This window comes from Ostrinia furnacalis, unplaced genomic scaffold (genome assembly GCF_004193835.3).
Source record: "Ostrinia furnacalis isolate ACB-3 unplaced genomic scaffold, ASM419383v2 OfSCF4295, whole genome shotgun sequence".
Taxonomy (NCBI): Eukaryota; Metazoa; Arthropoda; class Insecta; order Lepidoptera; family Crambidae; genus Ostrinia; species Ostrinia furnacalis.
In genome coordinates this window covers 151,761-214,224 of record NW_021134534.1, presented here as the reverse complement: position 1 = coordinate 214,224, position 62,464 = coordinate 151,761, and the positions used below count along the sequence as shown (strand labels likewise).

At 39.6% G+C, this 62,464-nt stretch overlaps 5 protein-coding genes across 6 annotated transcripts in view; 1 reads left to right on the top strand and 4 right to left on the bottom strand.

Annotated features, from left to right (window-relative positions):
• LOC114359296 (solute carrier family 25 member 44) overlaps positions 1–4,180 on the bottom strand; it is an 11,938-nt gene extending 7,758 nt beyond the window's left edge. For both annotated transcript variants that reach the window (XM_028313622.1, XM_028313623.1), the window contains exons 1-3: positions 4,023–4,180; positions 1,319–1,897; positions 6–157 (exon numbers count right to left, since the gene is read on the bottom strand). In XM_028313622.1, coding sequence (XP_028169423.1) covers positions 6–157; positions 1,319–1,514 — 348 coding nt within the window. In that variant the 5' untranslated portion in view covers positions 1,515–1,897; positions 4,023–4,180. The remainder of the gene's footprint in view (positions 1–5; positions 158–1,318; positions 1,898–4,022) is intronic.
• Positions 4,181–14,162: 9,982 nt separating this feature from the next.
• Positions 14,163–17,343, top strand: LOC114359297 (calmodulin-like protein 4). Its single transcript, XM_028313624.1, has 6 exons — positions 14,163–14,388; positions 14,469–14,499; positions 14,834–14,947; positions 15,344–15,435; positions 16,256–16,363; positions 16,928–17,343. Exons 1-6 carry the CDS (start codon positions 14,386–14,388, stop codon positions 17,027–17,029), a joined length of 450 nt encoding a protein of 149 aa, XP_028169425.1. The 5' UTR covers positions 14,163–14,385; the 3' UTR covers positions 17,030–17,343.
• An 8,366-nt stretch (positions 17,344–25,709) lies between these two features.
• LOC114359302 (uncharacterized) lies at positions 25,710–35,452 on the bottom strand. The gene is made up of 11 exons (XM_028313628.1): positions 35,408–35,452; positions 34,784–34,989; positions 34,189–34,384; positions 33,680–33,752; positions 32,854–33,591; positions 32,050–32,367; positions 31,549–31,740; positions 30,661–31,438; positions 29,498–29,585; positions 28,976–29,102; positions 25,710–27,181 (listed from the first exon to the last, which is right to left on the bottom strand). The coding sequence occupies exons 2-11, from the start codon at positions 34,984–34,986 to the stop codon at positions 27,006–27,008; spliced, it is 2,889 nt and encodes a 962-aa protein (XP_028169429.1). The 5' UTR covers positions 34,987–34,989; positions 35,408–35,452; the 3' UTR covers positions 25,710–27,005.
• Positions 35,453–36,806: 1,354 nt separating this feature from the next.
• Positions 36,807–45,066, bottom strand: LOC114359301 (uncharacterized). The gene is made up of 9 exons (XM_028313627.1): positions 44,718–45,066; positions 43,179–43,292; positions 42,486–42,605; positions 41,350–41,498; positions 40,421–40,582; positions 39,836–39,942; positions 38,362–38,473; positions 37,830–37,980; positions 36,807–37,191 (listed from the first exon to the last, which is right to left on the bottom strand). Exons 1-9 carry the CDS (start codon positions 44,874–44,876, stop codon positions 36,991–36,993), a joined length of 1,275 nt encoding a protein of 424 aa, XP_028169428.1. The 5' UTR covers positions 44,877–45,066; the 3' UTR covers positions 36,807–36,990.
• Positions 45,067–49,923: 4,857 nt separating this feature from the next.
• Grina (glutamate [NMDA] receptor-associated protein 1) lies at positions 49,924–60,888 on the bottom strand. The gene is made up of 5 exons (XM_028313620.1): positions 60,785–60,888; positions 59,922–60,028; positions 58,816–58,975; positions 51,732–51,861; positions 49,924–50,290 (listed from the first exon to the last, which is right to left on the bottom strand). The coding sequence occupies exons 2-5, from the start codon at positions 60,011–60,013 to the stop codon at positions 50,058–50,060; spliced, it is 615 nt and encodes a 204-aa protein (XP_028169421.1). The 5' UTR covers positions 60,014–60,028; positions 60,785–60,888; the 3' UTR covers positions 49,924–50,057.
• Positions 60,889–62,464: the final 1,576 nt, after the last annotated feature.

Below are 62,464 nucleotides of genomic sequence, written 5' to 3'. Positions count from 1 at the left end.
CTCACACTGGATATCCAAAAGCCCCTATACAGCCCCGAGAAGCCCTCGCTTCTGTAGATCTTGGAGATGGCGTCCAGGACACCGCTGTAAGCCTCCTTCTTCCTCTGGACCTGGATCTGTGTCTTCACAAGTGTAAGTGGGTATAGCGCGCATCGTACTGAAATAGAAAGAACGACTGATGTAATAAATATTTATTTATTTATTATTATAAATGTGAAAGTAGCATGTAGCTCTGTCCGTCTGTTAAGGTTTGGCCAAACCAACGCGATCACACGCGATCGGCGTGCAGCGATGGCGACCAGACTTAAATACGTTGAACCTTTACGCTTTTATGCTTAAACCACTAAACCCATTTTGAAGAAATTTGGTATAGAGACAGTTTTGAGTCCCGGGAAGGAACGGGTAGTTTTTATCCCGGTTTTTGAAACAGACGCGCGCGTTAAGCTTTTTGTGACAGACAAAATTTCACGTGGGCGAAACCGCGGGTAAAAGTTTTTTAATAACTTGAAAAAAAAATCGTCAAAGGTGGGAATCGAACACCCAACCCTTCGCCTTTTGGTAAAAACAATACAAAATGTAAAAATAATATTTTAAAATTACCTTTGCACCTTTTTCCTTATCAATGTATAAAAACGAAGAAAAATACAACACGATGCAATTAATAAACCAGCACATTAAAGATATATCTGAGAAGTTATCTTGGATTTATCAAACGCGTGTGTATCAGCATGTTCTCTTAATTGATTAAACATTTTGGTGGCCAGTTTTGAAAGATAGAAATAAATATCTTTGGACATTATACACTGTGTCTTTAGTCCCACACTAAACAAAGCTTGTACATACTTTAAAATAATAGTACCTTTATTTTTGTAAATACATATTTTTTCTCCAAGAATATTAGCTAGCCTGTTAGCCCCTCATACTAGGCTAAATAAGCTTGTGTTACTAGTGGGCTCACCACAATAGTTTAGCAGCGTCAAGGCGGCGGGGACCGAACCCGCGTTCTTCGGATGACGAGTCGGCCAGTCCGACCCCCTTCCCCGTTCGGCTATCATACGAACGTATAAAGTTCGGTCGCCGAGCAGATAGAATTTCGTACAATGACACTAAGCTACCTATCATTTTCACTCGCATTTAATTTTAATTGCTGTGCGACTGTGCGACAGGCGGCCGCAGTGAGTGTGCGAGCGCAACAGCAATATATTACGCGCGAGCGATAAAGATGGGTAGCTTGGGGTCATTGTACGAAATTCTATCTGCTCGACGGCCGGACTTTAGAACGAACTACTGCACTAAACGGACAGAATAAGAAAATTACCTGTAAAACTGCTCAGCGTGTACAATGGAAAGAACTTGCTTTTGTCCATCATTCCCCATTCTATTGTCGTTATGAGCTGCGGCGGCGGAGTCTCCACCATGGTTGCTGCCATCCTAGCGTCTCGCTCACTCTTACTGTCACTGCTATTTCTATCCTTGTCTTCTATATCTTTACTAGTCCATAAACTTAACAGCATCTACGTATATCTGTTTTTGTTTCTATATTTACTATTATTTATTTATTTATTTTATATACAATCTCTTTGGTAACTTTGTAACTACCACTAGTAGATCTAACAGCCCGTTTAATAGTTTTAAAAACTTTGTATTAAATACAAATTAAAATGGAATCAACATAAATAAAATCCACGATTTTATAAAAGTCAACGAAAAATAAATATATTATTATTTTATTTATTTATTTATTATAAGCAAAAAACTTCACTATACTATTCTACTGATTATTTTATAGTTTTTTTTTATTTCTAAGATATTTTGAAGTGACCCAAATATGTTTTGTTTGTTTTTTTGAGGGGTTCTTCCATGTTTTTAGGGTAGAGTTTCCAGTTTCTTGATGTTACTGAAAAAAAAAGGAAAGAAAAATACTGTTTAATGCCTTGAGAATAGTAGAAATTAATAAAAATCTAGATTAAATAACTTTTATTTTAAGTTTTAGCCAAAGACCTACCTAATCAAGACATACATAATTCTACAACAAAAATAATTGAAGCCAAAATAGAAGTAAATCTATGCTTTATTTTTAGGTAATTGGTGTGAATTTTGTACTATTTCTTTCTTATGTACAGATATTACAGAGAAGAGCACATCAGACTATTATGCCTTTTTAAGGCGAGAGTGAATAGGCACTTACAGGGCAGATATGTACCATCCTAGACTGCATCCCACTTAACACCAGGTGCGATTGCAGTCAAATAACTGCCTTGTCATGCATAAAAAAAAAATAAGGCAAATGTGTTAATTATTTTGTTTTAGTTTATATGTTTTAAGAATGTTGCTGTTTATTTCCTTAATAAATAAAATACAATAAAATTTCCATTGCAAAATAGCTTCTATTGTATAATAAATAAGATCCTGCAACATTTAGCTTGAGACAATGTCTCTTGTATTCTTTTTAAAACATTAATAATCAGTTATCATATCTATTGGAAATAAATCATACATGATTGATAATCCAAAAATATTACAGAAATACGTTGCACAAGTCTGTCAAACATTGTTACTTTAATTACGGTCTTATCAATAATTACTCGTAAGTTATGATATAGTAGCATTAACCGTTATCTGTTTTGTAAATTTTATAACAAAAGAGCCCTACTCTATACTTAAAGAAAAAATATATAATAATATGTAAGTTAAAATAATAAAAGATAATACAAGGTTAGACTGATCAAAAATTATTAAAACGCTCCCCATAGTAGTGCTCGATTGATTTTATTGTTTGGAATTTGTCAATACATAATAGTAGATGCATTGAATAAAAAAAATTGTGTAAACTTTTAATAAACGTCACTTGATTTAACAGCAAACTCCGTTACATTGATTTTGCTTGACTTTGGTTGGTTTATTTTTTATTTTCTCTTCCATGTTTCATCATTTCACCTCTGTCAAATAATGCTGTTTTAAGTATAGACTTGACACTGTATTCAACTTTTAGAATAGAATAGAATAGAATAGAATAATTGTTTATTTGCATAAAACATGGTATACATTTGTTACAGCTATAAAATAAGTCCACATGTTTTGCTACATCAAGAAGCATGCAAGTTTGAATATTAATACATAAAAAAGAAACAATGTCATTATAATTATATCAATTTTCAACAGTACAGTACAGTTTTACAATAATAAATGTCCAATAAATAATTAGAACATAGTAAATTACATATAATTTTAATCAAAAACTGCAATGCAATAAATATTCAGCAACTTTTATTAGAAATGATTAATTCAGCAACCTAAATACATTTTCACATTGATGGTCATGCAATAAATATTGAGTAAGTATTGAGAAACTTTAATTTGAAATGATTATTACAAAAACTTAAGATACAAGATTTCTGGTTTTAATATCTTTTGTACTTTGAAATGTCAGCCTGATAAGACGAGAATAAACAAATAGTTCAACAATCACACCAAATACCTAACCGTGAAATAAGTAGTTCTTTTAATGTGCAGTAATAGTTAACGGAAGATATGATAATATTTTGAACGATTTAATAAATAAATAACTTTTGAAACTATCTCATAAACAACACTTTGTCCTTAGGAAAGGTACAAAATCATGTTTTGGTAAACACAATCTTTACTAATTTTGTGTAAGCAAAAGAACATGAAGGAAATAAAAGAATACTGATAAAAAAATGATAAGGAAAAGCAAGGTAACTTAATACAATGTCAACTGAATGATGTAAACACGAATAAATTAGCATAGAACCAAAATAAAATCATAAAAATACATTTTGTAAATGTATAGATAGTAGATCTATACATGAATGTATGATACTAATGATTTTACTGCGCAAACTGAAAAACTGGTCCCTGAAGCCATAAGGCATAGTTAGGGCAAGCATTTATAAGATGTTCTAACCTTGCAAGAGTTCTTACACGGCTCACCCTTGAAAAATATAGGTAAAATTAGATAACACTGTAACACATGACACTGAAATCGACTGAACTACACTTACTTTCGGTAACACACGAAACCCATCACTTCAAACGTAGCTGCAACAGTTCATATATCACTAAACGCACTGAAAGTAGCGAGTGAAAACGTTTTATGTAATAATTTACTCAATTTCGATAATTATCCATGGAAAAATATCCATTCGCAGCTGTCAGCTGANGCAGAAAAAATATGAAAATGACTTTTGGTCGGATATACGACCCAGATTATGGGAAAAATCCGAAATGTCAGAAAATCAAGATGGCGGCTGAGCGGGCGGCCATTTTGTAAAAAGTTGAAAATTCCGAAAATTTGGAATTAATTTTTCTCGCAGTTGGCAACATTTTGGAAAGTCGAGTTGTATGAGGCGGTTGTGTGTCCTGTCAAAAGGTTTCGCTTGGGTAAAGAAATTTCTCCAGTGTTGCCATACCTTAGGAGATTTGGTCCAAAAATGTCGTAAGTAGAAATAACGACTTCCGGTCAAAAATTTGGATAACGCCTCCTGCAAAGGGGTCGTGCAAATGATATTTGACCATTTTCGTCTCGATCACCTGGCAACACTGGGAGCTACGGGGAAAAGTATTTTTTTCGACATGGGTGTCTTTAAAGTTAAGGACGGACAGAAGGAGATATGGGGAAAAAAATCTGAAAATAGGGTTTAGTCGGCTATACGACCCAGATTATGGGAAAAATCCGAAATCTCGGAAAATCAAGATGGCGGCTGAGCGGGCGGCCATTTTGTAAAAAGTTTCAGATTTCTGATTTTTCAAATGCATTTTTCGGGCAGTTGGCAACATTTGGGAAAGTCGAGCTGTATGGGACGATTACGTAGTTTGTCAAGGAGTATCGTTTGGGAAAACTAAAATTTCCAGTGTTGCCATACTTTGGAAGATATGGTCAAAAAATGTAAAAAATGGAAATAACGACTTCCGGTCAGAAATTTGGATGACGCCTCCTGCAAATAGGTCAAACTAATGACATTTGACCATTTTAAGCTCGATAACCTGGCAACACTGAGAGTTACGGAAACTCAAAATTTTGGGACATGGGTGGTTTAAGGAATTGTTTTACGGGATTGGGTTAAGTTAGAAAAAAAGTAAAAATGGGGTTCGGCGCGGAAAATGGTCCAGATTAAGGGAAAAATGCAAAATTTTGGAAATCCAAGATGGCCGCCAAGCGTTCACCCGTTTTCCTAAAGGCACTAAATTCTCCATACAAATTGTATGCAGGGGGGCTTAGCTAACGTAGAAAAAGGCGAGGCCGAAGGCCGAGCGATAGTTTAAAGCCCGAGAGCCGCCATAGATTTATTTTTAATGCGTCAAAAAAGGACTAGAGCCCAGTGACAGACAGAAAGGCGAGGCCGAAGGCCGAGCGACGGTTCAAATCCCGACAGTCGCCATAGATTTACTTGTGTTGCGTCAAAAAAGCACAAGAGCATTGTGACAAACAAAAACCAGCCCCGTGTAATTTTTGCGAGGCCGCAGGCCGAGCTCCGAATGCGAGGCCGCAGGCCGAGCGCCGCGTAGGGCGAAGCCCGGAGCGGCCAGCATCGCAGATCTAGCTTTTGTAGCCCGCGTAGCGGGCGACCAAAGCTAGTATAATATAATAAGTTTGCATTTAAATACTTGAGAGATAAATTAAAGTTTAATATTATTTGTAATTAAATATTCAGAAATACATTTATAAATATCAAAATCATTTAAACCAAGCAGGCAAGATATCGAAGTGGGGAGAGGGACACGGACATAGCTGGGCATTAACTCGTTAATCCGTTAATCGTTAATTAACGAAGTTAACATTTCTATTAACGAAGTTAACATTTCTATTAACGGATTAACTTTTAAGTTAACTTTAAAAAATGTTAACGGGGACTCGTTAACTTCCGTTAAATTATCTTAAGTCCGTTAATCGTTAATCCAGTATTCAATCATCTTTCTCAGCAAAGATTAAAACTGCCAAAAACTGTTAAATATCAGGCACTGTTAGTTTAAAGCAGGCGCTAATAAAAAATTGTATTAGATCAAAATACAGGGTGGCCCAGAAGAAAGTTCACTTCTGAAAATTGAAGGAAACGAAAACTGTTAACTTTTGTAGAACTTTAACTTGTGCAATTTAAAGGAAATTTAGTGCAATTTATTTTAAAATTTACTTTCTTTCATTAATTTTATCGTACATGTGATTCCCTTGACGTTTACAATATTCGGTCAACATACATCAAAATGTTGGAAAACTTTCATTAGAGTTACCTCGAAATGGATTCAGGATGAATGAATGCTGCAGAGTTTTTGGATTATTAGAGTATACTCTGCTAATAAGGTAACCCTACAAAAAGAAGTCTGCTGGAATGAGATTAGCGCTTCTTAGAGGCAGTGAGATTTTACCCCTGCTTAATTGGTTTGTTGCATTGAAATGATGATTAATTTTTGAGAGCGCTATACTGGTAGGCTGAAAAGCTTTTTGATTTCAAAGCTGCAAGATTCGCAAGGCTATGACCGGAGCACTTGAGTTTCATCAAGATGGGGCTACGTGTCACACTTCAAATGAGAGCATTTAGATGGTAAGAGACATGTTCCCACAAAAAAATCATTTCAGGCGGGGGTGACATCTCCTGGCCCCCAGGAAGCCCTGATCTCATTCCAGAAAATTCTTTTTTGTGGTGTTACATTAAGAATAGAGTGTACTTTTATAATACAACAACCATGCAGCAACTGAAGCTGAGCTTTCGGAAAATAATTGAAAATAGGTTTCGAGGTAATTCCAGGCCTGTTCATCTCCGCGAGTTTGCATCGAAAACAAAACACGCGCGACTACCCCTCCTGAGATACCAAATCGACAGGACAATCACGAGCGAGTATTGACGCACGCACGTATTCTTCACCCATTTGCATTGTAAAGACAATATAAACCATATGTAAAAACGGTGGTGCAATTAATACTGTGCAGTATTTTTTAACTGCCTGAATAGTATTAGAAACACAAAATATAATTCATGCTTATTCATGTATTTCCTCCGCCATTTTTCGCAGTTTGGCACCTCACGTCACACATCATTTTACCGAAGTCAGCCCTATGTCTTCGGCGCAGTACCGATCACTGACGTTTGTCAACAAAATGGTGCTCGACTCTTAAGACAAGCTAAATTACACCATACTGTTAACGACATTGAGCATACATTTTTTTAAATACCTTCGCGAAGAAAATCTTCTGTACGAAGTACTTATTATTATTCTGTGGTAATTCTAACAAACACATTTCAAGATTTTGATGTATGTTGATCGAATGTTTTGAGCGTCAAGGAAATCTCCTGGGCGATGTAATTAAATAAAGTTAAATTTAAAAATAAATTCCATTAAATTTCCTTTAAATTGCAATAGTAAAAGTTCTATAAAAATGTACAGTTTTCGTTTCCTTGAATTTTCAAAAGTGAACTTTCTTCTGAGCCACCCTGTAATTAACAAGCAAATGCTAGTAAAATATATATATTCAAAATGTACAAGTAAAGCGCTTTCAAATGATACCAAACACGGCATATTTATCTTAACTTTTTTTTTACTCTGTATGTTTTGTCCGCCACATTAGATTTTGTGAAACCCCATATAGCCTATAACCAGCGGACAATTAATACGCTTCTAATGATATGTCATTTGTCGAATTCTGATAAGTAGTTTAGAAGTTACGAGGAAACAGATGAACATACATACATACATACATAGCCTGTCAAAATCATAACCCTCCTTTTGCTTTGCCGTAGTTGGCTAAAAAACAATCTGGATGCAAAATTACTCTAAAAGACTTGACCAACTTATCAAGGAGGACTTGTCGAAAAATACCTACAAATGTAACATTACTAAGGTATGGACCAGCATCCGCCAGCGCCGGTCGCTCATTTGGTAACCGGCGCCGGCTGCCGAATCAGTGACCGGTGGTGCCGGTTGCCGAAGTCACTCCCCTAGAAAAACGCGTTCTGACAAGTACGTTCGGGCTTCCAGAACTTCCAGAACCCAAAACAACAGTTTTTGTAACCAGAAAGAAACGATATAAAAATGCTATTTTTTATTTATTTACAAGCTTTACTTATATTGACTTCACTTGTTTGGAGTCAGAGTAAACGAAACGGTGGAAACTTATCGAGTTTGGGTTTGCTAGATTTGTCTTTTCGAGCACTTTGGTGTTAAATTGTATTGTAATTGAACCAAGGCTCTGAGATTGAGATACTATAGACTAAGAGCTGGTGAATGCCAGACCAGAGACGTTACTAAAACGAAAAAAATAATTGTATGCAAGGTTCAAATAATTTCGAAAGCTTGTAGCGCAAACATAAATAAAAAGAGGAATAAATTCCAAGCTTTCCAAATTATTTAAACCTTGCATACAATTATTTTTTTCGTTTTATTATCACGTGTTAACGGATTAACGATTAACGTTAACTTGCGTTAAATCTTGCTAGATGTAACGTTTTAACGTTTAACGAAGTTAATTTTTTTATTAACGGTTTAACGATTAACGAAGTTAACTATTTGATTAACGGTGCCCAGCTATGGACACGGAGGGCTAGGAGAGACAGTGCCGTATTATCCATAAGGCACTTTAGGCCAGTGCCTAGGGGCCCACTATGACCAGGGGCCCAGCACTCCCGATTAAAAAAATGAAAAAAAAAAAACATTTAAAGATTATGCAACAATACTCAAACCACCTCAAAACTTCGCCTTATTTTGGTTTACACATTCAATCGTCATATTTCGATATTGTGGAAGTTAATTCATTTTCGTAACGTTTAGGCCAGAGAATTAGATTTTAAATCGGAAATAATTCCTACAAAAGATTTTGTTATTTTAATGGCTTCATTTGTTGCCCGGCCTGCGTCAAGCGCTTCCCTGCTACCTTTACGATGTCGTCGGTCCACCTTGCAGGTGGACGTCCCATGCTGCGTTTTCCGGTACGCGTCCTCCATTCCAGAACCTTTCTGCCCCATCGGCCGTCAGTTCTGCGTACTATGTGCCCTGCCCATTGCCACTTCAGCTTGCTAATCCGTCGGGCTATGTCCGTTTACGGATCTCCTCATGTCTGATTCGATCTCGCAAAGAAACACCAAGCATAGCCCTCTCCATAGCGCGCTGTGCAACCTTGAATCAACATGGAAAGCATTGGGGGAGGCCTATGTTCAGCAGTGGACGTCCTATGACTGAAATGATGATGATGATGATGATTTGTTGCCCATTAATACTATCCTAGGTTTTCGACTTCGGCGGAATTGTGCTTAAGTGGTGGGGCCCCTCGAAAGGGCCATTTTTGCGGTTTGACTTACTGTATCGAAAACTGATCTTCATGACGGTTGAAGGACATTCAATCCTGCATTTAATAAGACCAAATTCATATGTTTTGGACTAACTGTTCTCGTGCTTATCTTCGACAAAGTAGAAAATGGGTATATTTTCAGGGTCCCATACCTTGAAAAGGGCCGCCTTAACCAGCGTATCCCTGTCAAGCCTCACGAGTTGGATTTACCTATCCTTGTTCCTCCTTCATCCTTAACTACGGTTGCTGCACCTGTTCTCTGCACTCTCCTGAACGACTCTGTGTTATCTACTATATCTGCCCCTCTACCTTGCACCCTACTGCACGACTGCGTTGCCTAGCCGTACGCCTGGTCCAAGGTTCGAAACCACAAAATCAACTTCATAGGCGTGAAAATATTTTAAATACTATTTCCCGTGCTTGCAACATTTTTCTTTACTGCTTCGTCCCTATTAGTCGTAGTGTGATGGTATAATATCCTATAGCCTTCCTCAATTTACGAGCTAGATCACATAAAAATAATTATTTAAATCAAACCACTAGTTTCTGAGATTAGCGCGTTCAAACAAACTAACAAACAAAATTCAGCGTTTTAATATGAACCTGTTGTTGATTTTTGGAGTCGAACCTAGGACCAGCTGTAAGACTTGGCAACGCAGTCAAGTCAGCAACTGTAGTAAAGGAACGGCTGCACTGGGATGAATAAGGATAGACGAATCCAACTCGCGAGGCTAGACAGGAATATGCTGGTGGCCCTTTTCAAGGCTTTGGAGCTTGCGGGTGACGAACCATTGGACGTAGAGAGAGATTATTAATTATACGTATATTTTCTACTTTGTCGAAGATAGGCACAAAATATATGAATTTGGTCTTGTTCAATGCAGGATTAAATGCCCTTCAATCATCATGAAGATCAGTTTTCGATACTGCAAGTCCTTTGCACGGTATAACCGTAAAACCGATAAAATGCCCGTTTTGGGGGGGCTACACCACTTAAGTACAACTCCGTCGAAGTCGAAAACCTAGGATAGTCTTAAAGAGCAACAAATGAAACCATTCTACTAATATTATAAATGCGAAAGTTTGGTCGTCTGGATATAGGTATTTGTTACTCTTCCAAACAAAAACTACTGAACGGATTTTTATGAAAATTTACAGTATTATTGTTTACTAGCTTTCCGCCCGNAGCTAATTTTAAAAGAACAGAGGATAATGCTATTGGGCGATAAGAGTCAGCGTTGGATGGAGATTTATTTGGTTTTAAGATAGGAATAATTTCTTGAATTTTCCAATGAGAAGGAATGTTTCCGGACTGCATTATAAAATTTATGAGAGAAAGATAATAAGTTAAAGTTGAATCATTTAAATTGACCAGAAAAGAATAAGGAATTCCATCAGTGCCAGGTGCAGAATCTTTCACATATGAAAGAATACCTTTCAGCTCTGAAAGACTGAAAGGATTGCCTAATTCAGATTGATCTGAATTAGTAGAAAACTGTTCATTTGGAATTAAAAGATCTTGGGGGGCAAAAGAAGGGGCAAGACTATCTAAAAATTGTTCAATTAGTGGTTCATGAAGGAGCTTGGGTGTAGGTGGTTTATATGCTGAACGAAAACGCCTTATATTGGTCCAAACTGCAGATGGCGAAGTATCAGGTGAAATGGAACGACAAAAAGCTCTCCAACTTTCCCACTTTTTCTGTTTAAATAGTTTTCTAGTACTATTAATTACGTTCGATAAATTATCAAAATTTTCGGCTGTAGAATAAGAAGAATATAATTTTTCGGCTTCTTTTCTCTTTTTAATAGCGGCCGTACATTCGCTATCCCACCAAGGGGGAGGGGGTAATTTACTTCTATTACTACTTTTTACAGGAAAAACTTCATCTGCTGCTTCTATTAAAACAGATGCTAGTGCTTCAGCACAATAGGTATAATTATCATTTTGAACTACAGGCAGTGATTGAATTTTCAGTTCTACTTTTTCTTTATAACGGTTCCAGTCAACATCTTGAGTTTTATATTTGAATCGTGGAGGGCGTCTAGTATTAATTTTATTAATATCAGGAAAAGAAAAGACAATTGGAAAATGATCACTCCCATAGGTGGAAGGGAGGGTGGACCAGGCTAAAGAGGAAGCAAGATTTGGGCTACATATAGTTAAATCAGGAGCACTCACACCTTCGTGCGGCTGGGTACGACGAGTAGCATTGCCAGTATTAAGAATACACAAGTTATTATTATCCAGAAAATCTACAATTCTATTGCCATAGTAATTGGAATTGCTACTGCCCCATGACTGGTGTTGAGCATTAAAATCGCCCATGATAATAATAGGCCTAGATATGTTGCTAAGAATTTGTTCTACCTCATCATATATAGCAGTTGACGGGTGAGGAATATAAACCGACACAAAACTAGTGTTATTTATAGAAACAGCTATTATGGAAAAATCATTATTGTGTGGTGGGAGAGGAATATATGTAAATGGAATAGAGTGATGGACTAACAAAGCTACTCCACCATAATTATCATATCTATCTTCTCTGGCACAAGAGAAACCAGAAATTTTAAAATTAGAATCTGGACGGAGCCAGGTTTCTTGTAAGGCAATTAAAAAGGGATCAAATTCATTAATTAAATGTAATATATCACTTTTTTTACTGTTAATGCTTCGACAGTTCCATTGAACTGCTAGGGAGAACTTTACCATCAGCAATAGAACTAAGGTCAACTACGAGATCATTATTTTGAAGGGCAACGTGGGACGGTACTAAATTAGATTGATTTAAAGAGGTAATTAGAGTAATAATTAATTCTTTAATTGACATGTTTGTTAAGGTAATTGAATTGTCATTTTTACCTAAAATATTTTGGCTTGGGCCAAACGGAGTATTATAATCATTGGTCATATTTTGATGTTGTTCTCGGTCATAACTTTTACCTGGGTTGAACGGAGATCTAGGTTTCTTTAAAACAGTTTTTTTGTAAGAATCCCAGCCTGGGTTATTATTAGGAACATATTTTAGTTTTGAGTTCTGGGGAAGATTTCCAGAAGTTTGAGAATGAGATTGAGTCGAGCTACCAGATCTTACAACATCTGCAAAAGATTTACTAATTGGAGGATGCAGTTTTAAAGCCTCAGCATAAGTAATGCAACTTTTGGCCATTGTCTCCTTAATATTTTTTTGACGTGTGTATTCAGGGCATTTTCTACTAGTAGCCTGATGGGGACCTGAGCACAAGAAACATAATACATTTTCCTCCTCAACATTACAGGTATCACCGGTGTGGCCAAGACCACATTTATAACATCTTGGAAGGGACCTACACTGACTCTTCACATGACCATAGCGACAACATTGGTAACATTGGATTGTTGGGTAAATGTAAAGATCAACCGGCAAAGAGTTGTAACAAACAAAGATTCTTTTAGGAAGAACCTGACCATCAAATGTTAACACAACTGTCTCAATGGGGACAAATTCAGACTTTCCATTAACAAAATTCTTCTTTTTCAACCTTCTAATTTTTAAGATTCTACCACACCCCATTGGTACAGTTATATTATTAAGGATGTCCTCATCATTCCACTCTGTAGGAACTCCTCTGACCACTCCCATCCGTGTGATATTGAATGTTGGAATAAAAGTCTTGTAATTGTTAGTTTTAAGCAGGTCATTATTAAGGAATGAATTGGCATCTTCAAAACGAGAGAAAGCAACAGAAATCCGATTTCTGCCTATTTTTTTCAGACTACCATCAACAATACCTCTTATAGACTTTCGTTTTAGAAAATGACCCACAGTCACGGGGTGCAGAGTACAGTTTTCATTTGGCATAGATTGTTCTTTCTGTATATGAACAACAAAGGGCGCAACATCAGTAGCCTCATAAAAGCATCTACTTACCGAATTAGGTGCAGTAGGGGTCGAATCAGATGTGTGGGACTGAGTAGCAACAGGAGTTGATGGAGTAACAAAAGGAATCTCATTTTCAACAACTTTTTTAGCGCTATTTACGTTCTCTGTGTTTGCACAACAACAATCAGAATCATTAGGTACCTGGCTCAATGTAGAAGATTTGTTATGACGACTTTTACGCTTTTTATTACAATGCTTGCAAACTTTACGTACAACTACTCTCTTTCTTTTAGAGGGGTTAGAAGCACTTTCAGATCCGTCCGTGTCCATTACAGAACCTTCCGTATCCATACCTGACTGGCTACATGTTGAAATAGTAACAAAATTTGACGCCTGGGGGGTTGTCCCGCCAGGATCGTCCGGCTCGTTCATCACGAGAAAAAGCAATTAAAACTCACCCAGAACTGCAGAAGTGAATGCTACACTACAATAAAATAATAAATATAACTTAGAATACTACTTAATTATGTACTAAACCACCAATCTGATCCTTTTTCTAATTTAAAAATTTTTAGCAAGAAAAATGACGTCCACCAAGTACGACGTTTCCCGCGCTTTTTTTTCCATGTTCTACTTAGAAACCTGTGTAAGTGGTTTCAGCCAATATTGGCTCTGTGCACGATTACAGCGCCAACTAGCGTCCACAACTTTGTGGGCTCTGTCACATTGACATTTAGGTCGTTTAATTGTGAAAAAATATCGTAATGAAAAAATAACNTCCCGCGCTTTTTTCTGTCAGCTGATTGGCCGTCCTTCATCTTTGTCATAGACAAACACCTGAAATTTTGGAAACGTCAAAAGAAATTACGGCTCGAGGACTAACTATTTGGGTATTTATCAAGACTTGGCATTATTTGACTAAAATTGAGACTTGGCATTATTTGTAATAGAGAACAACCTGAAAAATATTTTTCATGTTGGCAGACTTGTCTGTCAAAACGCTGATGACATATTGAATTGAACTTGTTCTTGTGTGGCAATTATTTTCTTATTTTTACAATCAGCTTTACAAATTCCTCAGAAAACGAATATTTACCTAAATAAGCTATTCATTTTCAAACCACTTTTGCTCTGTGTAATAAACAGGAAAACAAGAACAGTTCTCTGATTACACGAAAACTCTCCGAACTTTGTTGACCTATTTCTTTCCTTTATTTTCTAAATAAAATGGTAAATATTCTCAATGTTATCAATTTAGATGTTAACTGTTAATTAACATTTACTAAAACATCAATTCTGTTTATTTCCAGGCGCGTTACTTCAAGGAACAAGACATTGATGGTATGTTTATCTTTGTTTCATTATTTTTAGATCTAGATAACTAGATTATCCATTAGTAATGAAAGGAAATACGTAAACGCATTACCTACTTTATAATACAAGTCACACAAAAGAAGTAGAGCAGCAGATTTTCTGAAATTATATGTTTTTTATTTTAGTTATTAGTTACTTGATTTAACCAGGTCATAACGGGGTTTTTCTGAAATACCTTACTTATTTCGGGATCCAAGGCGCTTGAAGAGAAAAATAGAGAGTAGGAGAAGAGTTTATACCTATTTACAAACAGATACAACCACTACTTGTTAATAAATACCTATAAAAAATTTCCTTGCAGAATTTCGTGAATGTTTCTACCTATTCGCTAGATCTGGGCAGATCACCTCTCTGGATGAGCTGACGGTGGTGATGCGGTCCCTTGGCATGAGCCCTACGATCCAGGAGCTCACCGGTATGAAATAAAATATGTTGTTACTTGTAAAAAACATCTAAGAGTAAAATGTTGAAATTAAAATGCTTCTCATGGAAATCCAGTAGATTTTTTAGAAGAAATTGTAATTATTTGTCTGAAAACCAATTGTAGTACAAAATATTAGCAATGTTGAGCAGTGGTATGAGACAGAATAGTCTTCATGACTTAGTGATGGCAGGAGACAAACATTGTAATAATAATCATAATGTTTGAAATATTTGTTATTACTATGGTTATTAGGTATTGTATTTATTCAATAAACAATTCAAAAAACCTAGTTTTACAGCAGCAGTAGTTTCTTGCTAACCAAAACAAACAGCATGCATTTTTTGCTACAAACAGCATTAATTATATGATCCAAATGTGTTCTTACAGGCTACCTAAAGGGCAAGGGAGGGAAGATGTCCTTTGCTGACTTCCTGGAAGTCATGCACATTCATTCCAGGGCTGAAAACCTGCCCAGTGAGGTGAGCACTCCACCTTGTTGTTCATTGTTGTTGGATAAAGCCCGGTCTGTGCGCGTAATTATGTTGTTGTCGCGCTCGCACACTCACTGCGGGCGCCCGTCGCACAGTCGCGACAGCAATATAATTACGCGCGAGCGATAAGGATGGGTAGCTTGAGGTCATTGGACAAAATTATACGTGCTCGCAGACCAGACTATAGATGTTGAGATTGAGTGGTTGGAAGATGCCTCAAAATATATTTTTTCCTACTTTGAGACTGTGTGAAATAAGAGGGAGTGGTTTGATATTATAGTAGCATATTAATTAAATACAGTGTCATTGTATTCAGTTAGTATAATCGGTGTTATTTTGTGATGAAATACCCCAGTTTCTTCCTGTCTAGCTTTCTAGTGTAACCCAAATCTTTAGCCTCTGGTCAATTGGTGAGTTGTGCTCTTGCAGTGACTTACAGCTCTGTTGATATTTTTTTTGCAAATAAACTGATTTGATTTGATTACGAAAATCAGTGTCCTAGTATGCTCCCAGAGGAGCCAAGATATACTGAGCAGGTATAGATCGTGCCACTCGCAAAGACGCGCCCCACCAATGTTTGGTCTCGGTCGCGCGGGGTGCGGGGAGTGTGATTCGAGCAATCCGAGCGTCATTAATGTAGTGTGCGTATGCATACATTAGCGGAAGAATGGTGTTGCGCGTCTTTGTAAATGGCACGATCTATGTTCCTTTTAACACAATTTTTCATTGATTGTTAACAATCCATCCAATTCAGTCTATTTAAATGGACTGTAAAATTAGTGCCATATAAACTTTTTTCTTCTTGCAGGTAGTGAACGCATTTAAAGCCGGCGACGGCGACAAGAAGGGCGTGATCCCCGCACGACAGCTCCGCAATTTGCTGCAGAACTGGGGCGAAGGCCTGTCGGCTAGAGAGGTATCTATTGTCTTGTCTACTTTATTTAAAACCTACTCGTACCACTGCGGGATTCGATTGTCCCACACATTTATAATTTACTAGCGGCCGCACGCGGCTTATTCCACTATTCCCCGTTGACAATCCCCGTCAACGGGGATTACTGAACAAAAAGTTCATTAATCCCCGTTATAATAGGATTTTATTTTGATTTTATAAGTTCCAATTGGCGTTAACGGGGAATAGTGAACAAAAAGTTCACTAATCCCTGTTGACGGGGATTGTCAATGGGGAATAGTGGAATAAGCCCCGCCCGTGACTTCGTACGCGTGGATCCCGTTTTACCCCCTTAGGGGTGTGGGATCCTTTCTTAGCGGATGCCTACGTCATAATCATCTACCTGCATACCAAATTTCAGCCCGATCCGTCCAGTGGTTTGCGCTGTGCCTTACATACCTGTGAGCGCGTTTTAAAATTGTATGAAAATTTTGGTTTTTGAACGTTTCCCGCTAGGGGCGCTGTACAATCGGTCATACATTTAATGTCATTAACAAATTGATAAAACCCATGTGTTTATTTGTACAGGTGGACAACATCTTCCGTGAAGCAAACGTGTCTAACAACGGTACGGTCAGATACGAGGATTTCGTCAAGATCTCCTGCGCGCCGGTCCCTGATTACTATTAAATAGATTATACTAATTATCTTAAAAATATGCGCTTCTTAATCTGTTATAAAATATGCACTTTATTTTACTACAAAAGGTAGTTGACACAAGAAATATCGTTTTCCAACTTAACATTTATCACCACTGGCAAGTGACAGGACCTTAGTCAACAGTGGCGCCATCTTGTGAGTGAAAATATGATATTCCCAAACTTATTTGAGACGCGCCCCCTTTCGACCATACAAAAAATTCCGCGCTTCCACGATTTATTTGGTCGTATCGAGTAATCTGGAATGCATTCTCTCAGCGGTCGCAGGTTTTTTATACTTAAGTACACAGATGGCCCGCGCTCCCCTTTAAAGGTCTTTGCGCCTCCCCTGTTGGGCGCGCCCCCCACTTTGGGAACCAATGGACTATAGGATCTTCTATAGGGGCGCCGACTGATGAGGGCAAAAAATAGCCCTCACATGCTTTAGAAACGCTCCTGTGTAGCCAGGATCTACAGCTTGACTGCTAATAAAAATCCAACCAGATTTAAATTGGTTCTAGGTGTTAACTTTATTAATTTTGAATTGTACTAAGCACAACACATTAAAGTTAAAAACCCATCACTTTGTGTGGCATCTACTGGGGTTTGTATTTTATGAGGCTTTCGTTGTAAAAACGTGTTTATAATCATAACAATAGAGAATAGTATGCTTCTACTTCTTACTGTGGTAACTATACCATTAAAGCTACTGAGACATTGGTGTAAAACTTAATAATTTTGATCCGACTTTTAAAAAGATTGTTATATACTGAGTTTATATAAAAACATTCCAGAGTTTATTGTAAAAGACTGATTTGATAAACATTTTATAATGCTAATTTCCAGGTCCAAATGCTTACTAAGATAATTCTAAAAACTTGTATGTAAAAATTATATTATTCTATTCTATTGTAAAAATTATTAATGAAATTAATAATATTGTACCGTCCTAAAATTCTACTAAAATATTATATCTGTATATGGTGAAAGGTATTGAAATAAAATTATTTTATTAATTTTTCAAACGGCATTTTATTTCAAATGTAACAATAACTAAGGCCCATATTCTCAAACGAACCTCGAAATTATTGTTTGTTGGATGAATACAAAAGAAAGAAAAAATGTTTCTAAGACCTTTGCGCGTTCTTTCTTGAGTGTAAATTCATTTAGCGACACCTGCCTCTTATTACATTATCTTGTAAGTTATATTTCCTGTAATAATTGAGAGACATGATGACTGAATTTTATACACCAGTACCTCTAACATGAACAACTTTCGTGTTCGAATCGTTTGCGTAATTCCATACTCAACCTTTGAATTAAACGATAACGTGACAATTTTGATTCTCAAAATAAGTTTAGTGCAACCATTTCTCATACTAAGTTCACTTTACGACATGTTCACAAGGGCGCTGTTGTAGTTTTCGTACTACATCTTTTGATAGCGATTCGAATATTTCGAATACGCAAACGATTCGAACTCGAAAGTTTTTCGTGCTAACCGTACACTTCAGCACCAGCCGATGACCCAAAGTAGTAGTAGGTAGCCCAGTACTGCCCAGTAGGCTTAGGTTAAAGTAAATAATTTGAATTTTGAGACTCGTTTCAGTATATCGACTTACAATACAACATGATATGGCACTGGGTAAGTATGGTCCGTTGTTAGGTATAGTTTGTATGATTGCAGAAAAAACTAATATTTCCTTAATAAATCAACAAATAGTGAAATAGGTACATAATAGGCCCAACTGCAAAGTTTTACTGTAGGGATGGGATGCGTACAACGATAAACTTTTATCGATAGCACGATAAGTCCATACATTTGTCGTCTAAAATGATAAAATCGTCGATAAGATCTTATTATGGCGTGCATCCTAGCAAGGCAGTTAGTTATTTGCTTTAAAACGCTGTAATAAGAGCTACCTTCGACTATTTGCTAGAAGTGGAATAGACCCTTTAGCATAATTTGCAATACAAAGTCCCTAAAGACAGTAGCAAGTGGTATAACAGACTATTTTTTAATTTAGTTTTCGCTGCAATCACACAATACAAAATATCAAATAGCTAAAATACTAACGAAAGCACATATCGTTGAGCTGATTGCATGTTATAATTTACAATTACAATGTTAACAATAACATAACTGCAAACTGTGCAATCAATAATTGTTTAACAATACATTATAGAAAATTCACAATTAATTATATTCGTAATATGGTTACAGACTATGTTGCCATAGCAAAGACTTGTAAATTTCGTATTACAAAATGGCGCTCAATAGGTCTGGAATGCGCGCCACGATGATGTTTGTCGTAAAATTTATCACGGCGTGCATCATAGACCGACTGACTGAACTCGATTACTTTGACAAGGTTAAAAATAAGGTGAGAAATATATTCCCACCGCCTTCTAAAGGGTTAAGACAAGGTGGGAAATATATTCCGTCTGCCTTTTAAAGCGTTAAATCTCTGATAGTATTGAAATTCAAAGCTATCTGTGTTTGAGATCGAATCGAGTTTTGAGTTTTTCTTCGTTCTGTAATACGCAATATAAAGTATACTTAGTACTAGACAAGCTGCTGTCGAATAGATTTTGTGTACCATCGATTATCTCAAAACAGCCTGTCTAGTAGTCTATTGCTATCTTTATCACATTAAAGGGGCACGAAAGGGACAACATGATTAAATATAATACCTACATTATTAAACAAATATAAACATTTCGATTATTCTGATATGACTCGGTACTAATTGACTAGCTATTGCAGTTAATTATACAGGTTGAGTTATACATTTGACTATGTGTCGAAGTATAAATCATCCTGTATATGATTTTCATTATATTGAAGTGTATAAAAGTTAAATATTTGATACATTTCGCATTAACAATAAGATAATTATCCAGCTGCTATAATATTAGATCAATACATACTTAATAGTCAATATGTATCTATCTAATACAATCATCTATTTTATGTATGTATTTATTTATTATATATTTTATATATTATTTATGTATGTAGCATATTTGTTTTTGTTTTTCTTTCCTGCACTAGAAGTACCGCCAAACAAATTTCTTTTCTGCTCAACCCAAAGGTAAACTGGTCGAGAATGCTTTAGTGCATTAAGTTCGCCTTATGTTCAAATTTTATTTTGGCATAAAAGTTTAAATAAATAAATAAATAAATAGTATAGTCTCAATAGACTATTATGTACTTTTTTATTTAGTGTTGCATATCGTTAGTTGTCGAAAAACCTACTGGTTTAGGTATAGTTCTGACAGCACATCATAGATGGCGTCGTTTCTTTTTAAAAGTCGCGGTAGCGTGTGGTTTAGAATATAAGCAACTTTTATTTATTTGTTGTTTGATATATTAGCCCAATAATAAATACTTCTTTTTTCACTTTGATTCGTCACTGAATAGTGTTGTTCAACAATAGTAGTACTTATCGATAGACTAACAATATGCAACACTATTTTAAATTACATTAGATTTTGGTTTTAATTTGCAAAAACAACAAGAAATCCTTTGGTATTTTTGTAAAGAGAGCATTAACTGAACTATTAATTGCTTTTTTCGTAATATATTGGCACTGATTTGGACTATTTATGTGTAGATGGGAACTTTAGTAGTAATAGACTTATTCGTCCAGAATTATACATCGACTTTTAGAAAGAGAAGTATACGCGAATACTTGGCTACACACATCGCGAGTAGTATAGTGCTACTCTTCGGGTTATCGCGATGTGTGTGGCCCAGGGGTAAAAAAAGGAGATCCGTAAACGAACTAAAGTCGCTGACATAGCCCGACGGATTAGCAAGCTGAAGTGGCAATGGGCAGGGCACATTGTATGCAGAACTGACGGCCGATGGGGCAGCAAGGTTCTGGAGTGGAGGCCGCAAAGTGGGCCGACAACATCATAAAGGTAGCAGGGAAGCGCTGGACGCAGGCCGCTACCAATCGATCAACATGGAAAGCATTGGGGGAGGCCTATGTTCAGTAGTGGACGTCCAATGGCTGAAATGATGATGATGATGAAATCTCTTTAGTGAAACTGTTAAAAAGTTGAGAAACCCCAACGGATGTTTGTTTGGGCTGATATCTCAGTACATAATGAATTTCCCTAAAAGCCGATGTATAAAATTCTTGACTACATATTACATAATATTAAAAAAACTAAGACTAGGGGTGCTCTAATTCAGGCGGGTGAGAGAAATATATCTAGAAGTCACTCAAATATTCTTAAAACCTATCTATTATATGTCTAGCTCTTAACTTAGTCAGTACCTGAGGTATGGGAGCGGCACAGGAGGGTGTTTTTGTGACGTCAAACGTCTGCGAGACTTCAGAGGGCTTAGTTGAGTTTACATCAAAAATCGTCGGCTTAGTCATCAAAATGACAACTTCTCAAAATGACAACCGGGAGTCCGGGACGCAAAATGTCCACAAATAATCGAAATACCTATAGTTCTAAAATACTGAACTGTCCTATCCATGACAGTGACAGTGGGGCGCCACCGTCAATACCGAATCGCTGGTTCCGATTTTTGCCATGTTGGAAACCATATAGTTGAACGATGGTAGCGCCCCCCTGTCATTGAGTTTGGTGGGACAGTTCAGCGTGGGTCATCTATATGCTCTGTCACGTCTTAATATGTCAATTCCGACCCTCCCGTGCCGCTAACTTGCCTCAGGTACTGAATCAATTGAGCGCTATGCCTATAAAACGTTAAATAATAAACACATTTCCACCAATAGAATGAGACTGATTTTGTATATGTATTTGTTTCTTTCACATGTATAAATACTATACGAGTGACAAAGACAATTCTATAAGATTTACAGTACGGTCGAGTTAACTGCGCACGCGGCAGCTGTGACGTCACATCGCCGCTCTGGTACGGACGGGACGAACGCGGGGAGGTGTACGGGTGAGTGCGAGGGAGTCGCATTCCAGCGCGGTGCGCAGTTAGCACGATTGGGTTGTATGTATAAGAGATTATAAGATTTACAGTATAACTATAACTAAGTAATAAGAAAAAATATGTATGTGCAAAAAGTAAAAGAATTTTGGCTTTGCTAAGACGATTATCACACTGCGCCGCGCTCCGCCGCAGACGCGTTGTCAGTGTGAAGTGCCGCGCGTGTTGTCTATACAAACTGAGGTACTTGCATACAATGATTAAATCTGTCGTCCCGCGTACCGCGGCGGAGCGCGGCGCAGTGTGATAGTCGCCTAAAAGTGTTTTTGGTCTCAGTCGCGCGGGGTGCGGGGAGTTTGATCCGAGCAATCCGAGCGTCATTATTGTGTGTGCGTGTGCACTCATGGATGATTTAGCGTGTACCGATAACGCTCAAACATTAGCGGAAGAATGGTGGGGCGCGTCTTCGTGGATGAAACAATCTATATCAGTTCATTCTAAAGATGTTTATTATTGTTTATTATTTTAACAGTAATTTTGGGACACATTCTTCATTTCGCGTGGTGTCCTTCTCACACCCTTTGAGTAAGACAAAGACAGCATGCTATAAAGATTGTGTCAATTTGAAAATTTCAAATCTACTGTAGCTATTCTCACTCTTTCTAAAGGCAAGGACGTGTTTCCTTTAGCTATATCTACAGATTGAATTTGAAAAAATATGCTTTACATTATTCAACCATTTAGTTGGATCATATCTGTGGTATTATTACAACTCATTTATTTTAGTATATTTTTTACCTACAACGGATGAGCCCTTGGCTTGCATCTTACCAGATGGAAAGTACAGGACTATTCCCACCTTTCGTTCCCACCGCTGTAACTCCTGTGTAGCCAGGATCTACAGCTTGACCGCCAATAACCCAACAAGTGAAGGTCAAGTTTGTCCCGGGGGAAAGTTTAACTGTCATTGGTGATTGGACCCGCAACAAAATCAATCAGAATAACATAGGAGGAGTTCGAAGTTAAGGTTCGACTGACCAGATGGAAAATAGTGATAGGGTAAAAAGTTAGAAGCGAGCTTTACTCGGAATCCTCAACCACAGAGGAACTGTTGTGTTCCGGCAGTTAGAGGTAAGATAGCCAGTTCCGCCGTGGTTCAGGATTCCGGGTGAAGCTCGCTTCCACCTTCGGCCTCATCGTCACTTACCATCAGGTGAGATACAGGCCAAGAGCTTCCTCGTTGTGGATAAAAAAAAACAGGCTATCTTACTTCCAACTGCCGGAACACAACAATGCTGTTAGCATTGTTGTTATGGCGACATACTTGGGTACGGATAAAGGGTTTTTGATTCGTTTGAAATTCTGTGCAGATATCTTCTCTTCACTCACATTCACATAAGAGTGAGAGAGACAAGATAATGATGGAATATTACAACTAAATGGCTGTATATTGTATTTTAAATTTGAAGACTTATAAATAGGATCCTCCTATGCAATACCTACCTAAAATGTAATAAATAAGGTATTTAAATAAATACATTCAAAATTGTGAGTGAACCGGTGTTGATACGGGGCACGGCTTTAAAAGAGTACGTAGATTAGATAGTTATTCAAATTCAAATTCAAAACGTTTATTGCATTATAATATGTTGTTGCAAAATAGAGGTATACATGTGACGCAATAGAGGGCGCTGTCGGACACTAACACACACAGACACAGACATACCAACCAATTTTAGTTATAGTTTGAAACCCAGGGTTACAGGGCAAAACATCTATATATATATAAAAGAAAGTCGTGTTAGTTACTTCGCTTATAACTCAAGAACGGCTGAACCGATTTAGCTGAAAATTGTCAGGGAGATAGTTTAGAGCCAGGAGAAGGACATAGGATACTTTTTATCCCGTTCGAAATTAAAAAAAAGTCTGCTTATTTATTGCCATTAAGGCGGAACAAAGTTCGCCGGGTCAGCTAGTAAAATATATATTTTTCAGTTTTAGAAAGGTGCGTTAAAATCTTTCGGTTTTAGTCTAAAATTCACGCGAAGTCGCGGAGAAACACTAATACAACCCGGTCGAGCACTGCTCACCTAGCAGCCGTGACGTCACATCGACGCTCGGTTAGCTACAGCAACCGTGACGTCACATCGACGCTTGGTTAGCTACAGCAACCGTGGGTCTGTGGGTGTCTATGGGCGACGGTAATCACTTACCATCAGGTGATCCGTCTGCTCGTTTGCCTCCTGTCACATAAAAAAAACGCCTTCTACTTTGTTCTATAACTTCGTAAAACCGTGCCCCAGTGTATTATGTGTAAAGAATATTATGTAAAAACGTTATAACAATATTATAACAGTTTTAAAATCTATATCTTCCTATGGAATCACACGTTATGGAAGCATTAACTAATATGGCTATAGCTGTCATTGTTTCATTTAGATTATTTATTTTTATTTATTTATTTACACTTTTGCACATACATATGTACAGTGGCGGACTTAATGCCAGGTGGCATTATCTGCCAGTCAACCACAGGTCGAGTAGAGAGATTAAGGCGGTGTAATAAATATGACGTTTAATTAATATACCTACTTACATAGCATTAGATAAAATAAATAACATACGAATACATATTAATATAATAGACCAGGATTATATTTATTTCAATGTTATAAACTATTTAAACCATCATCATAGTAGAAGGGACTATTCCCACCTCTCGTTCCCACCACTGCAACTCCTGTGTAGCCAGGATCTACAGCTTGACCGCCACAAAAACCCAACCAATGAAGGTCAAGTTTGTCCCGGGGGAAAGTTAAACTGTCATTGGACCCGCAACGAAATTAATCAGAAGAACATAGGAGGAGTTCGAAATTAAGGTTCGACTTCCCTCCATTGCAAAGCGGATGACAGGTGACAAACAAAGGTTTAAAAACCTTTAAGAAAAGATTATGCACCACGGACAATAAATTAAATTAAGTGGGCCTATCTTATGAGCAATTAGCAACTACCTGCCAATAAAATTTTTCACAAAATCGCTTTTAGCACGGAAATTTATCTTTGTCGCGAAAAGATCGGTGTAATAAATTGCGGAAACCATCATCATAGTAGGCTTATCAACTCGGAAAGGGATCAACACCGTATCGCCTTTCGCGCGCTGTCAACCGCGAGGCGTTTATATTACGGTGCGGATAAATGTGCGTTGCAGTATGGAGTTTCATACAAAGAATACTGACCACCTCGAGTTGATACGGCTACGATTCCTTTCTGGGTAGATAAGTGTGCTATGACTTTTAATCTCCACTGCAGGAGCAAGACCCTCTCTAATTTACCAGAGGCAAATGGAGGATTTGTCCTACACTCCCCACGCTGGCCAGACGGGTTGGGGAGGCCTGATGTTCGCATATTTGTCCCTTTTATTTTACGACATCTACGGGAAGAATTTATGTATAATGAAACTTCATTTATTTACATTTAATTTAAATGTAATCTAAATGAAACAGATGTGCAGCACATTTTGCTATATAGGCACTATTGGTTGAAAAGCGGTTTTTAAAGCTATGAAATATTTTATTCTATGACGATAAACGCTCAGTTATTTTATTCAACAATTTAATTTAAAAATTGAGTTTGGAATAAAGTCTACCAAAAACTTGTACGGCCGTTTGTAGACATCTGTTTTTTCACCGGACGACGGACCGTCAAAAAACGGATATCCTTTGTTTGCTGTCAATTTTCTCGCCGGACCCATGTCCGATGCATGTGCACACGTTCATTATAAACCATACGCCACTGCTAAATCCGGTGAAAAAATCGGGCCGTTGTCCGGTCAAAAAACGGATGTTTACAAGCGGCCTACAGGTCTCAAAATTAGTACCTTTACTCAGTACTAGATGGCGCTTTATGTGATAAAGAAGAACTAAAGTGTTGCCATACGCGTATGACGAAGTAAGTACACCACAAAATCAGAATTTGAAATTTTGTTGAATAAAAAACCGAACATTTTCGGCATCTTCAAATGCATCTTGCCATATTGTTTTTAACTTCAATGAAAATGGTAGAATAGTAGAAAAATCTAATTCACCAATTGGCGCCACTGTTGAGTTAGTTCCTGCCTCTCACCAGTGGTGCCACCTAGCTATCGTAAATACGGTAGCTCATTAGACCTATAGATTAAATTGGAGACCTTCAGGGAGTTAGTAAGAAAAACCTACTTAAGCAATTACTTTTTTAAGTACTTTACCTAAAATTTAAGTCTCAGATCACTTTTGCTTAAAATTAACACAATAAATTGTCTTGAGCGTCTGAAATGAGATCGCAATAATAGTACAGTCAGGGTCAAATAATTCGTGACACCGAAAGTGGCCAAAAAATTGAAAACACAACCTTATTCCAATTGAAACAAAGACGTGTTGCGAACTTATTGGCTGCTTTGGGTGTCATTAACTATTTGACGCTGACTATACGCTCGATAGCACATTAACATGCCCCAATGGGTTTTGACTTTTATCATCTTTGGTTTAAGTTCCAAATTGTACAATGCCACAAACCTAAAAGTGAAAGTACTGTCAAAGTTACAAATAAAGGACAACTGCGAAACTGCTCCAACAAAGTTTCTTAATTATCTACCCATCCCACTCACACATAGGGAGATCCTGGTACGACTGACAGGGACAGATAGAGAATACAGAAACAGAGTTAGATAGTGTTGCCATGCTGGATTATTTGACAGCAAACTAATTAAATACAAGTGCTTGTTTCGTTACTACAGGCATCGTCAAATGGTTCGTGGTACCCAAAGTGGCTAAAAACGTCTTTATTCCAATTGGAATAAGGTTGTTGTCAAGTTTTTGCCCACTTTGGGTGTCACGAACTATTTGATAGTGACTGTACATTAAAATCGTGTGTAAAACTAAGTGTGTCACAATACTAACCAGTGTTTGTGGCACAGAATCATTTTTTACTGCCAAAACTTGTCATAAATACCTATTCTACCAAATTAGTTACTCACAGTCAATATTTCTCTACTATGGCAACACCACAATCAGACGTGCTTGTTTTTGACGGTGTTGCCAGGTTTTCTTCTTCGGAAGTTGCCCATTTGTCGGAGGATTTGTGTGTTTTCATCGTCCACTTCTCTGTCCATGCCAGAGGTGCCTGGTATTTGGCCGAAGAGCTTCAGTTTACTTGGTAGGTATATCAATCCGAGTAAGGTTATAACTGAAAGGGAAAAGAAGAAAGAAAAATTGTTTATTTAGCCCAAAAGCATCAGCAATACAGATATGAGTGTACATACGCTTGTTTTTGATTTTGAACCAAAAAATATTAGTATAGTCAAACTTTTAATTGTTTTTGGACTTTAATACAAGCAAAGGATGATGGGCATATTGGGCGTTAAACCAACAGAAACAAAAAGTATACTAAATTAAAGGTTAATACTAGTACTTCATTTCATAGTATAACAACAACCCTGAAATACGCGGGGATACGGAGATAGAGGTCGTTGAATATGCAAAGTTTCCATAGTATTTCACATCACATTAGGGTAATAAAAATAGTATTAGGTCAATTATTTTGCTTTTATCAATCATATTGAGAGTATTTTATCATATCTTACTATCGATTCTATCGATTTAGTAAGTATGTATACCGAATAAATCATAATCGATTATTCGATTGCAATAATCGATTATATTGCTGAAAATAAGGAATTGAATTAACAATCAAATGATAGTAATGATGGTAATCAATAAAATCGATTAATCGAATTGTTAATCGATAAATCGTTTTTTTGGCAATTCGATTAATAATCGATCAGTGATCGATTATGCGACAACACAACAACTTAACTGGTAGAAATCCCATTGAAACATGACTGTGTTGATGTCATTTCTCTAAATGGTACCTAGATATGGTCCTACGCTTATAATGTAGAACATGGTTTAAATAAACCATTTGTTGGCCCCACTCCTGAACTGTTGGACATAATAATGGATAAATAACATAATGTATTTAAAATGTAAGTAGATAAGTATATTAATTAATAATATTTTTTGTTTGCGTAATAAAGCACCTATTACTATTACACATTATGTCAATTTCCAAGCAAACCCGAGAGTTTTTGGTAGTTATTTATATGAAAATATATTTCTGATATTAAGTCCTAACAAATAATAGTAGTTACATTTCTGTTGGTTTTACGCCCAGATTCCATAGAAAAGTGCCCATCATCCTTTTATTGACTATAAATTTTTTTAATTTGAAGCCACGATAGCCGTACGGTGAAGGGGTCGGACTGGCCGACTCGTGATTGTCGTGATCCGGGGAACGCGGGTTCGGTCCCCGCCGCCGCTCGACTATTGTGGTGAGCTCACTCGTGACACAAGCATATTTAGCTTAGTACGAGGGGCTAACGGGAGTATTAGTAATTTGTGTAATAACAAATTACTAATAATCTTTTTTAAAAAAAAAAAAAAAAGGTTCAATAAATATGATGGGAACTATATTCCCTCTGCCTTTTAAAAAAAAGTTAAAAACAATCAGAAAGGAAACTCACAAATAAGGGATTGTTTAGTCTTCTTTACATTTAAATGTAAATAATAGCAACATTCAAAATAGAGATAAAAGTTAATATTAATAAGTGAGACTTAATAGGATACAAGTAGATTAAATATTTTAAACATTATTAATAAAGTAAAACCAGATATTTTAAAGCTTTCTGCTTTTCCCATATGAACTTCAGTCTGTTCTGTCCCAGAAAAATATAGTTTAGTGCCCGTTTTCACCATCAATCCCTAATTTTTAAGCGACCCCTATGGTAACACATAACAGGAATTTTGTTTTCATAGGAGTCAATTAAAAATTAGGGATTGATGGTGAAAACGGGCATTAGACACTCAGAAATAATGTGGCTTTCTACAGTTGAAAGAATTTTCTAAATCTGTAAGCTACTACTACTTCTTATTAAACAAACTTACAAAACCTCTTATTATTAGTGTAGATATAGGTACTTACTGTTTAGTATACACGGGAATACAATGTAAAAGTTCAGATCCGTGGAGTGGTAGTAGAAAGCTTCGCTGAAGTACATTATTATCGTCAACGTCAGCGACCAGTAACCCATGGATACGATTCTGAAATTAATAAAGTATTTTATGTAATAATAAGAATCTTATAGCCTGACCAGGAACATAAAAACCCTGGCATAGAGGCGCGTCAATTGCATTTGATAGTGCAACACTGAGTACAGTCGTACCTGTGTTAAATTAATAGGCTAACTTTATGTATCAGGATTCAGGATTACGGGCTAATTTGATATTTTCATAAATTAACGAAAAAATGTTTTTATAGGTAACCTGATTTAAATAAATTAAATGAAACCATCAATCGAGCTAGTAGAATTTATTTTATTATTCATCAATAATCAAATTCAGAACTTGAATATTCAACTGCAATGACTGCTCATGAACGCTTCAAACTCGGTGTAAACCACCAGCTTTTGCACGGAATACTTTTCAACTGACACAGACGTCAAACCAAGTTTTCAATAAAATCAAAANGACGTTTATCCTCCAAGTATCCTGCAGCATAATTCTTCCTTGTATAGTGAAGGGCGACAAAAATCCTAAAACATCAAACACAGACATTATGACACGCAACATCAAACGTTTTGTAGGTTTGTCTTTACCATGAATGACACTCTCAGGAATCCGTTTCAAAGAGACATCAAAACCGAGTTCGTCTTCCTTCGGGTACCACATTAGGCCAAGAATACGCTCTCCTTGCAACTGTTCGTCTATTTTGAACTTGACAGCCACTGGACCTAAAGCCTCTTTTGGAATGCTGTCTAGCACGGCGCTGCTGTTGCTCGTCCAATTACGTATTTCGAACCCTCCTCCATGCTGTCGTCGGTTGTTCGGTGGACATTTACGTAGCATCTTGGGATACGAATCTGATTAATTACCTTCAGCGTGTCGATCCATTGGCACCATCTTGTGTAAATGTCATCGGGTATCAAATCATCCCAACCGACGTTTACCCTCCAAGTATCCTGCAGCATAATTCTTCCTTGTATAGTGAAGGGCGATAAAAAACCTAAAACATCAAACACAGACATTATGACGCGCAACATCAAGCGTTTTGTAGGTTTGTCTTTACCATGAATGACACTCTCAGGAATCCGTTTCAAAGAGACATCAAAACCGAGTTCGTCTTCCTTCGGGTACCACATTAGGCCAAGAATACGCTCTCCTTGCAACTGTTCGTCTATTTTGAACTTGACAGCCACTGGACCTAAAGCCTCTTTTGGAATGCTATCTAGCACGGCGCTGCTGTTGCTCGTCCAATTACGTATTTCGAACCCTCCTGCCTTGTGTATCTCAATCACATCTCTCACTACATTAATGGCACTTTCTTGGTCCGGCAAACTATCGATATAGTCGTCCATATAGTGCGAATTGATTATTGCATCAACCGCAGCCGGTTTAGAGCTCTCAAAACGCTTAGCGTTCTTGTTCTTAACAAATTGAGCTACAAATGGCGAGCAGTTAGCACCAAATATTAAAGATGTCATTACATANATTATTGCATCAACCGCAGCCGGCTTAGAACTCTCAAAACGCTTAGCGTTCTTGTTCTTAACAAATTGAGCTACAAATGGCGAGCAGTTAGCGCCAAATATTAAAGATGTCATTACATACGTTTTAACGGATTCCTTGGGGTTACTTCTCCATAAAAATCGAAACGCTTGCTGATCCTCAGGCTTGATCTTCACTCTTAGAAACATGTCCTTGATGTCACCAGTCACTGCAATTTTATTTTCTCGGAACCGCAGCATGACACCAAATAACGACAAGAGTAAATCTGGCCCTGTAAGCAAAAAGTCATTAAGACTAAATCCTTCAACTTTATCAGCAGCATCAAAAACTAGTCTTAATTTTTTCTTATTTGGGTTATCAACACCAAAATGTGGCAATACCCACGTCCTAGGTGTGACAGCATCATCCTTTAGTTCCTCAGCGAAATCGTTTTCTAATAAGTGCTGAATTCTCTCCGCGTACCTAGATGAAAACCCTGTATCTTTCGTCATCTTACGCTCGATACCTTTTAGACGTCGTAATGCATTAGGGTAAGAGTCTGGCGTTTGACAGTTCCTGTCACGCCATGGTAAACCAACGTTCCAGCGGCCGTCGATAAGTTCAGCGCTCTGCTCCAGCATTGCTTCAGCGCGCACGTCATCCGCATTTTGACGAGGCTTACCCAAGACGCCCAATGAGTCCAAGGTGAATGAACGCCTGATCTCGTCGTGAATATCCTGCAACAGGTGATTTTCAGTGGGACAGTCTCCACCCTCTGAAATAAAAAGAGTAACCTGAGGAGAGGAGCGGACCTCACTTGGTACATTAATGCTGCCATGCACGCACCAGCCCAAGGGAGTGAGTGTTGCCGAAGGTTCATTACGTTTTCCTACCCTTACCTCTATGGGGAAAAATAAACTATAATTATCCTGCCCTATCAGAATCTCTGGTTTGACATNAGACGTCGTAATGCATTAGGGTAAGAGTCTGGCGTCTGACAGTTCCTGTCACGCCATGGTAAACCAACGTTCCAGCGGCCGTCGACAAGTTCAGCGCTTTGCTCCAGCATAGCTTCAGCGCGCACGTCATCAGCATTTTGACGAGGCTTACCCAAGACGCCCAATGAGTCCAAGGTGAATGAACGCCTGATCTCGTCGTGAATATCCTGCAACAGGTGATTTTCAGTGGGACAGTCTCCGCCCTCTGTAATAAAAAGAGTAACCTGGGGAGAGGAGCGGACCTCACGTGGTACATTAATGCTGCCATGCACGCACCAGCCCAAGGGAGTGAGTGTTGCCGAAGGTTCATTACGTTTTCCTACCCTTACCTCTATGGGGAAAAATAAATTATAATTATCCTGCCCTATCAGAATCTCTGGTTTGACATCCGTTTGACAAATATTATCAAAAACATCAGACATATTAGGATAATCATTAAAATTAACATAACTCATCTTTTGTACCGGTAAGCATAATTGAGGTACACTTCGCGCACAAAAAGAATGAATTTTACCGTCCATACCCGAAATGTCCACGCTCACTATTGTCGCATCCAGAACTAGTTCATTGTTGGTCCACGCGCCGCACACCCGCATTTTCTCCTGACGGCCGCACAGCCCGGCGCGCTCCGCCAACGTAGCGCTTATTAAAGACACCGTCGACCCGTCGTCAAGGAGAGCACTCGTACTGATGATTCCATTCGGCCCGTGTATGCGTACAGGTACGACTTTCAAAAACACTCGCCGATCAGTCGAGTTTATGTTCGTGACTGTCTCCGTAGAAGCGTTCTGTTGCCTTGGCTGAACAGTAGAGTCGTCGCGGCGGTTGAAAACTGGATAATGCAGCAACTTATGATGAGGTAAACCACAGTTGTCTACGTCGCACACCGGCGCAGTGCAAGTTTCTCTGCTGTGACGGGATGACAGACATTTGAAACAGAGTCCGCTGCGCTTCACGTGATTCCATCTGGTCGTACGTAGAGCTTTACTAAAGCGCTTGCATTCCAACAGCGTATGGTTCGCTTTACGACAAAACTGACATTTGTTGACATCTTGTTGCTCAGACTGTAACAATACTGCTTGCGGATGGTTGGTTGAATAAATGTCACGTGGTCTGTACTTGGTCTGGTCGTAGCGTGATTCCATAAAGTAGGTATTGGACGTAGTCGATATCTTTATAGCTTCTTCTTTTATAAAATCTGATAGAATAAGCAAGCGAGGCATCTTTCCTTCAGTAATCAGTGGGAAACTAAAGTCTGACCATTTTGATACAAGCACTGTCGGTAGTTTTGCAAGTATGTTTGAGACTATGTTCATACCTTGTAGATATTCCTCTCGCTTCAATGCTCGAATGGCCTCTATCAGATTTTGTACCTTCACAGCAAATGGCACTATGTCTCTCTGGTAATCGCTCGGCAAGGGTGGTAATTTCTTTATGTCCAACAGTAGTACCCTTGAGATTATCAGATCTGGATTACCGAACCTCAGCTCAAGAGTAGACATAATAGTTTCTGGCGACGATGCGCTGATCAATAGAGCCGAGACTGCTTCCTTAGCGGCTCCACGCAGGCATTTTCTAAGTCGCCATAAGTTCTCTTTGGGTGTGAAGTTACATACTTCAGTTGACTCGTAATATGCTCCTTTGAATGGTAGCCATTCCATCGGGTCTCCGTAAAACTCTGGGAGATCTCGTGGTGTGCATATACGGCTTAAGAGGTTACCATTGTTGGTGTTTGCAGCAGAGGTAGCCGCAATGTCTCTAAGTGCAGCGGCCAACATGTGTACCGTGCCAGCATTTTCCATAGACGCTGACTCTTGATGTGGTACCGAAGAGCACAACTTGCCCGGTTGGGGTCCATTATCGTGGACAAGTTGCTCATTTTCTTGCTGCTCAAGCCATTGCGTCACACTATCGCCATTCTCGTGAAGCTGGATATTTGCGGGATATTCATCCTCAAGTTCCGCGATATCCACCTCCAACTGCTTGTCAAGTAAATCCATAGCGATTTTGGCCTTTTGTTTCGCAGTTTCAAATTCTAGCCGTTTTTTCCTAGCTGCTATAGATGATTCCGAGGCTTTAGAATTTGCTTGCACGACTGTACTATTTTGTACGGAAATGTCATTTTGACTTGCCATATTTTGTACCTCGGAGTCGTCGGATGGCTGAATCTGAATCTCCTGCTGCTCCCTTCGAGTTGCGCTCCGTGTATTTACCATTCTGGGTGGCGTAAAAAACATTGAATCCGCCTGGATCCGGCTCGAAGATTGTAAACCACCAGCTTTTGCACGGAATACTTTTCAACTGACACAGACGTCAAACCAAGTTTTTATATGAAAATCAAACCTAAGAGAAAAACCTCTAAGGAGGTTTTATGCATCGGCAACACCGATAATACTAAATTTTATAATGCCTTTGGATGGTTTTATCGCTAGGAACGACGACGAGGAAGGACGACATCATTAAGGTAGCAGGGAAGCGCTGGACGCAGGCCGCTACCAATCGATCAACATGGAAAGCATTGGTGGAGGCCTATGTTCAGCAGTGGACGTCCTATGGCTAAATTAATGATGATGATCGCTAGGAAGCGATCTATTCAAGACAACTCAAGGAGAAAATACTTAATCAACAATATTTTTTCCCACAATCATCTTACCTCAGAAACTACTGTGTTCCTGTAAATATTCCGATCGTAAGTCCATCCGCTCCTGCAAGGCACGATGTCGGCGGGAGTCTCCTTAGATATGGCTTCTTCCAGGCTTTGGTAGTTCTTCAAAATGTCGGTATAGTTGTGGTTGTACATAGTGCACTGGGAGTATTGGAGGATACCGCTTTTGAGCTCAAATGGTATGCTGCAAATAAATAAATTGATTGCTGAAGATAAAAGAAACTTCACTATGCTTTTTGCATGACATCAATTTTATAAAAAACATTATTTTCGATCTACATATTTTATTATCTTATTTTAGTAGAATATAAAAAAAAATATCTCTGTACGTTGTACCTACCTAGTTACTCGACTTTTCATTTAATAGTGCACGTACCTAAATACTTAGGCGCACTTAGAGCACAGAATAAGTAATACTTAGGGGCACTGTTTTCTTTCTTCACTATCTTGCTTTCATTAAGTTTCAACCAAGAGTCGAAATAGGAATTGGTTCTGTCTACCACTCCGATGCATTCCGATGCATGCTAGTGGAGTGACACTCCGCGAAAGAAAGCTAGGAAAGTTCCAAAGTTAAGACCCTCACCTGAGGTTCTTAACGACCTCCATATCAGCTACATGGTCGAGCTCCGGCACCCGGCACCAGTGGCCAACGTCAGCGGCCATGAACAGCTGTGCGTACGCATGGAAACCGCACGGCAGAACCGCCGGCAACAGCACCAAGTAGATCACCAGCTTCTGGTAGTTGCCGAACTCCCCCACGTCTTCTAGGATCGCGTCGAAGTCCATCGTCTGTGTTAGAAAGTGGTTTGTACCAATTTCAAAGAAAATTCAAGCATGATAAAAAACTCATAATACTAATTTATTTTTGCTTTTAAAAAGCACTTTTGTTTGATTACTTGAACGCGCTAATCTCCGGAACTACTGGTCCGATTTGAAAAATTATATCAGTGTTAGATAGTCTATTTATCGAGGAAGGCTATAGGTTATACAACATCACGCTACGATCAATAGGAGCAGATAAACTATGAAAAATATTGCGAAAACGGGTTAACACGCGTACGAAGTCGCGGGCACAGCTAGTATATTTCATAAGTTTGCATGAAATTGCATGTAAACTTTCAGCTCAAAACTAGAACTAGGTAAAAAGGTATTTAAGTTTTTACTTATTTAAGTTAAAGTTATTTATAATGAAGGAAGCTTTACTTACGTTTTGGTGGGAGCAATCCGTAGTCCCGTGTCTCGCGACGGGACAGTTCCGACTGTGAGGCTCGTAAATACGTTGTACCTATTCAAGGGACCCTAAACTCTACCGGGCTACATACAGGATGATTCAAGTGTAATAAATCACGTTTATTTTCGCATTCAAGAGGATCCGATTCGAACTGGGTTCGTTATGGAAATCGAACCATACTTTACTCGTACCTACATTACATATTTTTTCTTCTAACAGGTATTTGAGGAAATATTGATATTGTGTCAAAATGTATTCGGTTAATGTAGTTCAAAGCTGAAACAACAAACGGTTGTGTTTTCTCGATCTTAAGCTGCTTAACAGTAACACGTGTCCCATTATACAGCAGATAAACAGCTAGGTGAAAATTAATAACTCCATTACAATGCTAATAATGTAATGCCGCTAAAATGACAAAAGTGAGAACTAAAGGCGGTATATATAAATTGTGCACTTTAAGGAGTTACAAGGGCTGAAGAGGCGCTGTTAACTTCATTATACAGCTTAGCTTCTTTAAACAGCTTTCAGTATCCAGGTAAACCGTATAGCGGCCGCTGTAAGACATTTTGTGCTACTTGGGCATCCATTTGACGAGTTTTATACTTAAGTAAGTACCTACCGAGCCACTTGATTTTGGCGATACTGCGAATTATAGTTAATTTAGTTTTTCTACGGATCTTCTACAGTCTGATTCGAACACATTTATTCTACCTATCAGCAAATCAAACGTGCTAATAGCTTTCATAGAAAATGCCTTTGTTTTACACATCAGCCGGTATACTCAATGGGATGCGCACGCGCAATTATCCCATTAGTAGTGCGCAGTCAGTCAATTCGATTAGCGATATAATTGGAGCGGCGAAAGGACAACTCCCTGCACGTCCCAAGGTCAGATCCCAACTGTATCCCAGCTCTGCACCCATTGACGATTAACCACTGCGAGTTTTAGTGCTACATTAATAAACCCAGCAATGGAAAGGGTATTTCAGGAATAATCGCCTGGTAAATCAACTTGCGCAAGGTTCTGTCATGGTCAGATTTGACTTATTGACCAATGGAAAAGGTTTTGACGGCTTTATTGATGTGTGAAGATCCGTTAGAGAACTAGCAATAGATTTATTTAGGTATATTTGTGTAGTTCCTGTTATGGTCAAGTTTGGGCTTCAGTAAGTGTAGAGCACTCCTAAAGGTACTTTATAGTAAACTAGCTTTTGCCCGCGGCTTCACCCGCGTGAAATTTCGTTTGTCACAGATCGTCATAAATTATAGCCTATATGTTATTCTGGGTTATAAACAATAATAATGCAAAGTTTCATCAAAATCCCTTCAGTATTTTTTGCGGAATTAGCTAGTAGGATGAATAAAAGTTTCAATATCATATAAAATCAGTTTATTATAAACTACAAATTAATACGTTAACTTTACTAAAGTTTCTGTTTACACTCGAAAAAAAACAAGTGGACTTAAAATATTTACGCATAACACGTAGTTTCCAGTAAAATACTTTAAATTATGTTAAGTAAGTAGTTTAGTACGAACTGAGTATTATGGGAGCGACATTAAACTTTATGGCACATCTTCCTGAACCACTCCGGGTCATCTTTGGCCGCGGTCTCGGGGCGGCCGCCCGTGTGCCGATAGTGGAACTCAGAGACGCCCCGTCCGGGGACGTTGTTCACTGAGAAGGCACAGAAGCGCTCCACCATCCGAGCCTCCCACTCGTCAGATACGTAGTGGACCGATTCGTACTCCACTTTAACCTGGAAATGGAAAATATGATTGGCTGTGTGATTTTGGTAGCTTGGGAGAGGAAAGGATGCGCTGATGGCAAACGCTACTAGGCATCAAAAGTGGTAGGTAAATGTTTTCTGTATGGCCAAAAAGATTCATGTTGACCAACGATTTAGAGAATAGAGAAAAAAAGTTCCACTTCTGGCACTATTATAGTGTGGCAAATCACTGCATATTGCAATTAGAGCTTTCTTATCGAAATCAATGTCGAAAGTCTGGAAAATATGAAACACCCACGCTTTTTATTTAAAACTCAGCTACTCGGGAGTCGGGATTAGGTCGGATTTCTATGAGGAACAATTCAGTTTACATAAGATCATTATTGCTTATGCGACCCACCCAACCGATAATAGTGATTTTATTTGTGTGCCTGCTGGAAATATTATAACCTCGCCCGTCACGTCATAATCATCATCATCCCAGCCATAGGATGTCCACAGCTGAACATAGGCCTCCCCCAATGCTTTCCACGTTGCCCGGTTGGTAGCGGCCTGCGTCCAGCGCCTTCCTGCCACCTTTATGATGTCGTCGGTCCACCTTGTGGGTGGACGACACACGCTGCGTTCTCCGGTACGCGGTACGTGCTGGTATGTCATTCCAATGTTACCTGGACTGTGTAGACCTCGTCTCCGGCTTGGAACCTGAAGGCGTAGTCCTTGGGTGCTTCGCCCCCTTCCCCATGTTGGTACAGCTTCAGCTCTACCCATTTGATGGGCAGGACCGTCCCGTCTTTGAAAGCGATCGTCCCAACTTCGAATCTGTTGAAGTAACCAAAACTTACTAACACCCGTATTCACAAACATTACTATGAGGTCTCACAGTGCGCGTGAACGCACAGGACAAATTCAAATTCATTTATTCAATCGCAATCTGGCATCTTATGCAGTCGTAACAAGTGTGATTATTAAGCTAGCACCCATAACAAAGCTTATTAATTGCTTACTTTGGGGCTAGATAGCGCTGTGTGAAATTGTCCAGATATTTATTTATTTATTTATTATGCATCAAAAACGTATAAAGTCCGGTCGCCGAGCACAGTCGCGACAGCAATAATATAATTACGCGCGAGAATAAGGATGGGTAGCTTGGGGTCATTGGACGAAATTCTATCTGCTCGGCGACCGAACTTATGTGCTTACTCGGTAGCAGTGGACGGCTGACAGATGACTCCGACGCTGATGCTGGTGCCGTTCTGAAGGAAGATGTGGTGGAACGCGTATCTGTGCATCAGACTCCAGTCTCGTTTATGACCTAGAAACAAGCTAAGGTCAGAATCCTACATTGACCTACAAAAACAACTCTTTTTTTATTTACGAAGTAGAAAATAAACCCTCTCGAAACCATAGCGTAGACCACCGACTTTTAGTTGGCCGATAGTTGGGTCGGGCTCTTAATCAGTATGAATATGTATGAAAGTGCGCACATTACACAGATTTAATATCGGCAGATTCTTCATACAAGTTAAAATCGGGTTCAACTATCGGTCAACTAAAAATCGGTGGTCTGCGCCTAGGCTTATTGTTTGTCCTAGGCGTCACCAGAAGATAAGCATTCAAAGAAAAATTTTTGGTCCTTCGAGCCGGATAACCTTCGGAAGGCAACAGGGGTGACCAGTCACCCCACTAGTTCAAAAAAGTCTTCATACGTTTAGTTGCAGTTGTTGTGTCTTTCTGTCGTTTGGTCTATTCTCTAATTGGAGGGAGAGCTATCAGTCGCATGTGTCAACATATCGCGTTAGGTTCATGTTTTTGATATTTTGACACTGCTGGGGTGACTCATCACCCCTGTTGCCTTTTACGTATACTTTATTTTTTCGTGTTGCTAAAGTAAATGGTTGGTTTTGGAGTAAAAATGGCTTTGTTTTCTCATGATGAAATCGAAAAGTACTTTCATGGACTTGCTGATGTCAATTCCTATGATAAACGCTGCTCAGATGATAATAAGATTTCTAAAATTGAAGACGATAATCTCAGTTCAGTCGGAGGAGGAATACTTTATTTCCAATAGCGAAAATTGTTACGACGATGACGTTCTACTAGCACAATTCAAACAAAATGTGCTACTATGTAAGAACAGACATGTTTGGTCTTCTTGGTTTTATCACCTTAGTGTCAAACACCTCGACGAAATATAGTAACTCTTGCGAGAGATGCGAGAATTATAGAGCAATTACACATGGCATTCTAAATATGAACTAGGGACCTCCTGAGGGTGCACCTTCAGTAAAGTTATAGAAGCAGGCAAGGTGAGTGATATATCAAAGAAAACTGAACAAAAAAGTTATGACATCTCGTATAAAATGTCAACTACCCTCATGCCCTGAAAATCGAAAAGATATTTGCTTTAACTGTGCTTTATGTTAAAAATTAATTTATTAAAAATATATAAACTGTTAAATGAAAGCATTTTTAGTTTTATAATGAAACAAAGTAATAGATCTAATCATTAATAAGTTTGATTTTTCATTACAAAGCTATTTTATTTCAAATTATATTTGTGGGGTGACTGGTCACCCCTGTTGCCTTTTACGTATACAAAAAAAGAGTTGCCTGCCGAAGGTTAAACACTATTCTGTAACGTGTTTTGAACAACTACCTTTTACCAAAGACTTACCAAAGCTGTGATCTCTGAAAGACGGCAACGTGTATTCAAACGACTCGTCATTGATCTTGAACTTGCATTTTAGTTGTCCGAACTGCTCATAGTGAGACTGATGAGCGCTAAAACAAAAGTAAGATTTGCTGAATAATAATACAGATTACAGACTTACTCATAGGCCCGATTCGACCAAACTTTTCCGAGCATAACTTCTGGTAGGTATAACTGGCACATTTACAGTTTCAGTATGGGAAATATGTCAAAAGGTCGAATTTATTCTGAGATTAATAATTTACTCTTGTTTGGTCGTTCGTTCGTTTCAGCCGAAAGACGTCCACTGCTGGAAAAAGGCTTCATGAGTAGAGTCTTATTTTAAAAGGATGCCATCGATTTCAAAGTCACTGTATTTCTAAAGCCCGGTTTGTGAGCACGTAGAATTTTGTCCAATGACCCCGAGCTGCCCATCTCGCGACTGTGCGACGGGCGCCCGCAGTGAGTTTGCGAGCGCGACAGCAACATAATTACACGCGAGCGATAAGGGTGGGTAGCTTGGGGTCATTGGAAAAAATTCTACGTGCTCGCAGACCAGACTATACTCACGTTTTCAAGTGATTGAAGTAAGCCCTGCTCCACTTCTCCCTGGCGATGGACTTGATGACGGCGGGCGGGTGCAGGTCCGAGTCGAAATCGAAGTGCTTGCTGGTGGCTGTCCACTCCCCCGTGAAGTCCACGTCGACTAGCTTGTCTGGCTCGTTCTGATACCTACGATCATATACGATGATACGATACTTCTGAAGTACCAGTTTTCTATTGGGGCTGAAAGTGCTGGAAGCTCTAAATAACTACCCTATCTTTTGGGTTTCGGACGGTTTATTATTCTCAGTATAGTGTCTCACTCATACGTGTGGCAATCTATACTAATATTATAAAGCTGAAGAGTTTGTTTGTTTACTTGAACGCGCTAATCTCAGGAACTACCGGTCCGATTTGAAAAATTATTTCAGTGTTAGATAGCACATTTATCGAGGAAGGCTATAGGCTATATACCATCACGCTACGAGTAATAGATGCAGAGCAAAAATGTTGCGAAAATGGGTTTTCACGCGTACGAAGTCGCGGGCACAGCTAGTGTAAGATATTTCTTCTGATTTAGCGACACGCTCGAGTTAACTGCGCAGGCAGGTGTGACTTCATATCGACTCTCTGGTACGGACGGGGCGAATGCGGAGGTGTGCGTGCGAGTGCGAGGGAGAGTCGCATTTGCTGGCATGTGCAGTTAGCTCGATCGCGTTGTGATAATGTACAACGCCGTGCCACACTTACAATACAGGGTGTTAGGTAAATGGGTATATGAGCCGACACTAGCCAACATGGGCTAGTGGGCATATAAATGGTATGGCGAAGTCAGAAATTTGATATCATCATTTTTTTTTATTTTCTTACAAAATAAATTTTATAAAATCTGATTTGTGAGTTAGCATCAGCAGGTATTTTTGTTTGTTTTATCCACCATAAATTATTGAACTTACCACATCTTCCCATTGTAACTGATTTTCCATTTTGCCATGGGTTCGACCGGCGTCATTTTAATGCCTTCAGCCCCAAATTCCCCGATCTGAGCCCCAAAGAGGACAGTATCCGGGATCTTCTTGCTGCATAACAGACCTTTTCCTGGCAACTACAAAAAAAAAACAATGTAAAAATAGTGAAAAAGAATTTGCTGTGTGGTCAGGGTCTCGAGGCATCGGGCTAACGAAGGAGTGAGGCCCCTCAGGCTCTAAATTATTTTCCAAATAAAATGGACAGTATTCAAAGTTACTGTAAAACGCGAAAAAAATATCAAAGGAAAAGTTGTTCTCTAGTCTGAATTCATTTTTTCTTTCCGAAGTCTATATTTTGGGGGCCCTCTTTTGTGGAGTCCCCGGGGCTGCCCGGCTGTAGCCCCGGTTTCCCTCCCCTAAATCTGGCCCTGTCTGGATGTCGACATCGTAAGAGCCTAAGAGGTGACAAGAGTCCCCTGCCTCGCTTCAGTTTGTGCTATTAAGTTCCAAGCTAGTTAAGTGCCTCCATTTGGAACTGATAAATTACAAAGAGAGTCCAGTTCTTATTAGTGGAGACTTAATGAATGATGATAGTGAAACGTAAACTGGAAGATTCCTCGGATCAAACAGAGATAACAAGATTGAAACTGACTGTAAGGGGTCGCTGGCGAACGCACGGGTGTCTTATGATGTGGTGTGGAATATGAGCGCGAGTCCCATACTATGAGAGGGATATACGCTTTAAACTTTCGCGTTCCATTTAAATTAAAATAGTAAGACACGGGTCTTAACGCGACGTTTATTAATGATTTACATTATGTACTCACGGCTTGACGTTTCGGCTGCCGCGAACCGCCAGTCTGCTTGTGACCACGGCTGCAGCATCGCATCCGAAACGTCAAGCTAAACGTCGCGTTAAGACCATTGAGTTATAAATAATGTACTACGTAGTAATATTACTTCAATGGTTAAGACCCGTGTCTTACTATTTTTATGAGAGGGATAATTAATAAAAAAATACGGCTTTTGGTAGAGAGAGAATGAATTGGAAACGAAAATCATAAACAAGCATGACAGGTAAGATACGGGCCAAGAGTTTCCTCGTTGTGGATAAAAAAACTTACTCCAATATAAAACAAGCCGTTGCACATGCCCAATGGCCGACGCTCGCAGCCAGATATGACGTAGATGCCCTGGTCCTTGTCATTTTTTGACGCAGATATGAAGAACACAGCGTCAAATGCCTGAAAAAGAAATTAAGTTTATTATCTGTACCAGAATTGTCACAGTAGGTACCGTATTCACAAAAGATGGTTACTGAAGTGAAGTAGCAACGCTATGCGAAGTCGCACTCACAACGTTAAATAGAGGTCTGAGATTGGTTCGTGTGGGTCACTCCGCCACTCAAGTATTGTCTATGGTTTTTTAGGACCCTGTGCGTCCACGCGCACTGTGAGACCTCATAGTAATGTTTGTGAATACGGGTGATAGACCATCTCCTAAGGATTTCCATATTGACCGGTTGTTAGCGTTCAGGATCCAGCGCTTTCCAGATACTTTAGGTACCTATCTATTTTGAAAGAAAGAAAGAAAAAACATTTATTTGGTACTAAAATAAATAAAAAGTAGGTACCTACAAATCTACATAAAGAGCAAACAAAATACTTTGTACCAAATTGGTTTCTGCTCAGTATGAGGTCATAGCGTACTCGAGAGCAAGTTACGGCCACTGGTATTCTGCAGAAACCATGAGAGGGGTGCGTGGCCTACAGCGAACGCTACAACTCACTAGAAAAATAGAGAAAATATTATTGTACCTTAGCATGGTCGCTGAGGAGCTGGGCGCAGTCCATCTGCTTCGGGTCCGCTATAGCCTTGACTCCCTGACCCGCCCGCCCTTTTGAGCCGGCGCCCGAGTTCCTATTCGCATACTGAAAAAATCCAGCCAAGTGTGTTGTTAAGTGAAAATTTTACAATTACCTATTATAATTATATAGCTAGAATTAACTATGTAGCTAGGGATAGTTTTATAAGTGCCAAAATATCGGTCTAAACTGAATAAAATATTTTTGATTTGATTTTGTAGTGTAGAGACGTTTCAAACTTTTGAGTTCGTTTTCAGTAGCATCCAACAGTATTTTTCGTATTTTTTTATTGAAATCGTAGCAGTTCCAACTTTAGTGTCTGTTGTTTTTTAATAAATTGACCCTTGACCAAGCTAGCGTACTTATGCATGCGTAAATGTCGCAGATTTTGTTAACCCTACACATAAATAATTTTTCGTTGTGGTTTTATTCCTTAGGTTTCCAAAAGATGGTTAAACCATTGTTGAGAGAGTTATGTAAAGATATGTATTTTGACATTGCCCTTGATTTTTTATCACGCCTGCAGTGTTATCTATTATTTCATGTAGAGACAGTACACCTGTGAGTATTATACATTAATGATGATAAGAATATTGATTAATAAAAATACGAGCTAAGTAACGAGGAAAAGTCGGCTGTATTAGATGTCTTTTATTTATGTAGGTATTACCTACTAGGTAAGTACAGTTAGGGTCAAATAGTGCGTGACACCCAAAGTAGTCAAATAGTTCGCAACACGTCTTTGTTACACTTGAAATAAAGTTGTGTTATCAACCATTTGGTCACTTTGGGTGTCACGAATTATTTGAAGCTGACTGTACCTACATAAGTTAAACCTTCAACCCTTCAAGGTGCCTAACAAAAACAAATAATGCTGATTATGGACCAGTTATAATCGACGTGGATTTAAGTATTTTTTTGTTGGGACTATACAATATTTTGTTAATACAGATTCCCTTTACCTCTACTAAGTATATGATAGGGAAGTAGGTAGGTCCTACAAACTCTACAAAGATAGGAATGTCTAGACTCTACTTACCGAACAACATGTTTACGGACAGTAAAACCAACATTATTATTATCTCATATTTAGTTGCAATATGATTCATAAGTATGAGTGAATGCCCTGCACTTGTTTATTTGCCTTTCTTTGATACAAACAAGAATGACATGCGTATGGTTAAGACAAAATGTAGGTTTTCTAGGTAGGAATTGTTTCAGTGCTTCAAGCGTGAAAACATAACAACAAGCAAAAGAAGTTTTAAATACATTCAAAATTAAAAATATCTTATTCAGTTTTAACCAGTATTTGGCACTTATGAGACACACCTCGCTCGAGACCTATGTTTCTCATTTTGAAAGTTTTATACCAATATAAGTTTTACTACAAAATATCTACGAGGTTAACAAAAAAATAACTCAAAATGTGACAAATTAAAATTAATATTTTACTAAACTTTTACACGGTCGAGTCAACATTGATGCACTTACCTTTCTAAAATAATACAAGCCCGCGAACACGACATATTTCAAATAATACCACTTCCCAGGCACTGAGTACACCCCAAATATGGGCTTTGTCTCCTTGTACCTCACACTGTATACCACTAACAACGTTACAACACCGATGGCCACCAGTAAAACAGACATGATTCAGTCAAGCGCTCGTCTATCACTAAATTATTAACGTTACTATAGGTACGTAGACGTATTTACAAGATAAACACGATAAAAACTGTCGCACAATATACAGTGTTGTGGAGTTAGATAATTTTGCTAATTAAAGGACATAATTAAATTATGCTGGAAGCGCTGGGTCTGACTAATCCGCTAATCCGACGTGCGGCAGGTATTCGTAACAAGGTATTTACTTAACAGTGTAATAAAACTATTTCGACGCCCGGTAATGATGTAATGTTTTGTCTGCAAATCTGTATTATTTACATACACAGTAATATGCGATATTGGGATGTATTTATACTAAGATATGTCTTAATATTATATTTCACATAGATATTGTACGGGGAATACAGGGATGGTTTATGTTGGACAGATGTTGCAAACAGCTAAATACTAAATTAAATACAGTCTAATTGCACTAATTAAACGCTCTATTGTTTTTTTATCCAAAACGAGGAAGCTCTTGACCTGTATCTCACCTGATGGTAAGTGCTGATCAGGCCGAAGGTTCTATTATAATGCGTACATCCCTCCCTTTCCTCTATGCTCTACCTCTTGCGATTTATAGGGCCATAAGGCATCTACTGTAAGCTCGCTCCATCGGATTAGGGCAGGTGACAGCAAACCCCTTAACTAAATAAGTCCACCTTTCCGCCCTAAAGACAGTAATAAAATTGACGGTTGAAGAAAATAAGGTTTTTTAAGGCCACCATGTGTGCTGCACGTGCTTGCCAGTCATCAAGCCACCATTACGTAAACCTAAAATGGCCTAGGGGTTCACGTACCCCACTTTGAGAAACCCTGGATTATGAGGACTCCATCGACACTTATCGAGTGAAACTGCCAAAAAATAATCATTTTTAAAGACATAATTTAAAGATTCCTGAGTCGAGGAATCACAGCCTAACTACGGGTACATACCTACACTAGTTTATTGCTACTGATAGATAATAAAAACGCGGTAACACATGAAGAATAAACATTTATTGATGTGAATCATTTTTACAATAAACAACATTTATCGCAGCGACGGCTTATTTGTTTTTACATGTTTTTAACGGAATGTGTTACTTCCAAAGATTAGAACCGGCCTTAGGATACGGTCTCCTCTATTAAACGATATAGATCGTTTCATCCACGAAGACGCGCCCCACGATTCTTCCGCAAATGTTTGAGTGTTATCGGTACACGCTAAAATATCCATGAGTGCGCTTGCACACTATAATGATGACGCTCGAATTGCTCGGATCAAACTCCCCGCATCCCGCGCTTCCCTCGACCAAAAAGTGGTGGTGCGCGTCTTCGTGGATGAAACGATCTATACGCATCGTACGTCAGCGTCAAACGTTCCTATCGACGTCCATACGCCGATGTCAACGTCTGAAAGATATCAAAACGACAGTTTTCTATTATAGTAAGCATTGTTACGCGTCCTACGGCGTTAATAGGCCACCAGTCTTTGAACATTTTCGACGCTAAAGGAATAAATAATCCGTCGACCGAATACAATACTATAAATCTGAAATATATATTTATTACTTCTCTAAGCTACGTCACATTACATTTCAGACCATATCTTTAACACAATCTTATTCCCCCTGTACGTATCATTCCAAAGACGGATAGTTGAAGAGCTTTGAATTCATCTTACTAATCATAGATAGAAAGCATTTTACTACCCGTTCGCGCTAAGTTTGCCGGTCCGTGGAATGCGCGTCCCCTCCCCCAACCGCGATTAATCGCAATAAGTTAGTGATCAACGCAATTAATGTGTCTTATTTTACGCAAATACAAAATTGTTATCAATAATAATAAATAAAAAATATTTTAAATATAGTTTGTTAAAGTTATAGACGCTTCCCTTCGAGTGACGTCATATCGCCAGCAGCAAACTTAAAGCGAACGGATAGTAATAATTTGTTTGTAACAAATTTTACTTTCTTTAGCGAGTTTCGTACGTGTTTCTATGACATCACATGTCCCATAGTGAAGTTGTTTTGAAAAATTTTTTATGCATAACAAGGCAGGTATTTGACCACAATCACACCTGATGTTAAGTGGGATGCAGTCTAGGATTATCACGATGCAATGAATAAATGAATTTGAATCACGTCATGATGCATCACTGACTCGAGTTTTCAGTTTTGAAAATTGCAATTGAATTAATTTTAGCTCAAGAGACAACGCTCTAAAAATGGTACTAATCGACTAGTACTGTCATAGATGTTTACATCGTAAGTTTACAGTAATTAGAAATTTTAAACGAAACTAACTCTTCTGTCTGTAGGTACAGAGCGTTCATTCGTTTGCCATCAAATCATTTACTATGCCATCTATTGCTACCAAACAACAATTTAATTTAATACAAACATACCAAAGCTTCTTTGTTTATTTAATATTTTATACTTAATATTCGTGGAACACACAAAATGGTCTATGGTTTTGTATTAAGATTATTGTGCTCATTTTGACTAGTAATTACAATTATGCAACGATTTTTATTTTAAATTAAATCTCATACGACATTATTTTAGAGCTACGATTATATCAGTACCATTAATAAAAAAGCCAATTATTATTATAATTATTGTTTTATTGGTTCCTTACATCTAAGGCATAGAACGGTAAGTTTAAAGCACATCAAAGCGAATTCTAATATACAGCATTACATTAACATAATAATAAGTATAATAGAAGTTGAATATTTTTAAGGTATTTGCTTGGTAACATTAAAATTAAATAATGGTTCGTTGAGGATTGGCTTTATTAACCAGCTTTAATTACAATATAATCTGTGAAAATGTTATCTAGAGGAGTGTTTTCTGTCTACCCACAAGCCACTTGGGACTATCATAAGGTGACCATAGACACTCCATAAACAAGGCTGTGTTTGGTTCATACAAGTTTCATAACCTAGACTATCAGGAATAATATTATAAACATGTAAATAATATACCACTTCTAATATAATAAAATCTTAACACAATAATAATACTCTTACTGACAGTTGATTGGATATTTTTTGTACATCGACTGAGCATCGATTTTTAAAAGTATGGCTTTAGTATTCATAAAGCCGATGATCTAATATACGATACGAAACAAATTCAATTAATATGAATCGTACATTAGAAACTCGACTATAACTAAACGTAATAAGTTCGAGATTCAACTGTTAATAAGAGTAGAGAACGAACATGACACCGGCGATTTACTCAGTTCAGACTAAAGCAAATAAGACGTTGCTCAATATTTTGAGTCCAAGTAACATGAACATCAAACTATCCCTCTCACTCACACCAAGATACCGGTATGAATGACAGAGATAGCAACACTAAATACGTCAGGGAGTTTCAATGTAAATCGAGAGTGCCGTCGTTCCAAAAACCATTATAAGTAAATATCAACGAATACTAACACCGAGTAGTAAGTTAGCAGTGACTAAAGAGCGCACGCAGCTTATTTAGAACTAATCTTTGAATTTTTGGCTCGTATACTGAAATGACACTTAATAGCATGAATTTAAAGTTGAAATTGAATATTTAAACCAATCAAAGGCTTGCCTGACTCATATTAAGCGTCGTTTCAGAATACAAGCCGTATAGTGTGACCAAGCTTACATGATACTTGATAAATTTTTTTTAAGATTATTTGCTTATTTATAGCAATTTTTTCCTTATTTAAAGCTGGAAAATTGGTGACTTATTTGCAGTAATATTAAGTAGTAGTGGTATATTCATATTGCTTGGTCAAACTATACAGACGAAGAGGCATAGAGGTTACATTCGGTTTAATATAAATCTATGTATTCCGAATTATTGTTAGACGTTCCCTTGGTTTTTTACCATTATACATTTCATTCGAGCCGCTAGCTACGTTAGTTTAATATAAGGTTAGGCAACGGTTGTATAAAAAGTGTACAGTTAAACGCTAAAGTAAATATACAACTTTATGTCAAAGCTGTAAGGCTTTGAATTGTATAAATATTTTCGCGGATACCTGTACAAATAAATGCGAAACACATTGACAATTAAAAAATATTTAATAATATTTATAATTATCTAAATTAAATTCCGAAAATACCAATCTGAGCTTCCCCATTGACGAATTTAGGACTAACGATATTTTGTACATAAATGTATTTAAAATAAATAATTAAATCAAATTATAAGACCAATTTTTGGAAAAATTTCAATAAAATTAGAAACATTTAAGAAATACACAACTAATACATTTTAAGTCAGAATTGAAATTAATCAACATACTACTCAAAACAAAAATTGACCATATTGAAAATTATAACAGTTTTTTGTGACAAATTTCGACTAATATATTTAAATAAACGTCGTTTTGTCTCTTATTACCGCAATATATCGTAATTGTCTCTTTCTTTTAAATGTTGAAAGAGACAAATTGAAAATTGAAAAAGGTGTTGCTTTAAATTTTTTAAGAATAACAAGGTTACACTTTTTTTTACAAAGAAATCAGTAGTGAAATCAATCACGTATAATATCTACACAACGATTTTCGATTTAAACGTGAATGAGCACATCTTTTTAATGCCTTTTAATCTTTTTAATAATTAACAATCCTTTAATTTTAATGAGTTCGATGAGTATTGCACCGCTATTATATTAAATCAGTTCTTTAAATAGCTTAGGTTTTAACATTAAAATATTATCTATGTTTAAATTCTGATTCGATGAGAAAGTTTTCAATGTGCTCATTGCATGACGCATTACGTCATTAATATCTCTAGATACGTCATTAATTCTTCAAGCTCCGCGAATCTAGACACAATAGATAATCAATTGTTATGACATTAATTAATGCCGTCTGGGACTCAATCGGTTAATGAGGGTTTTCGCGATTGAAAAATCCGCCAGATGGCAATACGTAGACGCGAGGTCCAAATGCTGCGTGATTGGTGGATTTGACATATATATGTCAAGGTCATGTTAAAAATAACCAATGCCATCTGGCGGATTTTTCAATCGCGAAAACTCTCATTTAAGACAGTCGACTAAAACACTCGGAATGACGCATTACGAGATTACTCTAACATTTTTAATACCACAGAAACCAAAAACAAAAGATGTGCTCATACAAACGGGAATGCTACTCCAAAAATCAAAGACAAACCTCTCGCTCCTAGTCTCTGGCCGCTCCGATGATGGCAAGGATGTACATGAAGATATTTATGATGTCCAGGTAGAGGTTCAACGCAGCGAAGATGTATTCTTCGGGGGAGATGGTATACTTGTGCTTGCCGCCCATCATCAGTTGCGTGTCATAGACAAGGTAGAAGGAGAACAGTAGAGCCCCCACTGAAGCGTAGACCAGATGCAGGATCTTAACTTCGCGGAAGAAGATCGCGATGAGGCCTGCGGGATATAAAAAGATGATTAAGAGTGTTGGTTAAAGCGTTTGAGAATGTAAAGGATTTTTCTTGAAATAAAAATCAATTTATTGACCATATATTTCCTAAAAAAATCTTTCAGTCTGTCAACTAAGTAAACTATCAAAAAATATTGGACACATTGGACACATATTACATATTTTTTTATTTGTCAATCGAATATGTCATTACAAAATTATGATGCGTTGAAGTACCGCGTGACAAAGTGCTACACTTTTAAGCACTCCTTGACGTCACGGGTTTTTTCTTTTGATAGATAGATTGATAAATGGTTTATTTGCAAAACACATTGACACACAGGCAACAAAAAGTAAGATTAATAAACACAGGAGTAGCAGGAAAGATATAGTACATTACAAAGAGTAAAAAAGAAAATCCTGCGCTAAGGTATAAGTGTGCCGCAGTGCAGCGATGCAAAATAGCAGAGAGCTCAGTGTAGACACTGCTCTAAAATGAGCAGAAAACTGATTTTCAGCTCTTACTTGAAAAAAAGGAAGGAAGACGCACGATTATGGTAGAGAATAAGGTGGTGAAAATGTACTATTGTAAACCTACATAAATATCAGAATTATTAATTTTAGCCTTTTATACGTCCCGCCCGGTATTACTTAAACCCTGCTTCGGGATAGTAAATGGACCAGTGCTGAGAAGCGTATATGAAAGATGATGAAGATCTTAAAAAAATAATGATGCCAGAGTAAAAGGATTTCAATCCTTTGCACATACCACAGAAAAAACGATTTCAAGAAACGGTGGGAAAGTGGGTATGGGTAGGATCGTTTTCTATCAAGGCGGAAACGAGGCAAGAGGAGATGAGACATGGTATAAGGCTTATAATCAGGGTGGAAAAAAATCACGTTTTTTTTTATTTATTTGATTCCATCGCTGCAGCTCCTGTGTTGACCTTGACCGGCTGTCAAGCTGTGACCGTCAATAAAAACCCAACCAATGAAGGTCAAGTTGTCCCGGGAGAAAGTTAAACTGTTATTGGGCCGCAACGATATAGTTCAAAAGAACATAGGAGGAGTTCGAAGTTAAAGGTCGACTTTCCTCCAGTGCGAAGGTGACAAACAAAGGTTTAATGGAATAGGAATGTAACTTTTGGTGGAAAACGGCTATCATTAAACCTTAATTTCGAACTCCTCCTATGTTCTTCTGATTAATTTCGTAGCGGGTCCAATGACCGTTTGTTTTCCCCGGGACAAACTTGACCTTCATTGGTTGGGTTTTTGTGGCGGTCAAGCTGTAGATCCTGGCTACACAGGAGTTGCAGCGGTGGGAACGAGAGGTGGGAATAGTCCTGTATTTTGAGAAGTTGGCTATTTGCGAGCGGTTGGCATTTTGAGAAGTTGGCCTTCTGAGCTGAAAGAGTAAAGGAGAAGCCAAAGGAACACGAGACAACTTACCGAAGAGCAGGAAGACGACTGTGGCGCATAGCAGCACGCCGCCCATGGTGGTGAAGTCCCACTTGGTCTGGAAGGCGAACAGCGTCAGCGCCAGGCACACCGCCGCTGTGATGCCGATCGCTATCATCACCTACAAATAACAATTATTTTCAAGTTTCTGTGAAAAATCGCACCTATTGTCGGCCGTTTGGTGTAGTGGTTCAGAACGGACTACTATGCCGAGAGGTCCCGGGTTCGATTCCCGGCCGGGCAGAAATTGAAATGATGAATTTTAATTTCTGTGACGGGTCTGGGTGTTACTATGTATAATATGTATTAAAAAAAAAGTATATAAGTAGTATATCCGTTAAGCTAGCACCCATAACACAAGTAATTAATTGCTTACTTTGGGGCTAGATGGCGCTGTGTGAGATTGTAAAAAAAAAAATGATTTTTTTTCATGGAAACTGTGTTTTTTTAAATGCTTCTTATGTTAACATTTTAAGGGCCCTCGCCCACGGCGGCGTTTACGAAACGCGCGACAGTATCGCTACTAACGCGCGTTAGTCGCATTTGCAACGCACTACAGAAGTGATGCCAACACGCTACTAAAGCGCTACAGCAGACAAAATTGCCGTGGGCAAGGGCCCTAAGACACATGGTAATTAAAAAATAAACAGTTTTTAACAAAAAAAAAAACTGTCGTAATACCTTTTTTCATACAAACTTGAAAAGTGAATAACTTGAAAAATACAGTTGGCTGTATAAAGAGCCCTATTGCGTCGCGTTAAGGTCGACCGCACAGCTGATCTAATACATGGAGGAGCTGATACATTGCGAGCCTTACTGCCCGGTCTTAAGGTCGACTCATCAAGCCTTAATTCTCGAGCAGTAGCCGCTGCATAATGAGCCTTACTGCTTCGCGTTAAAGTCGCGGCCAGCTCACTGAGCTCGCCTATTGATGTCACGGTATAGTGAGCCCTATTGCTTTGCGTTAAGGTCTCACTGAGCTGGTCTGGTACATGGAGGAGGAGACGCCCAGCAGGAAGCTCTGCGCCGCCGTGAAGATGGCATTGTATAGTGAGTCTTACTGCCTCGCATTAAGGACGCGCTTAATCATGTAGCTGGTCGGTATACAGAGGTGAGGCCACGGTATTGTAAGCCTTACTGCCTGGTGTTTAGGACGCGCTGACTCACATAGCTGGTCTCGTATATAGACACTGATGCTGCAGTATTATGAGCCCTTACTGCCTGAACAGTAGCTGCTGCATAATGAGCCTTATTGCTCCGCGTTAAGGTCGACTCATCAAGCGTCGGTATACTGAGGTGATGCCACGGTATTTTGAGCCTTACTGCCCGAGCAGTCTGCTGCAAAATATGCCTTATTGCTTCGCGTTAAGGACTCACCGAGCTGGTCTGGTACATGGAGGAGGAGACGCCCAGCAGGAAGCTCTGTGCCGCCGTAAAGTTGGCATTGTATTGTGAGTCTTACTGCCTTGCATTAAGGATGCGCTGACTCACATGTCTGGTCTCGTATGTAGACACTGATGCCACAGTATTGTGAACCTTACTGCCCTAGCAGTGGTTGCTGCAAAATATGCCTTATTGCTTTGCGTTAAGGTCTCACCGAGCTGGTCTGGTACATGGAGGAGGAGACGCCCAGCAGGAAGCTCTGCGCCGCCGTGAAGATGGCGAGGAATATGAAGTTATATTGTGAACCTTACTACCTTGCGTTAAGGACGCACTGACTCAAGTAGCTGGTCTCGTATCTAGAGGCGATGCTACAGTATTGTGACCCTTACTGCCCGAGCAGTAGCTGCTGCAAAATATGCCTTATTGCCTCGCGTTAAGTTCTCACCGAGCTGGTCTGGTACATGGAGGAGGAGACGCCCAGCAGGAAGCTCTGCGCCGCAGTAAAGTTGGCATTATATTATGAGTCTTACTGCCTTGCATTAAGGATGCGCTGACTCACATAGCTGGTCTGGTATCTAGAGGCGATGCCACGGTATTGTGAACCTTACTGCCCGAGCAGTAGTTGCTGTATAATGAGCCTTATTGCTTTGCGTTAAGGTCGACTGAACTGGTCTGGTACATGGAGGAGATGAGATGAAGATGGCATTATATTATGAGTCTTCTTCTTATTCGTTACGCTCTTGGGAGAGCTGTCGTGGTCACGTTGAGGCGTTGTTCACATCGGTTGTAGAGGCAGATACAACTCTCCGCACGATCTCCCGCCATCTCTCGCTATTGGCAGACTGTCTGGTGCAGTCACATACGCCGTCTCAAACTGCTGATTTTACTTGATCGGTCCAGCGCATTAGTGACCTGCCACGTGATCGGGTTCCTTCGACTTTTCTTATGCTGATGCAAAATATGCCTTATTGCTTTGCGTTAAGGTCTCACCGAGCTGGTCTGGTACATGGAGGAGGAGACGCCCAGCAGGAAGCTCTGCGCCGCCGTGAAGATGGCATCGTATTGTGAGTCTTACTGCCTGGCATTAAGGACGCGCTGACTCACATAGCTGGTCTGGTATCTAGAAGTGATGCCACGGTATTTTGAGCCTTACTGCCCGAGGAGTGGTTGCTGCAAAATATGCCTTATTTATTGCCTCGCGTTAAGGTCTCACCGAGCTGGTCTGGTACATGGAGGAGGAGACGCCCAGCAGGAAGCTCTGCGCCGCCGTGAAGATGGCATCGTATTGTGAGTCTTACTGCCTCGCATTAAGGACGCACTGACTCACATGTCTGGTCTCGTATGTAGACACTGATGCCACAGTAGTGTGAACCTTACTGCCCGAGCAGACTGCTGCAAAATATGCCTTATTGCCTCGCGTTAAGGACTCACCGAGCTGGTCTGGTACATGGAGGAGGAGACGCCCAGCAGGAAGCTCTGCGCCGCCGTGAAGATGGCCAGGAAGATGAAGTTATATTACGAACCTTACTGCCTCGCATTAAGGACGCGCTGACTCACATAGCTGGTCTGGTATCTAGAGGCGATGCCACGGTATTTTGAGCCTTAGTGCCCGAGCAGTAGTTGCTGCAAAATGACCCTTGCTGCCCGAGCAGTAGCTGCTGCATAATGAGCCTTACTGCTCCGCGTTAAGGTCGCAGTCAAGTCAACTGAGCTCAACTGGTGATGTCACAATTGCTTTGCATTAAGGACGCGCTGACTCACATAGCTGGTCTCGTACGTAGAGATGATGTTGCTGCAAAATATGCCTTATTGCTTTGCGTTAAGGTCGACTCAACTGGTCTGGTACATGGAGGAGGCTATTGCAAAATATGCCTTATTGCGCCGCGTTAAGGTCGCGGCCAGCTCTATGAGCTCGCCCGGTGACGTCACGGTATAGTGAGCCTTATTGCTTCGCGTTAAGGACTCACCGAGCTGGTCTGGTACATGGAGGAGGAGACGCCGAGCAGGAAGCTCTGCGCCGCCGTGAAGATGGCCAGGAAGATGAAGTTGTATTACGAACCTTACTGCCTTGCATTAAGGACGCGCTGACTCACATAGCTGGTCTGGTATCTAGAGGCGATGCCACGGTATTGTGAACCTTACTGCCCGAGCAGTGGTTGCTGTATAATGAGCCTTATTGCTTCGCGTTAAGGTCGACTCAACTGGTCTGGTACATGGAGGAGATGAGATGAAGATGGCATTATATTATGAGTCTTCTTCTTATTCGTTACGCTCTTGGGAGAGCTGTCGTGGTCACGTTGAGGCGTTGTTCATATCGGTTGTAGAGGCAGATGCAACTCTCCGCACGATCTCCCGCCATCTCTCTCTATTGGCAGACTGTCTGGTGCAGTCACATACGCCGTCTCCCACTGCTGATTTCACTTGATCGGTCCAGCGCATTAGTGACCTGCCACGTGATCGGGTTCCTTCAACTTTTCTTATGCTGATGCAAAATATGCCTTATTGCTTCGCGTTAAGGACTCACCGAGCTGGTCTGGTACATGGAGGAGGAGACGCCCAGCAGGAAGCTCTGCGCCGCCGTGAAGATGGCCAGGAAGATGAAGTTGGTGGGCGCGGTGCGGCGCACTGTCTCGCAGCACGCCATCGCGATCAGGCACACGAACACTGTCACTAGCGCCACCCAGCTGGGAAGCCGCCGTGACGATGCCAGGCATTGTGAACCTTACTGCCTGGCGTTAAGAACGCGCTGACTTACGGCTGGTTGGTATACTGAGGTGACGGCACGGTAGTGTAAGCCTTACTGCCTAGCGTTAAGGACGCGTTGACTTAAGTAGCTGATCGGTATACTAAGGTGATGCCACAGCATTGAGACCCTTACTACCTCGGTCTGGTATCTAAAGCCTGGTCCGTGAGCACGTAGAATTTTGTCCAATGACCCCAAACTACCCATCCTTATCGCTCGCGCGTAATTATATTGCTGTCGCGACTGTGCGACGGGCGCCCCTAGTGAGTGTGCTCACGGACCTGGCTTTAGAGGCGATGCTACAGTATTGTGACCCTTACTGCCCGAGCAGTAGCTGCTGCAAAATGAGCCTTACTGCTCTGCGTTAAGGTCGCGGTGATGTCACGATTGCTTTGCATTAAGGACGCGCTGACTCACATAGCTGGTCTCGTACGTAGAGATGATGTTGCTGCAAAATATGCCTTATTGCTTCGCGTTAAGGTCTCACCGAGCTGGTCTGGTACATGGAGGAGGAGACGCCCAGCAGGAAGCTCTGCGCCGCCGTGAAGATGGCCAGGAAGATGAAGTTGGTGGGCGCGGTGCGGCGCACTGTCTCGCAGCACGCCATCGCGATCAGGCACACGAACACTGTCACTAGCGCCACCCAGCTGGGAAGCCACCGTGACGATGCGAGGCATTGTGAACCTTACTGCCTGGCGTTAAGGACGCGCTGACTTACGGCTGGTCGGTATACTGAGGTGACGGCACGGTACTGTAAGCCTTACTGCGTAGCGTTAAGGACGCGCTGACTTACGGCTGGTCGGTATACTGAGGTGACGGCACGGTACTGTGAACCTTACTGCCTCGCATTAAGGACGCGTTGACTTAAGTAGCTGATCGGTATACTAAGGTGATGCCACAGCATTGAGACCCTTACTACCTCGGTCTGGTATCCAAAGCCTGGTCCGTGAGCACGTAGAATTTTGTCCAATGACCCCAAGCTACCCATCCTTATCGCTCGCGCGTAATTATATTGCTGTCGCGACTGTGTGACGGGCGCCCCTAGTGAGTGTGCTCACGGACCTGGCTTTAGAGGCGATGCTACAGTATTGTGACCCTTACTGCCCGAGCAGTAGTTGCTGCTAAATGACCCTTACTGCCCGAGCTGTAGCTGCTGCATAATGAGCCTTACTACTCGACGTTACGGTCGCGGTCAGCTCACTGAGTTCGCCCGATGATGTCACAGTATAATGAGCCTTATTGCTTCCCGTTAAGGTCGACTCAACTGGTCTGGTACATGGAGGAGGCTATTGCAAAATATGCCCTATTGCTTTGCGTTAAGGTCATACCGAGCTGGTCTGGTACATGGAGGAGGAGACACCCAGCAGGAAGCTCTGCGCCGCCGTGAAGATGGCATCGTATTGTGAGTCTTACTGCCTGGCATTAAGGACGCGCTGACTCACATAGCTGGTCTCGTATGTAGAGATGATGTTGCTGCAAAATATGCCCTATTGCTTCGCGTTAAGGTCATACCGAGCTGGTCTGGTACATGGAGGAGGAGACGCCCAGCAGGAAGCTCTGCGCCGCCGTGAAGATGGCATCGTATTGTGAGTCTTACTGCCTGGCATTAAGGACGCGCTGACTCACATAGCTAGTCTCGTATGTAGAGATGATGTTGCTGCAAAATATGCCCTATTGCTTCGCGTTAAGGTCTCACCGAGCTGGTCTGGTACATGGAGGAGGAGACGCCCAGCAGGAAGCTCTGCGCCGCCGTGAAGATGGCATTGTATTGTGAGTCTTACTGCTTTGCATTAAGGACGCGCTTATTCATGTAGCTGGTTTGGTGAGTAGATGTGATGTCAGCGCATTGTGAGTCTTACTGCCTTGCATTAAGGATGCGCTGACTCACAGAGATGCTGTCGCAATATTGTGAGCCTTACTGCCCCAGCAGTCTGCTGCAAAATATGCCTTATTGCTCCGCGTTAAGGACTCACCGAGCTGGTCTGGTACATGGAGGAGGAGACGCCCAGCAGGAAGCTCTGCGCCGCCGTGAAGATGGCCAGGAAGATGAAGTTGGTGGGCGCGGTGCGGCGCACTGTCTCGCAGCACGCCATCGCGATCAGGCACACGAACACTGTCACTAGCGCCACCCAGCTGGGAAGCCGCCGTGACGATGCGAGGCATTGTGAACCTTACTGCCTGGCGTTAAGGACGCGCTGACTTACGGCTGGTCGGTATACTGAGGTGAGGCCACGGTACTGTGAACCTTACTGCCTGGCGTTAAGGACGCGCTGACTTACGGCTGGTCGGTACACTGAGATGACGGCACGGTACTGTAAGCCTTACTGCCTGGCGTTAAGGACGCGCTTACGCATGTAGCTGGTCGGTATACTAAGGTGAAGCCACGGTATTGTGAGCCTTACTGCCTGGTGTTATTAAGGACGTGCTGACTCACAGAGCTGGTCTGGTATCTAGAGGCGATGCTACAGTATTGTGACCCTTACTGCCTTGCATTAAAGATGCGCTGACTTACATAGCTGGTCTGGTATTTACAGGTGATGCCACGGTATTGTAAGCCTTACTGCCTGGTGATTAGGACGCGCTGACTCACATAGCTGGTCTCGTATATAGACACTGATGCTGCAGTATTATGAGCCCTTACTGCCTGAACAGTAGCTGCTGCATAATGAGCCTTATTGCTCCGCGTTAAGGTCGACTCATCAAGCGTCGGTATACTGAGGTGATGCCACGGTATTTTGAGCCTTAGTGCCCGAGCAGTAGTTGCTGCATAATGAGCCTTACTGCTCCGCGTTAAGGTCGCGGCCAGCTCACTGAGCTGGCCCGGTGATGTCACAGTATAGCGAGTCTTATTGCTTTGCGTTAAGGACGCGCTGACTCACATAGTTGATCTCGTACGTAGAGATGATGTTGCTGCAAAATATGCCTTATTGCTTCGCGTTAAGGACTCACCGAGCTGGTCTGGTACATGGAGGAGGAGACGCCCAGCAGGAAGCTCTGCGCCGCCGTGAAGATGGCCAGGAAGATGAAGTTGGTGGGCGCGGTGCGGCGCACTGTCTCGCAGCACGCCATCGCGATCAGGCACACGAACACTGTCACTAGCGCCACCCAGCTGCGAAACACATGTTTTGATTTGAGGAGATTTTGATTTAAAATTTTGTTTTAAACCTTGTCAACTGTCATCCGCTTTGCAATGGAGGGAAGTCGAACCTTAATTTCGAACTCCTATGTTCTTCTGATTAATTTATTAGCGGGTCCAATGACAGTTTAACTTTCCCCTGGGACAAACTTGACCTTCATTGGTTGGGTAAATATGGCGGTCAAGCTGTAGATCCTGGCTACACAGGAGTTGCAGTGGTGGGAACGAGAGGTGGGAATAGTCCCGTATGTTTTGATTTGATGCAATGAGTTTTTGTACTTAAAGGCTGATTTACACGTATTAAGTAGTTAAGTATTTAACTAAATTCTATCTTAATTTTAAGTGATCAAATTGCTTCGTAATTAAATTTAAACTTAATTCCAAACGTCAAGCTCGTGTTTACTATGAAACCAAATCGTGTCAAGTGACAAGCCCCGCCCACCAACTTGACAGAAAAATGTAGGTAAGTTACCTACTTATCTACTTAATACGTTGATTTACACGAACTTAACAGTTGGCATCATTAAATCTCAACACAACTAAGATGCTGTAAAGTACGGCTAACGAGAAGCGATACCAAATGTAAACAAACCCAATGTCATGGTCATTTGGAATAGTAGGGGTGGGTTGCACCACCTATCTTTAACGGTAACTATGACGATAACCGGTGCTTTTTGTATGGAATTTGACAGATTTTTGACGTTTGTCAAAGTTAAAGTAAGATGGTGCAACCCATCCTAAGGGTTTGACTTTGACATATTTTGGCGGGAGAACGAGACATTACGACAAATACACAAGATGGGAACAGACAGAATAGATTGTCAGTTCGACAGTCGAATCGACCTTTTGTATCGTTGCTAGTTGGCCGTACTTTAATCTATTTTGAACTTGACATTAACAGAAGAATGGAAATACTCACAACAGCCAAGTGTTGCGAGCGACCCATAGCTGAGTGCGTTTCTCGAACAGAAACAGCGCGATGAAACCCATCGTCACCAGCAGCTGACACATCAGGATGGAATACACCTGCAAACACAAAATAATCATATTATATTCACTCATCTGCACCAATATTACAAAGCTGAAGTTTGTTTTTTTGGTTGAACGCGCTAATCTTAGCTACTTTTCCGATTTGAGGATAGCCCATTTATCGAGGAAGGCTTTAGGCCAGTGTTTTTCAACCTTTTTCATGACACGACAAGCCTAAAAAAATATTTTGCGACCCCTCAACCGTTCGCTTTTTTCATGCATTTCACAAAGATGTTGTACGGACCGAATTCTTCATTCTACAGGGTGTTAGGTAAATGGGTATATGAGCCGACACTAGCCCATGTTAACATGGGCATATAAATGGTATGGTGAAGTCAGAAATTTGATATCATCATTTTATTTTTTTTATTTTCATACAAAATAAATTTTGCAAGTTCCGATTTGTACTTGACCGATTGTATTTGACCATTTATATGCCCATGTTAACATGGGCTAGTGTCGGCTCATATACCCATTTACCAAACACCCTGTATACAACATTTATGCTTTTGCATAAATAGATTTCGGAAAACAATAATCTATCTTGAAAACTTTACTGAGGTAGTTTTTACGACTTCTCGCGACCCCACTATAGAGGCTTCAAGGCACAGGTTGAAAAACACTGCAGTTTAGGCTATTTAACATCACCCTACAGAAAGAAAAATGTTGCAAAAACGGGAAATATTATTCTTACTATTTTCTCACCACAATAATATTCACTCGGTGAATAAACAATCTCTGAATGAAAATTACCTTGCGTATGAAGGACTTTCTGATGGACTGTTCGTTGAAGTCGAACCCTTTGACGTCGCCATCCTCGCCCACGCTTCCTGGCGGGCCGTAACCTGGGGGCTGAAAATTAAAACATACAATTATGACAACATTATAAAAAATCAACGCCTCAATAGGGATGTTTCCTAGGTACAAAAGCAAGAGTTTGAATAAGACCGTCGGTTAACTTTATATCAAAAAATACTCGACACGTATTTTTCACTTTTTCAAACTAATGAAAATTGCGAGATAAAGCGCGCCAAAGTTCAAAAGAAGAGGCCCGTGACGTCAATGAGTGCTTAAAAGTGCAGCACTTTGTGACGTCGCGCGGAACTTCAACATAACTTTGTATCTGTTTGATTGATAATTAAAAATATACGCTTCCAATATTTTTTTATGTTTAACTTTAAAGGNGAGTTGCGCTCCGTGTATTGACCATTCTGGGTGGCGTAAAAAACATTGAATCCGCCTGGATCCGGCTCGAAGATTGTAAACCACCAGCTTTTGCACGGAGTACTTTTCAACTGACGCAGACGTCAAACCAGTTTTTTAATGAAAATCAAACCTAAGAGAAAAACCTCTACGGAGGTTTTATGCATCGGCAACACTATTGATGCATGAATGCTTTCTTAAGTCCTTAGTATAATGTCCAGATATTTTTAAAACAAGTTCTAAGTTAAGACCGTAACAATTGCTGTGATGTACCTTGTGGAGCATAATTTGTACATTCATACATTCACTCCGGATCCTTCTATACTACAAGTATGACGCAACTTTTACTTTCCGTCCTAAATATCCGTTAAATCATCCGTAAATTCCTTTCAACGCCTCAGGAATGTCTTCTCTCTATTGATATCAAAAGGCATTCACAGCATTAGGAGCGAAACACCAATCTATCTTCCATCACCAACACAATGCTGATAATTGACTCGCTATGCTACCATTCTACGTCGACATGTCAAAGGGTGGACCAAAAAACGCACAAAAGGTGCTATAAGTAAAAATTACCCGATTCTTATGAATATGTATGTATCATTATGGGTAACATATGCGCGACACATGGTCGATGGAGCATACGGCCTATTGATAATATTGGATATTTCGTCTGCAAGGGAAGTCGGGTTTTTTGCCCCAATTAAATGTGTAGTGTACAAAATGGTCCTTCTTTAAGGCGCTTTTGTAAAGGGTTACTTTTAGAGTTAGGTGTTTTATTGTGTTACTCATTTAGTAAGGGATATACTGGGTTTACTATTTAAAATGTAAAGGATTTTGCAATCCAAATACAATTAAGACGTTTTGTGCTTACAATTACCAGGTACGTAGATACCATACATTTTTGTTGATTTGATTGAAAAAAATAATTAAACAATGGTTACGTTCATTTTCACTCATACGTAAAGACAGCGAGTATTCTTATTGGGTTCCTAATATTTCATTCATATTTAGGTATCGCCCTTGTGGGCCATCAATATGTTCATTAGGAACAAAAAGCTGCCTAACCAACTTTTTCTAACAACGTTGGTGGCACTTTTATCATGTGTTCCATATCGATAAAATGCTCTGATAAAGATCCAGTTTCGCGAGATGACTAACATTAAATTGAAAATGGTATTTGCGTATTAAATTAATCATTAAACATCTCACAGACGACAGCACATCAAG

Bases quoted from the DNA above. Each gene is read 5' to 3' on its own strand.
- LOC114359297 (XM_028313624.1), top strand. The intron at 15,436-16,255 runs GTGAGCACTCCA...TTCTTCTTGCAG, and splicing joins CTGAAAACCTGCCCAGTGAG to GTAGTGAACGCATTTAAAGC. The intron at 16,364-16,927 runs GTATCTATTGTC...TTATTTGTACAG, and splicing joins AAGGCCTGTCGGCTAGAGAG to GTGGACAACATCTTCCGTGA.
- LOC114359301 (XM_028313627.1), bottom strand. From the start codon at position 44,876: ATGTCTGTTTTACTGGTGGCCATCGGTGTTGTAACGTTGTTAGTGGTA. The intron at 43,293-44,717 runs GTAAGTGCATCA...GGATTTTTTCAG, and splicing joins GCTTGTATTATTTTAGAAAG to TATGCGAATAGGAACTCGGG. The intron at 37,192-37,829 runs GTAACATTGGAA...TTCCATTTCCAG, and splicing joins ACGAGGTCTACACAGTCCAG to GTTAAAGTGGAGTACGAATC.
- Grina (XM_028313620.1), bottom strand. From the start codon at position 60,013: ATGTGTCAGCTGCTGGTGACGATGGGTTTCATCGCGCTGTTTCTGTTC. The intron at 58,976-59,921 runs GTGAGTATTTCC...TGTGTTTCGCAG, and splicing joins GCTCGCAACACTTGGCTGTT to CTGGGTGGCGCTAGTGACAG. The intron at 51,862-58,815 runs GTGAGTCCTTAA...TGTTATTTGTAG, and splicing joins CCATGTACCAGACCAGCTCG to GTGATGATAGCGATCGGCAT.